We start from the raw sequence: 71,919 nt of genomic DNA on the forward strand, positions 1-71,919 counted from the left end.
AAAGAGTGTGGCTAGAGGCTACACAAAGAAAGAAGGGTTTTGAAGAAATGCCCATGTTTTCTAGTGTTTTGGCCAACTAGAGCTTTATATCTTTGTAAGGCTAGCATCCTAATATGAGCCGGTACAATAGATGTGTAGTTGTAGATACTACGTAGTCACCATGGTAGGCCCTACAGAGCCTTCATTTCATGGCCTCCATCTCTACCACACCTACAAGCATGGACACAGATTGAGTATCACCCTGCCTCTCCAGGGCTTGACAAGAGCAAGGGCTTTGAGTGGCCACCGTGATGTATGGGTTTCATCCACACTTGTCCATTCATTTTGCCATACCGTTTTAGGGTATAAGCCCAAAAATGAGGTAGATCCAAGGGTCAAGTGGACCACATAGTGAGGATTAAAGGCCTACCATTGAGAACTTCTTGGGAGGCCACAAGTTTTGGATCAAGCTGATATTTGTGTTTTCCCTTCATCCGGGCCTACCTGACCTTATGAACAGGTTGGATAACAAATAAACATCATGATGGACCCTGGGAAGGTTTCAACAGTGGGCATCATTATCATCACTACTTCCTGTGGTGAGGTCCACTTAAGCCATGGATCTGCCTCATTTTTGGGCTTATACCTAAAATGATATGGGAAAATTGATTGAAGGTGTGGATAAGAACCCATTACATCATGGTGGCCGCTCAGAGCCCCTGCCTGTGCCGAGCTTGGACAGGTGGGGGTAGTACCCAATCCGGTCCTAACAATCAAAGAGGAAGAGTGAGAGCCGGCTGCTCCCATCAATGAATTGAAAAGACAAAAAAATACCTCTTTGTTGAAGGACCAGCCACACCCAAAATCTACTTGCAATGCCCCTCCCCATGACGAACTGCAAGGATGAAATCAGCCAAATGCTATGTATGCTATAAATGCAACAAATATGACACTTGAGTATTTGCGCAACTCACTGAATAACAGGCAAGCTTTTCAGTTAACAAAGTAAAACCCATCTGGATGAACATACAAAGGTGAAGATCTCATAAGCCAACCATCTCAGTACAAATCACTGAACTACACCCAACCCATAGAATATCCCACTCTTTATAAAGGCACTGGAAACAGAAATTGGCCCTACATGGATCAGTTCAATGCCTGAAAGCAGTTTGCTTCACCCCCGCGCTGGACATGCAATGAGGTGGCAGATACCCAGCAGGGTTCCGGAGAAGATGTGGCATGTCAGATGGGTCCCAGCTGGAATCCTTTCTCCTGCGCTGACACCAAAGAATAATGTTATAAGCTGCCGCAGAATCCATTTAATGTCATGAGGAATCATTTAAGGCAAGAGGGGTATTATACAATGCTCAGGCTGAGATTTTTTTCAGGGCATGTTCAGATCTCCAGTTTCTACATGTTGGCCTATGGTTGAATCATCGAAGTCATTGAAATGATGAGCCTCAAATTTTATGACCAGCATACCAAAAGTACAGAATATTGGAAGATTCTGGCCACATAATATCTAGCCATTTCTCGGCTGAATGTGGAAATTTTCTGCATTTTATCTAAACATCTGTTTCCTGGCCACAAATTAAAGGGTTATGGCTTTCCCATCCGATAAGCATTTGGTGCAAGGGTCATCCAGTGGGGCCCATAATATAAACAATTTGGTCACTGAACCATTAGCCCTGCTTGTACAAAACTGAACCCGAGCAAACTGTAAAGACTCAACCCAAGCAAGCATTGTACAATGCCTCATTTATAACTGCTCATTAGTGCATGTCCTTTGCACATCAAAAGAAAGAAATAAAGAAGGGCAACCACTCGGCCTGAAGTGAGGAGCTATTACAAGGTTCGAGTGATTTAACCATAGCTTCAAGATCAAAGAGAAAGAACAAATGCATGGACATCCAACTACTCCACCGGGCTAGACAGGCCAAGAATGCATCTGGGTTGATAACGAATTTAATTCCACATTGTTTTATGCTGATCTTAAAGGTTTTTTTTTTAGCCTATAAGATATTGCCACCATTCGATTTTCAATGTAGCTATAACCACCTTAAATTTGAAGGTCGCAATTGAAGGAACCGCTTCCCATTTTATTTTATTTTTTAAAGGATTAACGGCCATCCAGTTGCTCATGTAAATGATGAAAATTCCCTCATCAAAATTTAAAATGATTAATTTTATCATGCTTTTGAGAGAACCACTTCCATAGCCACCCAATCCTTGGTGGCTATACTCGCCCACGGCTGTGTTCACATGCGACTGTTCTTACACACATGAGAATAGCCCGAGATTGAGGATCAGCTGCTATAGAGGTAGTTCCCTCAAAAGCATGATAAATTAGTCATTTTAATTTTAATGAGGGATCATTTTACATGAGGGGTTGGATCTTCTTTGAAAGAGTGGTTTCCTCAAAAGTGGCCTTAAAACGTGGGTGGTTATAGGCTTACAATCATGTTGACTTATTTATTGTGGAAAGATGGTTAGAAATCAAAATATCTTCTTTTTTTTTTGTCGATCTACATAATCAAATGCCGCTTTTCCAATGTGATTCTATATTCAAGAAAGGTAACAAGAACCTAAATTACTAAAGGATCCTTCTATGTTTTTAAGGAAATTTTCTTGAAAGACGGCCAAAAAAAAAAAAAAAAAAAAAAAAAAAAGGAGGAAAGATAAGAATCCTGTAAAGGAAAAGTAATACTATCATGACATGGTATTACTTGGTGCATATTGATGGCAAAAAGATGATAGCTAAGTTTTTAAAATTTTCTAATTTATTTATATCCTTCATATTTTAAGAAAATCGTAAAAAATCTTACAATCTATGATACAATTTGCAATTCAATACAATTCAACCCCTATTATGATTTGCGATACAATAACGATTTTTGACAACATTGCCTACAGCTGTAATAAAGCCTCAAACAATAATGCATTGTCATTCATTCTCTGTTTTCAATCCATTTTGCTAACAAGCAGACAAATTTGTCTGGCATTTTGTTGCCATTTTCAGGCAGTATTATGAGCCATGCCAGGTGGCACCTCTCAGAGATTCTGCACATGCTGGTACATTCATCACCCACGAGGTCCAGATGTAGTTACTGATACGGACATGGATATAGGGAATGGGTACAACTCTCCTTTTCTCAAAATCGAGGTCATGTACTGAGTTTGCATCCAATTAATTCATAACATGCCACTTATTTTAGTTCTATAATTTTCTTTTACTTGATTTAACCCATTTTTTTAGTTATTAGTTTCATTGAACTCGTGTTGCTTTCTACTCAAAATCGAGAACACATACTGACCTTTACATGAAACCATTAACGTTTATGGTGTCTCCACAGTTATACTTCTCACAAACATTCTAGGATCCAAAGAAACAAACCCAACAAAGTAGGGTTTGGTCAAAGTATCCAATGAGTACCTAGTACTAGTATCTAGATATCACAGTCAGTACCACAGGCCAGTTTGGGTGGAAGCCCAGTCATCCCCTCTTGTTACAAAAAAGAAAGGATTGATGCCATGTGTTTGCAAGATAAAAGATAAGTTAGAGAAAGAAAAGAGAGAAGAATGGAGAGAAAATGAGAGTATTGCCACATAGGACGGCCCAACGCGCATGCCACACGCCATGTCTAATAATTTCCTACACTCCCCCTCTAGTTGGAGAATAGATAATGCAACTAGAATCAAATAAATTGAAACAAATTGCCAAGTGAAATCAGCTTACCATGCTAGGCTCAAACATCCACACGCACAGTTATATTAAAGAAAAAAGACTTGAGAGCAGGGCTCAACCATCCTCTAACCTCTATCCTAGAGATCACAAACCCCTACCCTCTTCTACCGTAAGAAAACTCTCAACACTTCTTATTGAAAGAAAATCTCATAAAAAGTTCTCTATACATATGGCAATAAGAGGCTATTTATAAGTGAGTGAAGATTGCTATTTCTAATCTACTACAACTGGACTTTCTAAAAGTGAAAATTAAACAACTAAGAAGCTTAAACAAAAAGAGGAAATTGCAACAACTAAGAGATTCCTGCTACATGTGCTTAAGTGAGCCCCCATCTCTTCTTGTGCACACGTGAAGCATGCACATGAAGAATGAGATGTGATTGCATCAATAGATGTTTCACATGCCCAACTTGCCAAATATAATCCGAAGACAATTTGCAAACCTAGTGAAGACATCCACTAATTGATGCTCGGAAGGAACAAAGGGCACAACAAATTCTTTAGCAACAAGTTGTAGTAATATATTCTACAATTATCTAGAAATTATGATGTGGAATGACAAAACAATGTGATGTAGGACAATTAACCACTTGCTCTAAAAGCTCGAACTGATAGAGCATGGTGAATCAATCATAGCCCAGGCCCCACATCCCATGGGTTAGGACCTCGGCCCCCTCGTGGGCCCCACTTCACATGGGTTCCGCTTCACACGAGCCACCCACCTCACACGGGCTGCCCACCCCAAGTGTGCCCCTGCATCCCACATGCCACCCCACTCAAGCCCGGTGTGAAAATGCCCCTGCATTACAATGAATATTTGAACATATCCTATTTTTTAGATTTATGAATATTATTTCAGATTTATTCCATATTTCATGTACGAGATTGTAAAAATCCTACAATTTTACAATTTGTGTGATTTCAATCAAACTCAACTTTCAAAAAATTGGTCTTGCAAAGAGATGGCTAAGAAGAGATACAACAATGGTCTACATCCAACTGAAAAAGGTCATCATATTTGTTGCCGGAGTCTTCCTATCGGTGAGAGTTTTGGGCCATGCTCCATAGCAGTCTAGATTACCTAACCATGTGCCCCACTTGTCGAAATTGAAAATCAGTGTATGCCATGGAAAGATTCAGGCCACTTATCATATAATCCCTCTGGGTGCAATCCCATTGCAATCTGATGATCCTAGCTTGTCAAAAACGATAACTATAACAATACAATCTGAAGATCCTAGCTTCATTTGTGATTCCATAGAGAAGAGGGCATCTTACAGTGGATTGTCTCTTGTTCCACTGAACCTCACCTCAATTGTTCAAGTCCAGCTCACCCTAGTTGTCCTTATCAAGTGTATATTAAGGATATCCACCAACTTTTTGGTCTCTCAAGTCTTAACATTATTGAAACCTTGCCATATGAGATTCTCTGAAGCTTTTGTTTAATGGTGGAAACCTTAGTTACACAATCCTTCTAGCTAGGTGCCGCTCCCACTTCGAATCACACTTCAGACACACACTCCTGCTCCTACTTCCTACCAGTTTATACTTGAAACCATTTTGAAACAGTCGCTTCCCTGCTCCCGCACCCAAATATGTTGACACTTCACATCACACTTCCTGAAACTATAGTTGAAATGAAGGCACCCCTACATCATTTGGATATAATTATATTCAAAGAAATTAAATAGAGGAGAAACCAGGTCTGGGGCAAACAATAAGGATATGTTCTATTCCAGTTCTTTTCTACTTTGCAATCAAGGGTGACACACAACTGAATCCTTTTCACTGGGTACTTAGGAGAGATACCTAGAAACTCCCCTTTAGTTTCAGATATCAATGACTCATTCTCCCATATTAACAGAGGAATATAAAATAATCGTAGAGGTTTTGCAGATATTGGGGGTAGCTTGAACATTTTGAAGATCAGGACTACATTCCATACTCCCCTACATTCATGACACTTGAAGAGCATTTGCTTGCTTCTATCAAGAACCTCATTTATTCTGGTATTGTCATGATAACGTGGCTCAATTGGATGCCTAGGAAACAAACTTTTGCTTTTCTATGTTATTATAGAGAACTTTGCTATGCCCACACCTGTGTACAAGGCAGATCGTGTACATGCCACCATGAGTACCAGCATTGCACATTGCTACTAGATCCAATCCATACATCATGGAGGTCCCATTATGTAGATATTCTCCCATGAATCAAGTAGGTCCACTAATCAGGTTGGCATAGTTCACGAAATAAATGTATGGCTGAGAAAGTCTTTCTTACTTGTCTACCTGTTTCTAACATTGGGGTCCACCTGGTGAGTTGACCAGACTTATTTTGGGTGATAACACTTTTAAGGTTGGAACCACCTTGCAGATGGATTGATACTGCAGTTATCTGCCATGCTGGAACATGTGTTGGCGTGTAGATGGAATCCCTTGCACACAAACCTCTAATATAGATATAGGAGTTGCACTTCTGGTTCCATTGATTCATGTAATTGACCAAGATTTGTCCCTTCATAATGAGAATTCAGGATAATATAGGTTCATCTTCTAACAAATATATGTATAGTGACATTACTGACTTCCATGCTCACCAAATATTAACAAAGAAAATTACACAAAAAACATAATTAAGATTTATAAAGTTACAAAACGGAACGGCATTTATATCAAAATCTACGTGACAAGTTAATTGTCTAAAATTACATGTGAAAGCAGTTCTTGAAAGATCGTATCAGAGTAAATATCATTCTGATGAGTGAATTGCACCTTCAAAGGCTACTAGTGTTGCGGAAGTAGGGTATCGTTGCAGTACTTTTTAAAGTTCAAACACTCGTCCACTAGGAATTCACTGCAGAAACATGCATGTTAATAAAATAATATTAAACAAACACAACGCCAAAATGCAAGTCCAGCAGGAACTTACAAAATCCGCTCAACCATTAGAGAGGTTTCCCATCTTGGGCTCCAAGGATAATCTGTCAAAGGAGGTGACATGACTGGTGTGCCTTGAGAATTGAAATGCTACAAAAATCACAAGGCAACAAAGAGTAATTCAGATGTGGTATCTTCATGGCGTATCAGGTGTGGTCTTGCCCTCTACCATAACAAGGTTTAATGAACATAAAGACAGTAAGAGGTTATAACATAAATTATGCATCGGAGATATCAAGCCCATCTTTGTGCACATATACACGTGAAGTAGGCAGTCTCCAAATATCAGTATCAGAGGATGGATCGGTCGGGCTGGAAAATAATACGATACAGGGTGCATCAGTGTATGAATTGTGTGAGTCATCCTAAGCTGTTGAAAACTGAATTTTTGAGTCAGTTCCCTTTAAAAAACAAAAACAAAAGCAGTTGAAAAAAAAAAAAAAGAAAGAAAGAAGCAAGAACAAGTAAAATTCAACCAATAAACAAATGCTTTAATATATAAATAGATTACTTGCATGTTATCATGCAAAGACATGATATGTTTTTATTTTTTGAAAGGTAACACTACCAGGGATTGAACCCTAGATCACTCACACAGACTACATTGTCCCCACTCCCCACCAGTTCACCTATCACTACACACTACTCACATACATATAATATTTTTATAATGAAAAACAATAAAAAGATGTAAAAGAAAATTCAATAAATACATGCTTTGATACATAAACAGGTTATACATATGCTGTCATACAAAAAACATACATATATTTGGATTGAACTATTGAATCAATTCATAAAGAAAAAATGGCTAAACCGTGAAAAGGAAAGGTAAAATAAATAAATACAAAGAATAGTGAAATATGTAGGATCAATCATATACATGAGTATGTAAGAAATGCTATTTTCTTTTTTGGATCACAATAAACTGCACTCAGATGGGCCTAATTGAAGAATGTCCAAATCAACTATTTTTTGGTCCACTCCATGTCTAGAGCACAAACAACATAATCATATTATTTCCCACCCACCCACACACGCACGCACGCACACACAAGAGCACATTAATTTCTTTTCTTTTCTTTTTTTCCTTTTTTGAAGAGTAGCACATAATCCTTCATTAATGGAAAATTTGCACTTTGCAGTCACAATACAGGTATTGACAGCATTTTGGATGGTTTTGCAGATCTCCGTATTTTTGTTCATCTCTCCATATGTGGACTTGATTGCAAATAAGCTTCTTTTGGAAGAAGTAAAACATGGATTTTATTTGACCAAATCTTGAGAAAGTAACAAAAGAAACCGTCCATTTAATGTCTTGTAGAGTTCCAAATTCCTTCACATTCAGTATTCAAACCCAAACACATGCACGGATGTGCAGATTCAAAATTAATATGCTTGTGTTTAGGCATATGGTGCATGCATGTATGTCGGCGTTGTATTTAAATGCATACTCATGCACTTCCTTTTTTTTTTAGAGAGCGTATATTTATGTAAAAATGTGTGACTCATCTTTAAGTCCACTGACATACATCCACGTGCATGTGATGTAAGACAGATTAAAAAGTTAAACATTGTCATTACCTGAGAACTTTGGAGCATCAAAGTCGGTTGTTGCTTAGGGAACTGAGTTGGAAGGAGAAAGTGCACCTACAATAAAACACAAAATGTTGCTCGAAGGAATATTAAAAGCCAGGATAACAGGTCAACATGACTCTCCTTACGGATCAAAAGCTGCAGATATGAGAATTTCAGATTAAAACTACAGGAAAACACCACTAGCAAAGATGAGAAGAAAGCACCTCAGAATCAGGGAGAATAACAAAAGCTAAAAGATTTTTGCCTGTAAGTACAAGAATAAGCAACTCATACAATCATATGATTCTTAGCAACTTAAGACTAACTAAACTGCAAATAATAGGCAAAAAAGTTAATATTACTTAAGGAGATGAATTAGGCAACTAAAATAGAAGAATCGTGTCTTTTGTAGGGTGAAGACAAGTAAAACAGCATTGGAAAATCAATAGTCAACACAACCAAAGCAATTTTCAGTCAAAAAGTAAAAACCAAATCTTTATTTACTTTTCCTAGGTAAGTTTGTCTCCCATCCTAAGACCTCAATGTTGAAGCACAAAGCACATTCCATCAAGATACAGGCATGAACCCCCAAAACCATACCTTGTGAGTGAAACAATTTCATTCATGGATTAAAATATTCTAGTAAACTCCACCAGGTCCAATGCATCAGCAAGTCCCTAGTTCAGTTAAGGGAGGGTTGATGGCAGAAATGCACTCAGTCATTGAACTTTTGTCAAGCAATCATGGGAATTCCATGATTGAACTTTTGTAAGTGAAACAATTTCATGCATGTAATTCTAGTAAACCCCACCAGGTCCAATGCACCAGCAACTCTCTGACTCAGGTAAAGGATGGTTGGTGGCAGATATCCAGTGATTCATTTTGTCAAGAAATCAAGAGAATTGGAATGGCACTTTATGGAAGTGACAAGCCACTAGTAAACCCAGCTGTTGTGGAAAGTGTGAAAGGGCTTGCTAGAGCAATCCCTAGAAGCAACATGGAACAATTTGTAAAACCATTAATGTCGAAGTAGTGAAGTGTGGGATAGGGCATTCCTTGAAAGTGACACGCTACAGGGATGACCAGTTGTAGTGGTAAATGGGCAAGGATTCCCACAACAGACTAGACGAGTGCAGGTAAAGAAGCAAGTCCAATGAAGAAAATTCATCTCACAGCTTGGAATGTCAGAATTTTGTAAGGTGAGAGTATAGAACTGGTACGAACATTGAAAAGGAGGGTTAATATAATGCGGCCCTACAAGATATGAAGTGGAAAGGAGCAAAAGCCAAAGAGACTACTGATGGATACCAGCATATGTATTTGGGAACGATGACTCAGAGAATAGGGAAGGGATAATTGTAGATAAAGACTCGAAGGATAAAATTTTGGAGGTTAAGAGAATGGAGTATCAGCTTACAGAAATTAATCTGATGTTAGGTGTGGGGAACTGATCTTAGGCATGGTGATGATTGACAGCATTGGTGCATATTCACCTCAAGTAGGACATGAGTACATTATTAAAAGGCAGCTCTAGGCACTGGTCAATGGGCTAATGCAGGGATTGCTAGACGCAAAACGAGCATTTATAGGTGGCAACTTAAACATCCACTTAGGAAAGGTTAATGGAGGTATGGGGCATAAAAGAAATAAGTCGGGGGTGGCTACTCTAGAGTTCAGTGGCATATGACTTGGCAATAATAAATATTTATCTTTAAAAAAAGGGATAAGCATTTGCAGACTTTCAAGAGCTGAAAATGCATAGCCGAAAGTGAGCTTTTCTTGCTTGTAGGACAGAGCAGTCAAGATGTAAGGACTGCAAAGTCATGCAAAGTAGACCTGGGGAGGATGCAGATGGAGATGGCTGGCAATGTAAAAAAGTAGTAGTAGTTCTTGGGGAATCTAAAGGCAAAACTCGCAAACATAAAGAAACGTGGTGGTAGGGAATAAGGCACAAAGGACTAGGGGCCAAAAAAAAAATCTGGTGGTAAGATTGGCGAATAACTAGAAATGAGTAAAATCTCAAAAGTATAAAGCTCTGAAAGGGATGTGAATAAGGTTGTAAGGCCAAATACAAGGTGTATGATGAACTGGGGAAGAGAATAAAGTGGGGAAGAAGAGGAGTAGAGAGAAAAATCTTAGAAGTGTATAAAGTGACCAACGGGTCTTAACGGAAGGCAATGAGATTCGAGAGAGATGGAGAAATTACCAAAGTTGTTAAATGAACATTCAAGCATATAAGAGAATTAGGAGCTTCAAACCATGCGAAGTTAGAGGGAAGTGTATTATCGTAGAATTGGGGAGGTAAATGAAGCTGTATCAAGGATGCAAAAGGAAAGATGTGGGGACAGATGATCTACCAATAGAAGCATGAAATAGTCTCCTTGAAACCATGTTAATTTGGTTAACTAGCCTTTTCAAACAAAATTGTACCTAGAACCCGATAAGTGGAAGAGAAGCTTTGTGATGACCATTTACAAGAAGAAAGGACGTGCACAGACTTGCACCAACTACGAGGGGATCAAACTTATGAACCACTTTATGGATCTCTGGATGATGGTAGTGGAACAAAGCCCAAGACCAAAAAACAAGAATACTAGAAATCAATTTAGCTTCATGCTAAGGAGACTAGTGGAGAAGTATTGAGAGAAGAGGAAGAAAATATACTTGGTTTCTATATATCATGAGAATGCATACAATAGAACAACTTGGGAGGTTATGTGGTAGGTGATGAGGAAGAAAGGGATCTCGGTAGGCTGTATGAACATCAGTAAGACATGCATGAGGGTATTGCTACAAGAGTGAAAACATCTGATGGGGAGATTGATGAGTTTCCATTGGCAATGGGTCTCCATCAGGGGTCAACATGAAGCCTTCACCTTTCTGCACTTGTTATAGATGAATTAATTGCTAGTGAGTCGTGTCCAAGATGAGGTCCCTTAGGGGGCATTTGGATCGTAAGTTACTTTGGATAAACTATTTATGCCATAATTAGATTATCTTGGTTTCTACTTATTCAGTCGATAAGTATGTTTGGTAACCAACATACTTATCAACTAAAAAGTAAAAAAACATGTTTGGTTTCCAACATCATAAGCAATTATCTCTTAAATCTAGTCCCCCTCACATCCAACCTTTAATGTGGGCCATTCATTGTGTGGGCCCCACCTTTGATGTGGATTGTCCATCATACAAGGCCCATTTTGGATGTGGGCCATTCATCACTATGGCCCGACCTTTAATTTGCACCATTCATTATGTAGTCGCCCATCATGCAAGGCCTACCTTGGATATGGGCCACTCATAATTAGGGCTGACCTTTGATGTGGATCACCCATCATGTGGAACCACCTCAATATGGGCCATCCACCATGTGGGGCCCAGCTTCAATGTCCACTGGCCATCATGTAGAGCCCACCTTTGATGTAGACCGTCCATCATGTAGGCCCCACCTTTGAAGTGGGTCATCCATCATACCAGCCTGCTTTGAATGTGGGCTTTCTATCATTATGGGCTGACCTTTGATGTGGGCTCACATTAATATGGGATCACAAATCATGTGGGGCCCACCTTTTATGTGTAGCCACACCTTCAATGTGGATAGTGCACCACGTGGGGCCACCTTTGATATGAAGGGTGAGAGAGAGCCTCCTTTAACAGGGGCCGTGAGAGAGAAGTGGAAAAGTCATAAGTTAAAAAGCTAAAAGAAATTACTTATTAAGATAAGTAGCTTTTGGTACATAAGTTACTTTTGCAATGATGCTCACCAAACAAACTTAAGTGAAAAAGTAACTTAATTTCTTAACAAAAGTTAAAAAGTAACTTATTTGTTGGTATCCAAACGGGCCCTTATTATGTGACAATGGATGATGGTGGGGCGTTTCTCAATTAGAATAGAGAGGAAGCAATTGCTATTGGAGATTTGTAGAAAGGGGCTAGAATAATGCTCAAAACTTACAAGAACCAAGACATCATGTTTGGAATGCAACTTTTGTAAGAATAGTTATAAAGGCAAGCCTTCAATTTTATTTTTTTTATTTTTTTTGAGACAATGATGATATTTCATTAAAAAGGCCGAAGCCAAACACTATACAAGAACACAAAAAATGCAAATGTATCAACCATAAACCCAAACAAACTCCCAACACAATCTAAAGATGAAATTAAGGATTTCTCACTCCAGCCCACTCATTTACAGTGAGTATCACCTTCCCGATAAAATCTTTAACACTTCCCTTTCTATTCCTAAAACGCCAGTCATTCCTTTCCCACCATAAAGCCCACAGAACCACTAACAAGCTTAGCCTCCACACCCTTTTTCCCGATGATGTAGGACGGAATGATCTAACCTAATATGATGCCGTGAAATTAAAAGACAGATTAACTAGAGCAATGGAATGACAAAATAAAGCTAATTTACCATAAATTCAAAATTTTCAGATTCATGACATGTCCAAATTCAAGCCTATGACAGTCCCGCAAGGCGAATCTCATAAATTACTGATTAACCAGGACCTATGAGAGATAGAACTCCCATCCTAGCATAGGGTTAAATCTGAATTCAATGGAAATCATGTGTCTTGTAAAAGTTTTGACGTGTTAGGACTGTTTAAAGGCTAAGGAATGTGGGAAATGGGTTTGGGGTATCTAAGCTCAAAGAAATTAGGGTTTGGAACATTAAGGTTGAGGTTTTGGGAGGTTTCGGGTTAGGATTTCAGATTTTGGATTTAAGGAATTTAGGGTTTTGAGAACTAGGTTTGGATGGATTAGGGGTTGTAGAAAGAAGAAGAATGAAGGTTTAAAAAAAGAAAAAAGAAGGTATGAAGAAGGAAGAAAAGAAGAAGATAAGAGAAGATGATACCTTGTTGAGAAGAGAGAAAAGTAGAAAGATAACTAGGGAATCGCTTCCTATGGTTACACACCACCAATCCAATCACATGATGAAAATTTTCTCAATATCAACGCAAAATGAGAGAAATCTTTTTCATTCATAACATGCATATTGGCTAGGGTGGAGACATCAAACCCTTCATAGTCTCAGAAAAAACCTTTCATAAAAAGGCGCTATCAGATGAGATGTTCAACATAAAGAGGCGTAATAAATTAAAAGTTATTCTTAACTCCCTAATCTCAACACAAATTTGAGTTATACTAAAAATAATGAAACATGTAAACAAACTAAACAACTAAACTATTTCTTTGCCCATGAGGGTCCACGATCAAGATGTCTAATGATGATGATCCAACGGTCCGATCATCGTGTCCACTCGATCCAACAATCTGATGTGTCCATCAAGCTCCTATATGTAGCCCACATGTATCTTCTTAGTGTGGGGTCTTCAAAGATGCACGAACATACACATGGGGTCTTCAACATGGCTAGGAAAGCGAATTGGGAAAAGTGGGCCCCATATAATGGTCGCCTAGCCATAAGGAGATTGGTTCAGCCCTCCTTTGGTATGGTGCTCGAATGTCCTCATCACCCGACTTCCCTACTCTCCCACCATGCCAAGATAAAAGAAAATCCTCTATCAAATTCAGAAACACCTAATCAACCCCGAATAGCTGAAGAAGATAACTCCACACCTCCCTTGCGAAGATACAATGGATAAAGAGATGATCGATTGATTCCGCATCTTTGTAGCACAAAAGACAAACATTAGGGAGAATTATATCCCCCTTCCGCAAATTATCAATTGTTAACACTCTATTCCTCCCAACAAGCCATCCGATAATCACCACCTTCAAAGGTGCATTGTATCGCCATAGCCAAGATGTTGGAGCTAACCCAACAAAACCATCCCTTTTAGTCATAGATCGATAAAGGGATCTCACTGAAAACGAACCTGATTTTTCTTTTAGCCATTTTATGGAATCCAACTATGATAACCTTGGAGAAACCTTCTCAAACATTTGAAGAAGTTGCAAAAGTTCTTCGAACTCTTCGTCGACTACATTTCTTCAACAGCACAAAGACCAAGTGACTACTTCATCCCTGACCGAAAACAACTACTAACCTTCATCCCCTCCTCTGTAGCTAACCCCGCTAATAACGGAAACCTCTCACACAACTTCACCTCTTGCACCCACCTATCCCTCCAAAAGCCTCCAAAAGGCAAGGCTTCAGTTAGTTTCTGATAAGAACAAAAGGATCGATCTTATTTTATTTGATCAACAGCAAGAAATTTTATTAAGAAGGTGCACGGGAAGACATGGCAAGAAGGAAGCAACTTCAGGTGAGCGAGAAATTCTTCCTGCAGGCAGCAAATCTGCTTGGAAGGCAAAGGAATTTCAAGGTGTGGGAGTTAGAGTAGAAGGGGAAGAGGAAGTTGGGTCTAGGGCAAGGGAGAAAATAGAGATTGAGGAAGGAGATCAGTGTCTAGGGGTAAAAGGGGAGAGCGAGGAGGATGTAGGAGGGACTGTACCTCTAGGCTCTGGGAGAGGAAGAAGGATCTGAGAAAAAGGGAGGCCAAGGGTAGATATTGGACAATAATTACAAAGCAATTTCTTCAACAATAATTACAAACAGACACAATAAGGGACATGAGGGATAACCTACCTAACAAAAATGCAAAGAATAAAATTAATGTACTAGGGTATGAAGAATTCAAAGTCCTGGCTCTTTTCTAGTTCTAATGGATAAAAAGCAGCACAATAGACCACTACATTTAAAATTCGAAAATGCTCATTAAGGTTTTTCCTGTAATGCCTACTAGAGGCATGCCCGACCAACATGGTGTTTACGTCATGTATGTTTGGCGCCACTGTATTTTGAAAATGAGACTGATGAGATGCAAAATGAATCTAGACAAGGTTTCAAGCTTACCAGAAATGTAAAAACCCCAGAAGCAGCAAGAACTGTGGCTTTCCTGCAAAAAATCTGGTTGGTGAAACAATCAGAAAAAAACAGTTTCATTAATTATGTACATCAGTGGATACAGAGAATGTCGAAAAGCATACTGGATCTGCTTCTACTGGCCTTCCAAAATGGGGGGCTAAAGCCTCAATAAAGCGTCTTCTAGCGCCAACAGATGCAACTGCCTCCAAGAGCTAATAAAAGAAAGAAACTGTTTACTTAGAAACAGTTATCACATACATATATTTATATAAGCAAACACGAACAGCCATACAAATACACACACATGTATACACATGGATATGTGAACATGCATGCATGTGTACATGCATAAGGAGAAAAAACATAAATAGATATATAAATATAAGAGAGCATGCACTGCGATCAATATTATCCAAAAGTTATCAAGCTCTCAACATGTGTACACTTGAAGACATGGACGAAACTGAACCTTTAACCCGTTGGGCCCTTCCACGGATAGGGTGCATCACAAAAATCACAACAGTCAGATGATCACAACATAAAACTCTTCTGCAATTACAAGTAGGTAGCTAGGCAAAAATCCAACCAACAGTCGACATTAAATGGGCTACAATCATCTGATTGGTATGATTTTTGGCACATGGCCCAACCATTGTAGGATATGGTAGATGAATAGTTCAGATCTCATACATGTGAGCACATGTAGGAAACTGAGTGCTTGATAACTGACTTAGATATTGGCATTTAGCATAGGACACTTTCTCCATAAATATATGAGATATTTTTCTTTTTCCCTACAAAAGTTAATGAGCCCAAAAGCTCACTCCTATCAAAAGGATTCTGGATCATGTCAAGGAAAAGAACAAAATACTGAGAAGCCCAAGCACCTATAAGAACACAGGCTGCCAGTGACTTGCATATTAACAGCTCCCTCGCAAGTATCTGGCAACTCTGGCCACCTTCAGTGATATTTTAGGTTCTCAATTCATTTCAAAATAGCGTTAGTAAAGGACCAGTCAGAATTTGCTCACGAAAAATACTGAACAAGAGAATTGCTCCTCGACCAATAAATACAATTCAGATTAAGCCCATGGAAGAAGAAAATGCTGATGGTGAAATATCACCCTGGACAGGCAAGCATTGTCATTGGCTGCTATGGACAGTATATCCTCTCAGACACAATTTAAAAATCAAGCACATGAATATTATTTTTTCATTTTTACCAGCCCCTCGGTAGATTAAAGCCCAATTCTAACAAAGAACCTCAAAGAAGAAAATTTGAATGCTGGAAGATCACCTTGGACAGAAAGCAATTGTTGGCTTTTATGTCATATGTGCCCTTTTTTGGGAGTCTATAGGTCATATATGCCACATATAGTTTACTGGAAAATACTCAAATGAAGTAGAAGCTAGGCCCAAAGATCTTTTCTTTGTCCTTCTCTGGTCTTATTATCACAGATTGGCTTGCTCACCATGATTACATGGGCTTCAAGGCATTGTCCTTCTGATGTAGTTGTAAGTGAAAAATAAGGTAAGAGAAGAAGAATGGATTTCTGCACAACCCACACAATTCAAATATGTTGATTTTTAAGGTTTTCTCCCTCTACAAGAGAATACTTCTCCCTAAACTCAAAATTTTTTGTTCCAATCTCATTACCATACATCAATCTACAAAGACATAAAAACCCAATTATTCTAAGTTCAGAAAAGAATCCTAAAAAACCGACACATATATGCACCTAAACCTCCCCCTCCCTTGTATTATCTTATGCTTATATCCTTCTTATCCTTTGAAGATGTCCTAAGATATTAATATATCTTACTAAATATCCCGGTATGATATTAACATATCATATTAAAGATATGCAAGACACAAACCTCCAAAATTTATGGCTATCACTTCATGACACATGAGACTCCTTGTACTTGGAAACTATTGCTAAGACTACCAATAGATCTAATTTTGGACTCCTAATAAAAACCCTCAAAATCTTTACTAAATAAAGACTCTAAAGAATCAATCGAGAATCACACAAGGGATCCCTATCTCTTAAAAATCTATAAGCAGAACATGTGGGCCCACTGGCAGGCCGTAGGATGCATAAATTGGGCTTTTGGGGGCACGCATCTTCATCGCACACTTCATGTGATCATTCCACTTGCATTATTCCCCACCATTTGGAAGGAGCTCAACCCCATTGAATTGTTGTATCTTCTTAAGAAAGGGACAAGTATCAACCAGCTTCAACTGCTCAGTCTCCTAGGCTTGCTTCAGAATAGCACTGATATTTGATCCATTGATGCAATACATATCTTTCCATCCTCAAACATTAGGAATTTTCTTTTCCACGTATCATACTATCTTGAACATAATGTGTTGGCCTTCTAAGTAATACATTGCACACATAAACACCACATCACAGTGAAACTCCCCATGGTAATCACCATCACTTGGAAAAAGAAATCAACCAATGGCATGTCACCTTGATGTTATTCCCATTCCAAATCCACACCAAAATGGTGAAGTTGACAAACCTCTGAAATCTATCTTCAATTTCTCTGCCATCATCAGTGATACATAATTCCCACAACTGCCGTTGTGGTGCAACCTGGTTATTGAGTCAATGCGATCTCGACCCACGAATTGCAAAGAAATGGACATGAGTCACCCACAAGAATGGAGTAGAGAAGGAGAAATAACTTTATTGATATCAAACTTCTCTTACAATATTTACGAAAAAACTACCTAAAAAAATATTGGAATGACTACTTCCAACACCACCCCCCTTCTATAGACTCTTTAGGGAGTGTTTGGATTGCCCTTTCCAATGGTAAAGAGTAGTAAAGTGGTCATCAATATGTGGTGCACGTGTTTGTTTCTATCGAGCAAAAGCTAGAAATCAGAGCCGCCTATCTACCGAGCCCTCTCGTCAGTGTAAACCAAGACAGGGAGACAAATCCCAGCTCGATCTTCGCAGGAATGCGTTCTGACTCACACCTTCCCATGGCGGCTATATGATACCTGCAGGATCATAGCTATGCGATGCACGCTCTGCCTCCACTCTATAAACATCGTCTATTGGGGGGGGGGGGGGGGAGGGGAAGCGCACCATACAAGTGGCATCCTTAGTGTCAAGGTGTATTCAAATGGCATCATTGTGCGGCTGTTTACAGCAGAAAATAGCCGACACCATGTGTCACTGTAATCATTACGCCTTCACTTTGTTTTACAGTGGTAACTGGCAATCCAAACATGCCCTAAGCGGATCTCTAATGAGAATGCCCCCCAACTAAGAGATTGATTTCAAAGCAATCATAGTTGACTTCGAATCAATCTAATCTACCTATGATGGTAAAAGCCTAACAATAGTAAAAGCAAATATAGAAAATAATCCTAATTGCATCTCTAAATCAATCCCATATCTTCAATCGCACCCCCCTCAAATCTCCAATCACATCTTTAAATTAGCTCACATATCTTTCAAACATAGTAAATTACAATCCTTGATTTAGGCCCCAAATCTATAAATAATTGGTCCAAAATTCAGCACATGTTGGATACTACAGTGGACTATGGCTCTACGATATTGTTGGGACCTAGAGTAGGCCCAGTTGGGCCAAGGGCCTGCATCACATTGTCGATCACCAATTTGAAAGCTCTACCTTGCATTGTGCAAGTTGTCATGAAGACACTAGGACTCTAATCTTCTTTCTTTGAAAATTTTGGAGACCAAAAAATTTTTTGTCATATAAGGATATTTGACATCCCATCTCTGTGTACAGATTCCTCCATAGTTGTATCTACATTGCTACCTCCATCTAGCTTTCCTTCATTACATCATCTTCCTTATACTCTGCTAAGGGCCTGTTTGATTTTTGAGGGAAGAGGGAAATACCCTTGAAAAAGGTCATTATTACCTTTTCCCCTGTTTGAAATTTCAAATGCATTTTCGTCTCGAAAATTGGTCCGAAAAAGCTGACTTACATTTGTAGACCCCACTGTGATGTGCATGACATATCCACACCGTCCATCTGTTTTATCGGAAGATTTTAGGGCCTAAGTCCAAAATTGAGACAAATGCAATGTTCAAGTGGCCCATACCACAGGAAACAATGGCCTTAAACGTCCACCATTAAAAGTTATTTTGTTTATTGGGCCCACATTAATGTTTATTTGTCATCTAACCTGTTCATTAAGTCGTAAAAACATTGACAAGGGGTAAACACAAATATCAGCTTCATCCAAAACTTCTAAGCTGACGTATAGGATGAACGGTGTTGATACATCACATACATCACAGTGGGCCCTATATTCATTTCGCAGCCATCCTTGATTTTAACGCCAAAAAGCTAAGCTGTCAACGTCGGCCTAAGAAACGATGTGGTAATTACCTGGTAAGTAATTATTACTCATTTACCAGGTAATTACCTATTACCTCAAAAATCAAACAGGCCCTAAATGAATTGTCATTGAGTTTCATTTCCAGACAAAGGAACGGTGCCCAAATTTGAAACACGTGTAGCACCTCCTTTGTTCTCTATGACAATCAAAAGATGGCTTTTTAACAGGCGACTTTTGATCAACTTCTTGATGCATTCCTCCACTACCTAGTTTAAGCTACAGTAGATTCGAATTCAGAGAGACTCATCTCGATTTCCTTTCACAAACTTGTGAGAGGATTTCGAGCTAATTATATCTTTCTATCATATGTGTTCTTCGGCTTTCAATGCAAGTTGGTAAGCCTCATCCATGGTTGCCATTGAAATCTTCTACCATATCTTGCAATCCAACACACTAATATCACCGTGTTATCAATTGATCTTCAGTGAAGTTGTTCCAAAATAATGACCAGTAAAACTCCGTATAAGCTTTAACGGTCAAATCTTTTTGTCAAATGCAATGGGACTTCTTATCATTGTTCAAAGTATCAGTATCTTTACATGTATCGATGACTGGGGATAAGGAAACATACACCAATATAGCTAATATTTGGAAAAATATTGATAACTAAGAGACACGTTAGGAAAACATAGTGAAAAAGTTAGGAATTTTTCACCAAAACTTCAAGAGATGTTAAAAGGCACATGTTTACACAGTTAGGAATCAAAATATTCTAATAAAACAACTATACATAATAAGTTTCCATTTCATGGGGGCCTAAACCATGTGTTGTCAGAAAATAGTGCAACTATAACAAAATTGCCATCATATCATTTAAATACTATACAATGAATGTACTAATATTTTTTTAATAATTAAAAATATTTTTTCAAAAAAAAAAAAAAAGAGAGAGGAAAAGTTATGACAAATTGATAAATTGGCTCTCACTGATGAACACATCAAATTTGCAAACATCCTTTCTTAATTTAAGGGGTAAAATAGAGAAAATTAGGATTCCACAACTTCCCCCATTTTCCACTCAAATGTTGAATTTTTCACCACAAATCCATGTCAATGCATGAGAATCATGCATAGGCATGGATTTCCATTGCAATCCACATTAACATTTGAGAAAAAAAAAAAAATTCTATGTTGTCACCTTTGGGTTTTAGCCCGTCTATTCTCCGCTTCGAGTCAAGATTTCTCACCCAAATCCAAGCTTTGATTCAACAAAAAGAAAATGGAGATCTTTTTATCTTAAATTTCGTCAATTTACGGAAGTATCATTCGTATCAGCAATTTTATCGTTGGTATCGCCAAACCAGGAAACTTTTATGAAGGAGATTGCCCAAAATATCGTTGAATCAATACTATCGTGAAATATCACCAATAATATCAAAAATATCAGCGATATTTGGAATTTTTTGGAATATTTGCAATATCTATATTGCCAACCTGGCAATACCGATAATATCGCCAATATTTGGAATACTGCTTTTGATAGAGTTCTTGCTTGTAATTCAAGGGCAAAAACTTTTTTCACATTGCATCCTTCATCGCTTCTTCCCACTCCACTACTTTTTCTTCTCATTGCGCTTCTTGGTCCTCTAAAGTTCTGTCCACCGAAAAGCACATGACCCCATAACTGAGTAGCCACGAGGTTAACCTTCTTCATCTGGCATCTCCTTTTATTTGAAAATTTGCCCTACACAGGTCAACCAATCGCAGAAGTTCTACAGATATAGATATCCATAGAATTCAGGCATCTCAACTATAACACCATAGTTGTAATCACAATCTTCCAACGGGTAGCCTCTCCAACCATGGGGACAATCAAGAGAACCTTCAAAATCACTACCTTCAGATTCCACAATGTTGCCACTTTCCCACATATGAGAAGACTCTCCTTAAGGTTGTGGAGGTATTGTCAACCTATCAATATACGGAAGACCTCTTGAACAATTTCCAATTGATCTTGTCTCCTACCCATCTCTTCCAAAACATTCCTCTCGTTGCACACCATTGATCTCAAACAAGCCCACGGATGAGCTAGCTGTTATACAAATTTAACATTGGTTTGAATGAAAACAAAGAAAAGAACACAATTCAAATTTGTTGACTCTAGAGTTTTCTCCCTCTGAAAGAGAAGCTCTCCCTAAAAACTCAGACCTTTTTGTTCAACCTCATTGCATTATATGGGCATCTAGAAAGACATACACATAGAAACTCAATTATTTTAAATTAAGAAAAGAACCCCTAGATACCACACGCATGGGCCTAAATCTCCGCCTCCCTTTTATTCTCTTATGCTTATCTCCTCGTCCAATTAACACATCCCAAGATATTAATATATCTTTTTAAAGATGTCGAAGACAGAAATCTCCAAAAATAGAAAATTAGTAATGACTTATGATACATAAGACTCCTTATACTTTGAAACTATTATTAAAGACAATGAAACGACCTCCTAATTTAGGATGCCTAACCAAAAAAAAAAAAACTCAAAATCTTTACTAAAAAAAAGACTCCAAAGAATCAAGCTAGAACCACAAAAGATAATTATCTCTTAAAAAAACTCTAACCACAACTGCACATGAAGGGCCCACAGGGCGGGCCATACGACCCACAAATTAGGATTTAGGGCCCACATCCTCATCAAACAGTTCTTGTGATCTTCCCACTTGCATTACCTTCAATATTTTCTTTTATCATAAATGAGTTCTAGATATGCAAACAACTTATTTCGGTTATTTACATCTCTTAGGAGATGCAGATAAGAGGTTTGCTAAGAAATGTATATCAAGGACCCTGGTACTGGCTACAGCTTGTGGTCAGATTCAGGTTGTTGCAGATGTGCAACATGGAGTTTTGTCCTGTAATATTGTGTTACATTTGACAGCACTTCATGCGGATGATATCTACTTAGTTGCGTGATGATTAAGAAATTAGATAAAGACTTGTTACCCCTAGCACTTTTTTCAAGAAATCTTGGGTCTTGAGTCTCTTGACCAGTATCACGTCTGTAGGTTCAAAGTGGGCCAGCCTGAGCCAGCCCAGACTGCATTAGGCTGGATTTGAGATGAGACTAAAGGCACGTGGCCTAAGCTTGGACATCAGTTTAGAGGCCCAATAATAATCAGGCTAGGCCTGGATTGCATATGCATAAAGGCCCAACAAGGTGGCCCTTCCAACTTCTTTAACACTACTGAGACTGGTACTTGGCTAGCAAGCTAGCCCAAGCTGGGCCTGGGCCTAGATGCTATGATAATGTGATGGGATGGGTATGGACCCTAGATGTTTAGCTAATGGGGAAGGCTTGAAATAAGCCATGGCCCCAGCCAATCTGGCCCATTTACACCCCTACAAGCATGCATGATTTATTCCTCATTAATTAAACAAATACAGATGCATCACAAATTATGGGCCAGGCAGATGTACAGGACTTGTTATGGTTTTAAAAGGGGGGACTAGTGATTTCTGAGGGTATTGTTACGATCAAGGTATATATTTTGATAGGCTTGAGAAGATCTTTAGGATCTCCCTAGATAAGCATGAAAAGAACCTTAATTGCATACTCTGATGCCAATTGGGCTGGATCACCTGACAATTGACGATATACCTCTAGTTATTATGTAATTCTCAACTGCACTCGTCTCTTGGTGTGTGCCAAGAAACAACCCAGTATTTGTCATTCTCTTGTTGAAGTTGAGTATTGATGCAGGACAATTAACCACTTGCTCTAAAAGCTCAAACTGTTAGAGTATGGCGAATGAATCCCTTTATCTCATAGCTCAGGCCCCACATCTCATGAGTCAGGACCTCGGCCGAACCCCCCTCGTGGGCTCGTGGGCCGCCCAGCCCGAGTGTGTCCCCGCATCCCACGGGTTACCCCACTCGAGTCCGGTGTGAAATGCACATTAATCACCCTCGGTGAGGAGTCTCAAACACGAGAACTCTCCCGAGGGCCCCAAATCACATGGGTCACCCACCCCGAGTGTGTCCCCGCATCCTACGGGCTACCCCGCTTGAGCACGATGTGAAAATGTTTTTGCATTAATCACTCCCGGTGAGGAGTCTCGAACACGAGACCTCTCGCTCTGATACCAATTTAATGCAGGACAATTAACCACTTGCTCTAAAAGCTCGAACTGTTAGAGCATGGCGAATTAATCCTTTTATCTCATAGCTCAAACCCCACGTCGCATGGGTTAGGACCTCGGCCGAACCCCTCTTGTGGACACCCCAAATCACATGGGTCACCCACCTCGAGTGTGTCCCCACATCCCACAGGCTACCCCACTCAAGCCCGGTGTGAAAATGCAACTGCATTAATCGCTGCCGGTGAGGAGTCTCGAACACAAGACCTCCCACTCTGATACCAATTTGATGCAGGACAATTAACCACTTGCTCTAAAAGCTCGAACTGTTAGAGTATGGCGAATTAATCCCTTTATCTCATAGCCCAGGCCCCACATCTCATGGGTTAGGGCCTCGGTAGAACCCCCCTCGAGGGCCCCAAATCACATGGGCCGCCCACCCCGAGTATGTCCCCGCATCCCACGGGCTACCCCACTCGAGCCCGGTGTGAAATGCCCCTGCATTAATCACCCCTGGTGAGGAGTCTCGAACACGAGACCTCCCCCGTGGGCCCCAAATCACATGGGTCACCCACCTCGAGTGTGTCCCTGTATCCCACGGGCTACCCCACTTGAGTCTGATGTGAAAATGCCCCTGCATTAATCACCCTCGGTGAGGAGTCTCGAACATAAGACCTCTCGCTCTGATACCAATTTGATGCAGGACAATTAACCACTTGCTCTAAAAGTTTGAACTGTTAGAGTATGGCGAATTAATCCCTTTATCTCATAGCCCAGGCCCCACATCTCATGGGTCAGGACCTCGGCCGAACCCCCCTCATGGGTTCGTGGGCCCCAAATCACATAGGCCGCCCACCCCGAGTGTGTCCCCGCATCCCACGGGCTACCCCACTCGAGTTCAGTGTGAAATGTGCATTAGTCACCCCCGATGAGGAGTCTCGAACCATAGACTTCCCCCAAGGGCCCCAAATCACATGGGTCACCCACCCCGAGTGTGTCCCCGCATCCCACGTGCTACCTCACTCGAGCCCGATGTGAAAATGCCCCTGCATTAAGTATCGTTCAATGGCCATCTACAACTACTAAGCTAGCATGCCTATAGTTTCTTCTCAGGAAACTTCATATGTTATAACCAGGCCGTCAATGCTTCCTGTGGGATGTTAGTGCTACACATATGATGGCAAATCCAGTTTTCCATGCATGCAATAAACACATCAATCTTGAATACCCTTCTATTCACAACAAAGTTACTTCAGGGCAAATTCGCACCATGCTTGTTCCTTCTTCTCAACAGTTGCAGATATTTGTAGTATGTCGCTTCCTCAAGATTGTTATCACTGGATATGAAGCAAACTGCATGTAAGGGCTTCAAAAATGGTTACGATCATAACCGTGTTAGTGCCCACCCTTATGTGGTATAAGGGTGAATCGGACGGCTGAAAAAAACTAGGCCATGCCACTCAGTCGGTACAAGGGTCGATACACCCGATTTGGGCAGATACGGCCAATAAGGCCCTCTTTTATTTTTCTTTATTTTTCACTTTGCACTTTTGTCTTCGTTTCAACCCTAGAGGAAGCTTAGAAACTTATTTTAAACTAGATATATGCCAATTTAGGGAATTAAAAAACAAGATTTGAGTGCAATTCAATGAAACACAACAAAATGGACCATTCTAGGGAAATTTACGAAAATGTAAACCATCATTTTTTTTTATCTACTTTTCATTGTATTTTAATGAAATGGGTCATAATCCACCAAATCATGTTTGATTTGTGTTCAATTAGGGCCCAATTGGTTGACTTTCAGTAGCTCAAGCCAACAAACAGCTTCTTACCAAAAAATGTTTTGATACGCACCATTGAATACATGTTAAAAATACAAAGAAAAATGATAGATTCTAGTGTTCTACATTTTTTCCTATTCTCCCATTAATTTTTCAAGATTTTTTTACCCAAAAAGAAAATTGGCCGATACAAGCCCATATCATCCGATACAGGTCCCATACGGCCTAATACACCTTGTATTGCATCGTTTTTGGACCCCACCACTAAGCCTACCGATTCTGTTATTCAAAACCTTCGCCCACGCTCAATTTGAGGGGGAGTGTTAAAACATAATAGCATGTGTTAAGAAATGGTGGTGTGATTCCTATGAGGGCATTCTTCTAGTTTCTATGTATGATGAGGGTATTCATGTAATTTATTAAATCTTTTAGATATGCTTGAGACAATCTCCAAAATACCCCTATATTGATTCTATTGATTCAATATAGGAACAATTCCCATGCTTCAAGGTTCTTTTCCAATAATATCAAGAAAACTTTAGTACATGCATCCTAAATCAGGACACAACGGTTGACTTTCCACTCATAAATTCATCTCTTAAGCATCATGAATTACAATTGCAAGTCTTCAACTATCTTCCCCAAATTTCTGATGTCAGAGACCATTTGAAGTTGCCATTGAACCAATTCAAGTAGCAGAATGATCTGACATTGTTTTTCTTCAAGCAATGTAACAAGGAACAATTGTGGATAATATTTTAGGAATCATTTGGATGCACAACCAAATAGCACTTAGCAAGAATCCCGAGCCAACAAGGTAGGAACCATGTTTGGGACGACATGGAAAGGAAGATTCAATTTTCTCACTTTTTCAGCACCAAATATTAGATATGTGATGCAGGACAACTAACCACTTGCTTTAAAAGCTCGAACTGATAGAGCATGGCAAATTAATCACTTTATCTCCTAGCCCAGGCCCCACATCCATGGGTTAGGTCCTCAGCCGAAACCTCCTCGTGGACCCCAAATCACATGAGTTCCTGCCCCCTCGTGGGCCCCAAATCACATGAGTTCATACCCCCTCGTGGGCCCTAAATCACATGGGTTCCAACTTACACGGGCCATCCACCCCGAGTGTGACCTCGTATCCCACAAGCCACCCCACTCGAGCCCGATATGAAAATGCCCCCGCATTAATCACCCCCGATGAGGAGTCTCGAACACGAGACCTCCCGCCCTAATACCAATTTAACGCAGGACAACTAACTACTTGCTTTAAAAGCTCAAACTGATAAAGCATGGTGAATTAATCCCTTTATCTCATAGCCCAGGCCCCACATCCATGGGTTAGGTCTTCGGCCGAACCCTCGTGGGCCCCAAATCACATGGGTTCCACCTCACATGAACCACCTACCTCACATGGACCGCCCATCCCGAGTGTGCCCCCGCATCCCACGGGCCACCCCACTCGAGCCCGATGTGAAAATGCCCCTGCATTGATATGTACAGGTCCTGAATGGATTTCACTGGCAACCCGGTGCTGGCTTATTTTGTTAACGCAGCAAACTAGGAACTTCCAACTGTAGCCTTATCCATTCAAAAATGTAATCGAGTGCAGCTACCCATCAACAACCTCCAAATGCTCTAAGTCAACAACTCCATCTTAAGAACTAAAGGTTGGTAGGGTATTTATTGTTGCATGAGTCAAAACTACACCACAATCTAAAAGGCTTTCGTAATTTCTTTCAACTAACAGGTTGAGAAACTAACTATAGAAGTTCATCGTCCTCATCATATAAGACTTATCCCAATTAATTCGGGTCAGTTACATGATGAATCATGTTCTGCCATTCAACTCTATCAAGGGCGACAACTTCAGTTAGAACATAGGCCATCAAGTCTTTTCTTACGATCCTGCCCACATCCTTTTGGGCCTTCCCCTTGCCCTTTTAGAACCTTCAACTTGTACCAACTCACTCTTAACCGGCACAGTTCTTGGTCTCCATTGCACATGAATAAACCATCTAAGTCTAAAACTATATTGAAAAGACTCCACCCTTCTTTTTTCTTTTACAAATGACAGGTCTCAAGAAAAAGGCAAACTAAATATAGAAGTTACCTCTCCAAAGAAAATGAAAAAGGAGAAAAAAAAAAAAACAAACAAACAAACTATATAAAGAATCTTTGAGGAAGATATCAGGAGATGTTCCATTCAACCAGCAATGGTCCAATGCTTGTATACAGACTGTCAGGTCATGTGCATCAATTACCAACCAAAATTCCTAAGAGCTTGAGAAACAATTGAAAGAAATGGATTAAGGAAGCCATCTTCATCAGAAGAGTGCAACTGACCTGTGCCTTGAGATTTTCTTCTAAATTAGGAAGGTATTCCGCCATACACCTTTGGAAAATCAGAAAAAAATAAACAGAGAACATCAAAAACCAGCTGGCTGATGACGATTAAAAATGCTTTGGTTATAATGTCTAACACATAATAGAGCACAATCAGTCAGGAAAAAAAGAAGAAGAAGAAGAAGAACAACAACAACAATATTCTAACAGGGGAATGTGCTCATCCCTGAAGAAAGATGCACCTGGCATCATGATACATCTTCTAGAGATCAAAGAAGAATCTAACATGGAGCAGTGTGCTTATTACTGAAGAAAGATACACCCCGTGTGTACTGTTGAACAATACGCACAACTTACATTCCATCTATCCAAGGAGGAAGCTTGATATCTTCAATAGAAAATAAGGTCTTTAGTTCTGAGGAAGAGACTAATTTTACACGTGGGGCAGAAGGAGCTGAAGAATACTTTCTGATAACTGGAAACACAACCTGCACGGCTTTGGAGATTTCAGGTCATAATGAAAATCCCAATAAGCTTTTTTTATCATTTATCTATGGCCACAAAATAATCATATCACTTCACAATACAAAAAGATGAATTCTTTAAGGAAAGAAGGATTCAACATAAAATAGTTTCTTAACCTGAAACACAGAGAACAAAAGAAGAAAAAACCAGTTTTGCTCATTCCAGAAGCACGTGGATCCCATCCCCAGTATAGGCCACTACATGTTCCAACCTCACACCCACATATGAGATTCAACCATCCATCAGCTGGGTGCCCACTTGTATATGCCCTTGCAAAATAATCCGGGTAATCCACGTATCAAGTGGGACAGCGCAGGAAATAAATGAACAACGAAACAGATTTAGCCAACTTTCTTGTAGCCCTCAATTTGTTTCATTGGCCTGCTTGATTACTGGACCAGCATGTTTCTGGGCCAGGGCATCTTAAAATTAGGGCCAATCTGATGGACAGCTTTGACGTTTCACAGACATGCCAACTTGGCACGTGCATAAGCATGTAGTTTGGCAGGGATCACATGTAGAAGGAAACAGCAAATCTCCAAAAATAATATCAACTTTCAGAAAGGAATCATTGGACCGTTGAAGGTAAATTTTGACAGTAGTTCAAAAGTCAGTCAGGGTCCAGCAAAAGTCGAAGTAGCCTTTTTCTTTTTTGAAAGATATTAGTCAGAGACATGAACATAATTAAATTCGCCTATTAGGGCCCAAAGGGAATCCTGGATCGAAATGAAGCATGGCTATAAAGAGAAATATCCCTGGAGATTAGCAAATGTAATTGAGGATTCCCCAGATAAGTGTGGAAAATTAGAGATAATTCCTCGTCATGTACACAAAAGGGAAATTTGGAGGTAAATTATTTTGCCAACAAGAGAGTGAATAGGCTAATGCAGACAGTAGGAGATCATTTACACATCGGGTCACATTTATTTTCCAAATGTTCTCGTTCTCAATTCTCAGTTGTACATTTCCTTTCTTATTTGCATTAGAATTAAATAAACCCTGAACCAAGAATATTATCTATCTGAAATTACATAATTTAACTAATAAAAACTGAACTATCCCATAACACATCATTAGTTGCCGACGCATTCTGGTAAATTTCTATCCACTATCACCATCTTTAACCTTCCTTGCTTCATATCATTAATTGTCTCCACATCTTGTGACCAATTGCTACCCATAACACTAGACCTCTTTATCCTTGAGTTATTAATTGCATATTCCCAACCCAACCACCCTTTTGTTGTTGTATCATTATGCTAAAACATAGGTCACTGATATACTTAAAAGGAACTGCCTAACCCATTTGATAGAGATTTTAGTAACAAGCTATTTCTCAGATAGTGACCAAAGCTGCAAAGAAACCTGAAAGAAAATTAAAAACAAATGTCTTACAAATGAATAAGAGCTGAATTCTCAAATAAACATTACAAGGTTCGATCAGAACATAATAGAGCATGGCAGCTTAGTGATACATTATAACCTTTATGTTGCCAGTTCAGGTTCTCAATTAGGCACAGAAAGAGTAGACCAGAAATAATTGATTTCTTGAAGCACTCACAAGAAAAATAATAATAATAATAACTTTTTAAAAAATGCAATATCTGGGTGTCCATTCCTCCCGATTGATATGTTTACACATTACACGCTCTACTGAGAAATGATAAAACCATTTTCTATGTATCTTTCAACACCCTACATCAAATAAAGGAGCAAACAAACGGTTGTATGGCATCTTATTGATCTATGCACCAGTAGTTAGGAGAAGCAAAAGAGAAAACCTGTAAGTAGATCTTTTGCTGATGCCTCCAGGGGCATCCATGTACCAGTTTATTCAAGTCCATATCCAGTAGAGGTACAGCAAATTTAACCTCCTCTGGCTGCAGTTAATGAAAAGGATACATCATACTCTCGAAGAAAACATACTATGGAAACGAAAAAAACACACTCGATGCTACAAATAAAAATAATCAACAGTCATAAATTTGGGCAGAACAAAAGAAAAATGCCACACGCTTATGTTGCTGACCTTTTCTAATCCTGAAAACATGCACACTTCAATTCCCTGCTGATGGCCAAGGTAGTTAATATCCAAATCAAATTGATCTAGCCAAAACATTACTAGCATATACAAAGACTAGGGTTTTTAAAAACCAAAATTAGAAATATGATGAGAACTTGATGCAGATGAAAAAACACATCGAGAAGGAGATCTTCACAAGAGGAGAAGGAACGAGAGAAAGCAACTCTAAAAGGATTAAATACTAAAACATCTCTAATTTTGGTTCCCAACTTGTCATAAATCCTAGTTCCCAACTTCTAATTATTCTATATCAATAACCCTTAAAAATACCCGAAAAATAAAAACTCAAAATCCATCCCTAATGCAGTCCCAAAATACTCAAAATTAATCACTAATACCATCATAGACTTTAGGCCAGATTTTGAGGCTGAGATGAAGGAATCTTGCAAGATTTTCAGAAATAGCTGTAGTGGACCTTAAAAACACCTAGAGAAGCTATAGATCACAAAGGATAAGGGGGCACAAAACTATAGCTCCTGGAAGTCACCAGTTATCATTCCACATTGGTCGGATAATCCTTGGAGTCATGTTTCTATAGAACTCGCCCTTTCTACATTAGAACCCAAGTTCAAGTTACTCAACTGCCTACACAACCAGGGCTGTCGATTGATTCCTGGATCCCCGTATACCTAACATACCTGAATCGATTTCATTAGATCCAGGTCCACTTTTTAGGCCCAACTAATAATCGGATTAAAATCAGAGATTGGAGCAGATGATCCAGATCCAACTAAAATCAGGTCAAGTTAGGTGCCCAAATCAAGTACTCATCGGATACTTACTCGTATATAGTTTTACAATGGTACCCTTATGCAGATTAGTAGACACCAGGTCCACTTTTTAGGCCCAACTAATAATTGGGTTAGAATCAGAGGTTGGGGCAGATGATCCGGATCCAACTAAAATCAGGTCAAGTTAGGTGCCCAAATCAAGTACTCATTGGATACTTACACGTATATAGTTTTACAATGGTACCCTTATGCAGATTAGTAGACACTACATAATAACCTGGATCCAACTAAAATCAGGTCAGGTGACAGGAAAATTTCTAAACAAGGATGATATAGATCTTTTTAAACACGTCACCTTAACTCTAGTAACTCTTTCTTCCCTCGCCTCTCCAGTCTTTCAACCTGACCAGCCACTCGTAATCCCAGAACTCCCCACACAGTCATACACACACCGGTACCAGAATCCAATAGGATTTGGGTCCGGTACCTCATGTATGGCAACCCTACCCATAACCCATAGTATCCAATCCAATTCCCTTAGTTGTATTCAGATATAGTACACTAGAATATGGCCCGAACTTGACCTGTTGATAGCCCCATATGTAACTAGGTCAAACAAGTTTTTCGAGCTTTTGCTTTGACGAGTTTGCAAGATTATATTGAAAATATTGGTGCAACCCAAGTGAGTAACCAGGACTAGTAAAACACCAAAAGGATTAAGGAAAAAAATACTATTTATTAACTTATAGAATTGTTAATAGTATTAGAAAATAGACAAAACCTTGGAGGCATCGTCATAGCCTTGTTCCAGGACTTGAAATGGTCAAAATTTCTTTTAAGGAAGAAATTGTATCGGCCCCCATTACACGCCCATATAGTGATGTATAGTGATGTAATTGCTAATATTTATAAACTAGACAACAATCATGAACTTCAAAATTTAAGACTTGCACAATTGTATATATTTTATAAAGAAGTACAAATTAAAAAAAAATAAAAATAAAAAATAGAATAACAAATAGAATGATACCATAATTGATGGGGACATCTCGCGCACACGCACGTCCCCCCAACGCACGTACGCAAGGAGAAAGAGGGCTTCACCATCAATCTGGATTGATGACGACATCCATGGAGGGCCTCCTAGTCAGAAGACTGTGTTTTGGTTCCTTGGAGTGGACCCGATCATCATGTGGATCCCACCATTGGATCTCATGATCGTGGCCCACTACCCTAGATGATCTAGGACTTTAAGTTTTGCTTATTATCGTTATTAAGAACATCATGAACGATTTAGATTGCTTTGATTAGTTGTTATTTTTGTTACTTCATCTCTTAGTAATATTGTGCACACATGGAGTGGCTTTTGGGATATAGGGTTTTCTTATAAATAGGCAACCCCTTGTAGATTTTTTCTTATTGAAGATTATTAATAAAATTCTGTGTTTTCCTACTTATCTAATTCTTTGAGTTGTGGAAATCTAATTGGGTGTGAATCCCTCCCTTCTTCGAAGGGCTAACTACCGTGGTGCAAAGCCACATCCATCCCAATTCGCCCCCACTTCATACCCTCTATATTCATTATCTCCCACAGCCATCCCATGTCCAAATCTATCCCTTTTTGCAGTCAATCTTCCTTTTACAGCAAATTTGCAGAATCAAGCCCTGCAGGAGGGCTGAAACTTCGACGGAGAACCGTGCACAAACCAGACATCCGATCAGCGTGAAACTTGGCGTGAAGGTGGACCACCCCTGGCCGACCAGCACTTAGCTGGCTAATTTCAAATTTGTGGGCCCCACACACGTGCGGGCAGGATCTCACGCACGTGCGTCAGTCCCAGGCTGCTGTCCACACTTGTGGATCACCTTGGGTTCGTTTCTCTACTCTATTTCACCTCTCTCACCTTATTTCCCTAACCCTAACCCTAGATAATCCTAAATCCCAAGTTCTATTCCACTTTTACAAACTCTAGGCTTTCCCGATTTGAAACATGTGAATCCCTTGGATTGGGAATTAATCCTTTGCATGTGTGGATGAATCTACTCTCATTTGAGCATTGTTTGGTCTATAATTTTAATTGATCCAGCCCTAACAGGTGTAGGCTTGGACCCTCGTAGATTTCCCTTGTTGAATGTTTGATCTTGTGTGGGATGTGGAATTATTGTGATTGTTTCTAAATTAGTATGATCTAAAGCCTGAAATCTTGTATATCATATTTAATTTTCATGTCCTGCATCAATAATATGACAAAAGTACCAGAAAAGGCTACAATGAATCTAGAAACAAGGTAATTTAATGAACATATAAGACAAACACAGTAAACATATCACATATGAAAATGACCAGTGATTCAATAAAGACAACTACAAAATACATACAAACTATATTACAAATGAATAAACCAATCTCATTTTTGAAACCGAGTCTGAAACCACCTTGTAGTGGCTCTAACAGTATGTTTGATTTAAACACATCACATATGAAAATGATTGTTAGATAACTATATGACAATGGATAAAACAATCTCGTTTCTAACACCAAGTCTGATACTACCTAGTAGCAGCTCTAATAATATGTTTGATCTCGATCAACAAGGAGAGGCACTCACCCAGATATCATGTTCTGCCCTAAAATGATTGGCTGCTTTAATGTCTCTACTCTACAAATGTTACATCTCTATGTAGCAGGGAACGAATATGAATAGGTATGCAATAAACCTTACATTTACATACCAAAACCAATGAAAAGAATACTAAACAAATTTTAAACTTTATGAGGTTTTTCAGCGAGTAGTTCATGCCTTAATGGCTACCAATTAGAAGACCAAAGAGTCACCCTTCATGCATTGCCGAGGGGTAATCCACGTCCACCAAAAGTGCAAGCTTGACAACCATGGCCAATAAATTTTACATATCATCTTCAAGATAGGGTAAGCTTCTAAGCATGTGCTTCATTGGCAAGAACTGTGAAGCTTGTTTCTCCATTCCGGGTTGGCAAGAAAGGTTTTGAGTTTCTAGGGATTTTTTAGATATTTTGGATGCTTAAAGAAAATTTAGCCAAGGTGTTGAAAAGCTGGAGGATCAAGAAAGAGGTAAATTTTGTGAAAGATGCTCCCATTGCCACTTGTTGCTATGTTTGGAAAATATATAATTAGATCTTCAATAACAAGGTTCTCCTTTGGCAAAACTCATGGATGACAACATTAAGGGCCATCTCATTAAAAAGGAGTGTCAGACATTTAGAGAGATTGCAAATCAACCATTGACAATGATGCAAGAAAGAGAGGAAAAATGGTTGAAGCCACCTCAAGGGGGCTGGAAGCTAAATTTTTGGAGGCTAATTACTTGGAAACCCTGGTCCTTCTGTAATTGGAGACCTTAGAGATGATGAAGGAAACATCAGAAGGACATTTTCTGGTCTGGGTGGTTGGGGCACTCCATTGAAGCATAACTAAAAGACCTTGGAGTAGGACTGACATTTTTTTCCCTTTTTTTCCTGGCAATCTAACAGTAGAAGGGGGCTCAAAATTTTTATTTCTTGGGCATCTTTAAAGAATTCTGCACCAGGGAAATTGGTTCTCTTTTGGGGAGTTCTATGCTCTGATAGATAGGCTAACTCTTTATATATATATATATATATGAAAGATAATAGCAATATATATATATATATATATCAACTTTTGAAGACAACTACAAAGCAGACAACATTTGCACAAAATTTAAATCACAAGACTTCAGACTTAAAGCCCACCCCAAAACATCAACTTTAACCCTCCTAGACACTTCCCCACCACCACACTAATATTTTGGAAGCATCAACTATTTCTTTCCCTCTAAAGCCCCAAAGAATTGCCATTCCAACTAACCTCCAAACCATCCTACCATATTTCCCAACCCCACTAGGCTAAACATTTGGTTTGCTTACATTGAAAGAGTGGCAAACAAAATTGCCCATAACTAGCTACGGGTGTCATGAGTCCTAGACTTATACTGGGAATGTTTCCCTTTATCGTAGTTTCTCCTTTTCTCTTCAAATAAAATCTTCATTCTCCATCAAAAAAAAATATATGGTATCAAAATTTAAACCACTCACTTTTACTAATTCTCATCAATCTATCTAGCTCCTAGATCCTAGTAGCATTATGAAACAATTGAGATGAAACACAAAAAATTACCTCCCTAGAGAGAATGGTACTTAATTCAAACTTCAATCTCGCATCATCAACTCCCCCAACACGCTTCCTCTGGTAAGACATGTATAGATCCCTAAAAACAAGATGACTATCAGTATCCATAGGACACGACAAAGTACTGCCACAGCATACATAATGACATAGCACTTATTTATCAATCAATTTTGAGAGGACAAAGGTCATATTCAATTTATCAATCTTAATATGTTATGGGAACTTTGTGTAATCATGCCCTTAGTTTTAAGGACAATATATTGCTCAGATAGCTGCTTATTTACGTCACCCAATTCCCAGTTGTTACCTTAGCTCATGAACGAGAGATAACAGCCTTTTTGGGTCTTTGCTGTTCCAATCAGACAAAGTGCTCTTGGCTGTCTGAATTTCTCCTCCTTCAGCAATCATAAGAAGGGGGTGAAAGTCCTCATCTTCAGGGGCAAATATGATATCTGGTGCTCCAAGGGGATACAGGGCGTTGTACATTACATCCCCTACAAAAATTCAACTGTGAAAAACAACATTCATTGTGAAGAAGACTTTTGAACTATAACAATTGGCAACAAAAAGTGCAAGACATAATCATAGGTTATTAAAAAGGGAGAATTGATCAAAAGATCAATTAAAAATCAGAAACCGTGCTTACTAACATTTGATATAATCTAGGCAAAATGGGATAAGCAAAGTGAAACGATCGCAATAGCGAGAATTCTTGCCACCAGACCATACCCGATCAACCTGCATGGTGAAAAATATAGGATCAGTACCAATCACACATGAGTGAGCGCATGCGCTGACAGGAAGAGAGGGGGGGGGGGGGGTTTGGATCACATGTAGTTGACACGGGGGCTCCACCACGGTGTGTGTGTGTGTGACATCCAATCCATCCAAGAAAATCTCCCATCCCAAAAAATGCGCTGAAACCTCTTCATGCGATCACCCGTCTGGGTATGTGGGTGTGGGTGTGTGAGGGGGGAGGGCATGCAGCCATATTCAAGTTTTTAGGGATAATCAATGTTAGAGATCTAATAGTCTGGTGGTTGAGATACACACACCCACACAAAAATGCTTTCCTAGGAACCAGTTCTCATGGGAACTTCATGAGAACTTTTAACACGTGATGTGAACACAAAATCCAGATGGTCCGCTAGATGAGTCACCTCATGAAACCCCCTGGGCTAACTTTTTCACCTAATCCAAAAATCTAGTGGTCTATAGCAAAGTGGAAACCCCTAGGCCCTTGGCTATGGACCACCAAATTTTTGGATCAAGCCAAAAAGTTAGCCTTGGGAGTTTCATGAGATGACTCATCTAGTGGACCGCCTGGATTTTGTGCCCACGTCACGTGTCAGAAGCTCTCTCTCTCTCTCTCTCTCTCATATTAGGAAAAGGTACTACGAGGTCGACATCATGGAAAGCTTCCCATGAGGTCGAGCTATGTGGGTCCCACTGTGATGTGTGATGGACATCCATCCCATTAATCATATGCACCCTTCCATGGTGAGCCATGGGCCTAAAAATCAGGAAAATCCATGAATTAGGTGGGCCACACCATAGACAACAATTGAGAGTGGATGCCGACCAATTCAAATATTCATAATTGTTTATTAGGCCCACCGAGATGTGGTTCAGACTTCAGACATCCAACCCATCCATTGTGAGTGTTCCACTTGGATGAGGGGTCACACCAATTTTCAGGCCATTCCAAAACTCAGGTGGGCCCCACCAAGTGCTTTTGGATGTTTTAGGCACAATTTCCCATGATTTCAAATGGTGTAGCCCACCTGAGTACCAGATGTAGCTGATTTTTAGCACATCCCATAACCTAGAGGGAACCTACCAAATGCACGGCATGGATGTCCATCGCACATCACGGTGGGGCCCACATAGCTCGACCTCATAGTACCATTTCCATATATATATATATATATATATATATATATAGTGCAGTACTTTTTTGGTTTTTTAGGGATTAATCAATGATTGGGTTGGTGAGAAAAGACTTGATAGAGTGGAATAGTAGAACGGGATCTATGTAGCTGACCCCAATTAATTGGGATCAAGCTTATGATGAATCAATGTTAGGGATCGATGGTCTGCTAGTTGAGATTTAATCAACCATCTTCTCTATAATTGGATGTTAGCAATTCCAACAGTGTTCCATTTTATCGTCCTCGTGGTAGAAGAGATGATCGATCGGAGGTACATGATTGCATTTATGGGGTAAAAGTTAGATGTCTGAGTTCTACAAAGAATCTAAGAATTCCAAAGAACAAATCCAGGATCCATTAGAATTATATTACGATTGCATCACAAATAACAATAAACAAGATGGCTAAGACAATAGACCAATGGATGGATCACTGTGTGGATTAACATATGGATCAATGCGTCAAAATTCAATAAGGTGTACATTGAAGCGGATATGGACATTTCAAGCACGCCACAAATATTGACACAAACTTATCAGGATTTAATCATGAGATGGAGGGGAAAAACCGAATTGGTCCATGACAGGCAGAGAAAGCGACAACACACAACGATATGGAGTCCAGCAAATATCATGGCAATCCAATTGGTGTCCCTGCATCACCAACTTCAAACAAAACTGAAAGTGAAGACTGAAGAGTTACAAAGATAGGCAATGGACGTGTTGAGTTCTTCCCAACTGAGATGGATTGATGCGTCCTAAATCAGACCATGATTAGATCAGGTGATTGTTGGTTCATCTGGTGTTCCCCATTTGCAATAAGTGTGTGCTTAAGTCCATAAAAGGAAGATGGTTTTGAACTTTTGGCAGCGTTTGGTGTAGGGTATAAAATGGGATTAGGTAGGATAGAATTGCATTCCGTCCCGTGCAATTCCATCTAGCATTCAGAGAGGATGGGAAAGGTTGGGATTACATGGGATGGAATTGCATTTAGTCCCATGGAATTGCATTTGGTCCCATGTAGGATTTATGTGGATTTTGAAATCCACTACACATGTGGGCCTCACATTGATGCACGCGTTTATCCATGTCGTTCATCCATATACACCGTTTATACGTGATATTCTGTTATATATGTTATATATGTGTACAAGTGAACGACATCCATCGTAAATTTGGTCCATTGATTACAATTCCATGGTCCACCAAACATGATTTTTCTAAATCTCGTGTTTTCCGTAGCAAAATTTTTATCCCAAACATGGGATTGGATGGCTACAACACCATGGTATTTCCATACATGCAATTATTGTGCAATAATGATGTTAATCCCATCTAATACAATTCAATACCATTCAATTCCATGGACCAAACACGCCCTTAGGGTTTTAGAAAGTTCTCTATATAAAATTAGGACTTCTATAATGCAATGTGTTATAATGCACACTCCAACTCTAATACCACTCTACAATTACGCACTTTCAGCAATACTGCAATACCAACTAGAGTTCCATTGTAGTATGTGCTATTTTTTGGTTTTTTATGATAAACAGTTTTTAGCAGAAAGTGAGAGATTTGGTGTGTGTGTGTGTGGGGGTGCGTAGTGGGTAGCTTAAGGGCAAAATAGACCATGTTAGTACAATACTACAATGGACTAACACAATCCCTTTAATATAAAACAAATATACAATACATTGTCACCAAAAAAAAAAAACACAATACATGCACTAATACATATATTCTTCTACAGTCCCCCTCAAACTGGAGCATGACTATCTATTATGCCCAACTTGGAACACATGCGAGTCAAATGATGATGATTGATCCCTTTGATTAAAAAGTCAACAAGTTGATCATCTGACTTCAAATAAAAAATGCAAACATCCTTGGAGGCCACATTTTCACAGATAAAGTGGCAATCAACCTCAAAATGATTGGAGCGCTCATGATAAAGAGTTAAAAGAGATATGGATGGTAACAAGATTATCACAATGAAGACTCATGGGAGAATAAACTTGAAAACACAGCAAGGTCTTCAACTAAAAAGTCCATAGCCTGATACTCCACCTTAACACTAGGGCAGGCTACAACAGACTACATCCTTTTCCATGTTACAAGATTTTCGCCAACCAAAGTGTAATAACCAGAAGTAGGCCTACAACTAAAAGGAGATCCAGCCCAATCCACATCCATATAGGCCTCAATATGAAGATAATCATGCTTAAGAACAGAGAATCCCTCTTGCAAAGCCTTTTGGAAATTTCAAGATACAATGGACAGCATCCAAAATGATGGATACGAGGGGCATGCATGAACAAACACTAATAGCAAAGGCAATGTCACGATGGGTAATGGTCAGATAAGTGAGTTTGTTGTCAAGGCATTGGTACATGCCCCCATCAAGAAGAAGCTCACTATTATGAAGTTGAAGGCGATGATGTTGTTCGATGGGGGCATCCACAAGATGAGCACCACAAAGCCTACTATCCCGGAGAATATCAATAGTGTATTCCATTGGGAGATCACAATACCGCTCCGGGATCGAGCAACTTCAATTCCCAAAAAATAGTGAAGATGATCAAGATATTTAATATCAAGTTCCATGCTAAGAAGAGACTTCAATGACTATATAGCTTTAACATCATCTTTCGAGACAATGATATCATCCAATAGACAATGACAATAGAAATTCCTACGGAACACTTGAAGAAGAGCGTATGATCGCATTACTTTAACAATATCCAAACTTCAACACTGAACAAAAACACATGATCAAAGCACTCAAACCTTGGGCCATAAATGGGTCAAATACAGCATATTGCAATATTCGTATCCGATATCCAACTTGGACACCGGATACGGATTCAGATATTACCTAAAGAAGTCAAATATGAATATTATCCAAAGAAATTGAATATAAGTCGAATCGTTGGGTAATCAAATATCCGACCAATATCTAATTAAATGGAAAAATGTGTCGATGCCGCCACAAAGCATCTAACAATGACCTTAATATTCTACACTTGTCTCCTGAAGGCCTTGCAGAAGACCATTGTATCATCCACAAGCTAAATGTGAGATATTGACAAGGTACCCACCCTGAAACCTTCAAACGAACTGTAGCTTTCCTCTTTAGCAAACAGCCTGCTTAATCCTTCGGCCACCAAGAGAGAGAAATGGGGATGGGGGGTCTCCCTGCATTAATCCCCTCGAACTTTTGAAGAAGCCACAAGGAGATCGATCTATAAGAATACAAAAAAAAAAAAATATATGCGCCATCGAGATAGATTCCATGATCCACCTCCTCCAATTATCACCAAATCTCATTCTCACCATCATGTACTTTAAACATTCTCAATCAACTCTATCATATGCCTTTTCTATATCAACTTCTCTCTCACACAATCTTTGGATTCTTCGTTGCCCTCCTAGAGTGAATACATTCATTGGCTATAAGGATACCATTTAGAATTTGAAGATCTTCAACGAAAGCCCCTTCAGAGTGGGAACATTCATAACTTTTTTTAGTCCGTTAGCAGCAAGCATCTTAGCTATACACTTATATAAGCAGCCCACCAAACTTATGGATCAAACTACCTTTAGCTCATGGGCCCCAAGCTTCTTCGAAATGAAGTAGACCAAAGTCGCATTCAAGCTCTGGTATTACACCCTCTATCCTAGAACACCAACTCCCAGAACATATCCATCAGATCCCGCCTTACTATCTCCCAACAACTACGGAAGAACTCGACAGTAAAGCCATTTGCGCCTAGCGCTTTATCCATGTCCATCACTAGGATTGCTCCCCTTACCTCTTCTGCCTCAAAGGGAAGTTCCATGCTACAAGCAATCTCCTCTGGCAGGCACTGGAGCATAATACCCTCCAGGATCTGTATACAAATAACCTCTTTAAAGATTTTTGAAGAATTCCACCACTAAGCTCTAAATGGCTTCATTCTCATCAATCCTTCTACCATTGATCATAAGATTCTTAATAGCATTCTCTCCTTCTAGCATTGCCCATGCTATGAAAAAAGCCATGTTGGAGACCCCTCTTTCAACCAAAGGGCTCCTGAACGCTACCTCCAGGCCATTTCTTCTTGATTTGCTAAAACCTTCCGATCTTATCCTCATCATTGCCTAAGTAATACATGGCATTTCAGTTTTCAACATGATAACTTGTATGGGTGCTTTTGGATGCAACGCCGAAGTCAAAATGTGAGCATTAGTCTAATAAGGTAGATATAATGTTTCCCACAGCATTGCCTTCGAATTTGGCTGGAAAGAAAAGCAAATTTAATTTGGAGCAACCTCCTTGCGTGTAAAATGCACTGTTTATTTTTGTAATTTCCTCTTGATTAAACCGAATGCCGGAATTCCAGATTACTATTGGATCCAAACACAGCCTGTGTGTTGCAGAAAATAATAACTGTGATAGTATTATTATTACCTTTACAATAGTAATAACAACAACAACAAAAACAGAGATGGAAGTACAATACAAGCAGACAGTTATAAATAAATTCCGCCCAGCAGCAACTAGTCACCCCTGTCAGAAGCCCAAGTATAGGAGGATCAAATGTCAGTTGGGCAGGTGGTCGTCAAACTTCCACCCAAAAATCATGAGAAATCCCATTTCAATATCCGTAAAATTGGCAGAATTCAATTCATAAAGCAGACCAAACAAATAGGAACGAGGCCATGAAGATCATCACCGCCATCGTGAGAGAACCGCTCTCCTAGTTTGGGACTTCTTCACAAGCATTTTATCAAGCATCTAACAGCACGTAAGTCCTGCATGCAAGTGGAATCACACAGCTGCCTTTGCTATTTCAATGAAGTAGAAATAACAAAGTTGCAATTGGAAAGGGAACGAAACTGCAATTCAAGGTCCGGTTCCTGGTGATGAATGCTAAGGAAGGTATTTTCCATCTGCTCCATTGCATCTCTATCGGACTACTTATCGCAATTCAAACGAATTGGGCATCCAAACGAGGCCTATGTGAGAGGGGTAGTAGTACCTTAGCCGAGACAGTAAGGTATTTACAATCTGCTCATTGCATCTCTATTGCAATTGAATTGAATCGTGCATCCAAACGCGTGCTATGTGAGAAAGGTAGTTAGTTACCTTAACAGAGAGAGGAGAGTGAGTGAGTAGATAGTTCAGCTGCGCGTGTATCAGAGGAGGCAAGGCATCGATAGTCATAGACATCTCTCTCTCTGCTTCCTTGAATGAAAAGTGCAGACTGGTTTGAGAAAGGGGAGTTATTTGATACTCCGGCTACGTGTGACGCTTGATACACTGGTACTTGGAAATGGGACACGTGGCGTATGTTAAACAGCTGTCTTTAGGTTACAAGGCTGGTTGAACAATCCTATTCTCTGGGCCGTAGACACTTGTTTTGGAAATCGGATTGCTACTCAGTATGCTCTCATCGTACTGAGTAAACTCAGTTGGGCCCACCTTGAATGTACATGTACTATCTACGCCGTCCATCCGTTTTTCCATCTAATTTAAGGGGTTGATCCCAAAATTAAAGCATATCCAGAGATCAAGTGGATCATACCACAGGAAACAGTGGGTATAATGATTTCCACCGTTGAAACCTTGCTAGGCCCCAAGGTGATGTTTATTTGTCATCCAACCTGTTCATGAGATCATTAAGACATGGATGAACGGTAAACAGAAATATAAGCTTGATCCAAAACTTCTATAGCCCCTAAGAAATTTTTAACGGTAGACGTTCAAATCAACTGTTTCCTATGGTGTGGTCCATTTGAACATTTTATATGATTTACTTTTGGGCTCAAGCGCTAACATTATCGGGGGAAATGGATGGACGGAGCGGATAAAATAAATAAATCAAGGTGGACCTCGCAGAATTTTACTCACTACGCAATCCGCTTCCCTTGTTCTGTGAAATAAGACCATTGGATATTTTTTATTTCCAACTGTTTAATATGTATCCAGAAATCTCACATTTGGACGATTTAGTTTTACTTATTTACATTTACGAAAGCAATTTTTGAGTAATTTCCAAGTATCGCCCATCACATACCGTCAGTGTCTCGGAACGAAAAACTTGGATGAGATCCTCTCCGTCCATCAGGTGAGGCTCCTTGTACCTGGACAGGGGCTCAAATATCAGCCGGATTCAACACTGGTACACCATGGGAGACCATTAAAATCGTCGTAATTGTGTGTGGGGTACACCATTGTATGCATATGCCATCTAATCCACTCATCTGAGTCTCCACGCCAGGATGAGTGTAGTAAAAGTAAATCAGGACACCACAAGACTCATGTGGGCCACACCACCTGAATTTATCGATTTAGGCATGATTTTACAACATTCCCTATGGTGTGGCCCACCTGATTTAACTGAATTTTAGGATCGATGGCGAAAATGAGAAGGAAAGCGTGATGGATGGTGTTGATCTGATGCGTGTTTGTCCCATGTAGCGATCAAATAGCGCATGTCAGGCCCTCCGCATGCCTATGCTAGCCTTAGTCGGTGAGTAACATGCGGTCTGCGTGTGGACGAAGAGTCGAAGGGTTGGCACACGTATCTCTCGCCAAAACAGCCGTGAGTATTTCTCACCAAAGCAGGAGGGAATTTCCAAATGTGTTTTTCTGTTCTTTTAACGTATATATACTTAACGTATCTCTCACCAAAGCACGTAAATAACTTGCCTTTTTGAATCTTTATTTTTATACGCGATTATTGATACAATTTTTAAATTTCTCCTTACCAAAATATTCTGCATCAATACTTCTGTCGAGTACATCTGAACCTTCTTTTACCACTATACTTAAGTGAATTTTCATGTTTCGTAATTATTTTTTGTCAATATCCCGTGCTCTTTCGATTATTATCTCAAGCAAAAACTCTCAACTCAAAAAAATCAATTTTAAGTTTGTTTGAAAAGAAAAAACATATTGCAAAATTTTCACCTTTAGAAGATAGGTTCATTTTCTTCAAAAATTTATTTACAAGTTGGACTTTATGCCCAGTTTGAAAGGTTAAATAGTACTCAATTAAGATGATTCAAGTCCCATTTGAAAATTCGACAAAATATCTTTTCAATGAACTTAAGATTGTCCCAACCCTACCTGTAACTAAATGTGGGCATCGAGTCGAGTCGGACCGAATTGGGTCCAACTCGACTCGATCTGATTTTTCCAAGAACCTGACTCAAACTCAATTCGATTCGGGACCGAGTCCAACAGGGCTGACTTGATCTGATCCGAATCCTTGCTGGCCCGACTCGAACCGAGTCCAACTTGGTCAGGAAAATCAAGTCAGATCGATTTAAGTCTGTCCAGTTGATTCGGACTGGGATAAGTCAAGCCAAGCCGGAGACTCTCGTGCTAAGAAGGAAACAGGAGGAAATCGAGAGAGAAAGGAGGAAAGAGAATGAGAGGAGAGAAATCGGGAGAGAAAGAGTGAGAGAAAGGAGGAGAGCCAGGGTCAGACGCTGCAGTCGAGCCAACGAGGTCCCGACCTCGGCTGGACCATCAGTGAGCCAGGGCAAAATACACAGAGAAATAAATAAATAATAATAATAATAGTAAATGGAACCTAACTAATGAATGAAGGAAGATTAATGGTGAAGATGGGTTGTTAGGCTGTTGAATGGCTTAGATTCGGATCGAGATAGGTGCGGCACCTCGTAAAAGTTAAAAAAATTAAAAATTAAAAAGATATTGTATACTACCCGACCAAATCGGATTCCGGATCCGATTGGATCGGATTGGCTACTGACCCGAACTCGACTCGTTTTGTGGTCGGATCTGAGTGGGTCTACTCGATCCGACCTAACCCCAGCTTTCAGTTCAGGTTGGATCGGATCCAACCAGTTCGATCGAGTCGGGTCGGATCATGCCCACCTTTACCTATAATAAGGGAGTTATAACCATTTTTGTGAGAACGGGCCGTGTTTAAAACAAACACGAGTACCATCATAGACTTTAGGCCCAATTTTGAAAGGTTAAATGTTGTTCAATTTAGATGATTCCAGACCTATTTGAAAGTTATGAAATTATATTTTCCAATTATCCTAAGATCACTCTGATCCTACCTGTGTCTAATTTATATGATTTCAGTCTCATTTAAGAGCTCTTCAAATTATCTTTCCAAAAAGCGCAAAGTCGCCCCGATCCGGCCTATAGCAAGGGAGTTTTCATGAGATTGCGCGATGTTTGAAACGAGATTGAATGATTTTCAAATATCATCATAGAATTGGGCTCATTTTTGAAATGTCAATTGGTGCCCAAATGAGATAATTCCAGTCCCATTTGAAAAGTTATCGAATCATCTTCCTAATGAGCTCAAGATCGGATCTATCCAATATGCAACAAGGGAGTTATGACTTTTTTTGTGAGTTCACAATGCTAAAAACAAACTCACATTCGCGTTCAATTTTAGCATCGCGCAATCTCACGAAAACTATCATCACACCCTTGTTAAAAGTTAGTTTGGGATGATCTTAAGCTCATTAGAAAGATAATTTGACGAACTTTCAATTAAGATTAGAATCATCTCATTTGGACAACATTTGACATTTCGAAAGTATACCTAAATTCCATAATTGTGTCTATGAACCGTTTCGCCTCGTTTCCAATATCTCACGATCCCACAAAATTTATCATAATTATGTCATTAAAGCTTGGATCTGTTAGTGCACTGATTTATGCATTTTGTTTGTTGATTACGTGAGTCCTTATGTCATGTAGTCAGTTGAGACTTTGGAAGTCGAAGACACAAGACGTAAGACTATAAGAGCGTCAATAAGAACAGGTAAATGAGATGCCTTGGTGACCCTAACTCTGAACTCAAAATAACCTTTGAACATTTAAATGATCTTGGATTAATAAGTAAACCTTATCGATTATCCTTTAGCCTTAGAAACTTAATTGGAATATGATAAGTAAAGACCTGAAGAGGTGCGAAGCTGTTTTGAAAACATACGCCTAAAACATCAGATTTTAAGTGGTGATCAATCCCAACAAGCAAACCTTGAGGGGTCTTCAATCTCATCGATGACATCGAATGAAAGTCGGATATGGCCAGCAAGAATTTCATATTTTATCTGATTTTCTTGATGGCATCAAGGTCTCATTTCATGGTATTGAAACTTCGATGGCATTAAAGACTACTCGATGACATCAAATAGGAAGTTAGATATGTCCAACAGGAATTGATCATTTAATCCAATTTTCTTAATGGCATCGATGCTTTATTCGATGACATCAAAGCTTCACTTCGATGGCATTGAAGACCACTCGATGGCATCGAAAGGTAACTCAGATATGTTCGGTAAGAAATATATCGTATTATCTGATTTTTTTGATGGCATCAAAGGCCGCCTCGATGGTAGCCTAATGGACTTTCTTTCATGTATGGATTTACTCCTTTCCCAGTACGACTTATGCTTTTATAGACAAAGATTCTTTGGATAGCCTTGAAGGATCGTAACCGTAATTTCAATCATGAATGAGTGTTGTACGCGACCACATGCAAACTCAAGTGTCTAAATGTGACATGTGCATGCCATTCATTAGGTGATCCATGCAGTTCATACCTTCTGTCATAAAAATAAAGCCATTTAACAACTCGGGTGGCCCCCACAGCAAATTGAAGCGCATTAATGGTTAGAAAAATACTTCACTGCCACTTTACTATGGGTTGTGGCCCAACTCGAGAGTCACATTACCTGATTTTTTAGGCACATGATCTAAGAATGGTTTTCCACTTTACGGAAAGCTCAGATCACACATTCATGTTTCATATCTAGACATGTTACGTGTCGATATGTACAATTTTACATGTGCCGTAAACTTCAGGGAGATTCTGTTTCAAAAGCATAAGCTGATTACGGACCGGGTAACTCAGTAGGCTAGTGCGTACTGAGTAAACTCTGTGGGACCCTCGATGATGCATGTCTTATCCACTCCGTCCATCCGTTTTACCATATAATCATAGAGCAGTAGACAAAAATTGAATTATATCCAAATCTTATGTGGGCCACACCATAGGAAACTGTGAAAATTGAGAGTTTACCGTTGATTGGATCAAGCTGATGTTTGTATTTTCCCTTCATACATGTCCATGTGATCTTATGAACAAGTTGGATGGCAAATAAACATTAGTGTGGGCTGTTAGAAGGTTTCAATGGTGGGTGTCATTATCCCCACCTTTTCCAGTGGTCTGGCCTACTTGAGCTTTGGATATGCTTCATTTTTTGACTCGTGCCCTGAAACAAAGGGGCTAGGAAGATAGCTGGTGTCTACTCCGGTTCATCTGTTTCTATGGATCATGTTATGGCATGGCACGAGGCCAATCCTAGGTTCAAGTGGGCGCTTCTATGCCAACTATTTCATTTCATATAGCCTACTTTTGGATTTGCCTCATTCTATAGGTCACGTCTTAATATGAGCTGGCGGAACTGATGGACATTAGATTTCTCATGGACATCATTCAAGAACACAAGAAAATTTCATCATGTGGATGAGATCTAACCCATCCATCAAAGGCGTTGCCTTATGTTTGGATGTTGTGTGGGGTAGAGTTGGGCATGCGATGACTTGACTTGTCACACTTGACTCGTTCGACTCATTTAAACTTGACTTGACCAGAACTGAGTGGGTGAATTGAAATGAGCTAAGTAAACTTCATCCAATCCGAATTCAAACCAAGTCGAGTACGGGTAACCCAGTAACTCGATTCGACTTGACCCAAAATCTGACTCAACACTAACTCGACTCAATCCGAAACCTAATTTGTACATGTAAAAAAACTAAGATTTGACATTCAGATCTAAGATGTTGTGTAGCTAATAGAGAGGCTGAAATTCTAGCTCGGGCAACTAGGTTCTGAGCTGTGATTTCAGCCAACGGATACCCGCCACACCTGACCCGACCCGACCTGACCCGGTGTTAACTCGACCCGACTCAATAATTGTGACCGGGTCGGACTCGGTATGGGTTAGTCGAGGCCAGACCCGGACTCAGATCATGTCAAGCACGTTGGACTATGTACCAAGCCGAGTCGAGTTCGGGTAAGTTCTATTTCAAAATCGGGTCGAGTCGGGTCAGCCCTAACTCCATCCGACTCGACTCGATGCCCGACTCTAGTGGGGAGTATCATGGTTAATATGGTAGGGAGTATCAGGTCATGGAATGATGCATGTTGGATGTCAAATGCATCATACTATGGTGGGCCCACAATTCGTGATTCTGTGCTTTTTTTTTAATAATAATTAAAAAAACAACTGTATTTATGTAATTTCATTCCAAGAAAACCACACCTTGAAATTTTAGCTTCTTGAGGCACTATCATAAAAATTCTAATAAAAAGAAGAAGAAAAAATATGAAGAGAAACGCATCCTAAAAGAGGAAGGACTTACCTGTTAAGTAGAAGCCCACTAGACTTTTATTCATGTATGGATTTCGTCCATTCATTGTAGGACTTCTGCTTTTATACACGAAGATTCTTTGGATCGCCTGGATGGTTCGTAATTGTAATTTCGATCACGAGCGAGAGTTGTACCCGACTACATAACAGACTCAAGTGTCTAAATGTGACATGTTCATGAGATATGTGCCATTTATTAGGTGATCCATGCAATTCAGATCTTCTATCATAAAAATGAAGCCATTTTACAGCTTGGGTAGCCCCCACACCATATTGAGCCGAATGAATGGTTAGAAATATATTTCCCTGTCAATTACCATGGGTTGTAGCCCAACTCAAAGTCTCATTAGCTGATTTGTTAGCCAGAAGATCTAAGAATGGTTCTCCACTTTACGGAAAGCTTAGATCACACACGTGTTTCAGATTTACGTATACGCTACATGTCGATGTGTTTACACGTGATGTAAACTTCGGGAAGATCGTCTCAAAAGCGGACGCGGATTGTGTACCGCCTAACTCAGTAGACTAGTCCTATTGAGTAAACTCTGTGGGGCCCTCTCTGTTGTATGTCTTATCCACTCCGTCCATCCTTTTTTACCATATCATTATAGCTCAAGAGACAAAAATTGAATTATATCCAAACATTAGGAGGGCCACACCATAGGAACGGTGTGAATTGAGAGCTTACGGTTGAAAACTTCTTGAGGGCCACAAGCTGATGTTTGTATTTTTCCCTTCATACATGTCCGTGTGATCTTATCAACAAGTTGGATGGAAAATAAATACCCGACATGAACCGAATGTGTGAGTTGATCCGAACCAAGTAGACTTCATCTATCCGAACTCAAACCAAGTCGAGTTCGTGTAAAATAGTAACTTGACCCGACCCAAAATCCGACTTAATAATAACTTGACTTGATCCGAAACACGGCTTATACTTGCAAAAAAAAACATGGATTTGATGTTTCAAATCTAAGATGTCGTGTAACTAATGGAGAGGCTGCAATTCTGACTGGTGCAAGTAGGTTCTGAGCTGTGATTTCTACTTGTGGATACCTGCCACACCTGACCGTCTCAATGTTGACTTGACCCGACTCAGTAACTATGACAGAGTTGGACTCGGTCTGGGTTAGTCCAGGCCAAACCCAGACTCAGATCGGGTCAAGCATGCTGGACTCAATACCAAGTTGGGTTGTCTTCTGGTTAGGTCAATTTCAAAACCGGGTCGAGTCGGGTCAGCCCTAACTTGGTCTGACTCGACTCAATGCCCAACTCTAATGGGGAGTATCACGGTTAATATGGTGGAGAGTATCGGGTAATGGAAGGATGCATCTGTTAGACATGTTGGATGTTAAATATATAATACTATGGTGGGGCCCACAATTCTCGATTATGTACTTTTTTTTTAATGAAAGAAATATTAAATGACAGTATTTATATAATTTCATTCCAAGAAAAACACACCTTCGAATTTTAGCTTCTCAAGGCACTATTATAAAAATTCTAATAAAAAAGAAGAAAAATATGAAGAGAAAAATGCTTTCTAAAAAGCTGCAAGGATGATAGACTTATCGTTAAGCGGGCACATAAGCCTGCTGGACTCTCTTTTAGGTATGGATTTTGTCCATTTGTAGTACGACTTCTGCTTTTATAAATAAAGATTCTTGGGACCATCTGGAAGGTTCGTAACCATAATTTCAATCATGAGCGGGTGTTGTACACAACCACATGCAGACTCAAGTGTCTGAATGTGACATGTGCATGAGATTTGCGCTGTTCATTAAGCGATCCATGCAGTTCAGATCTTTTGTCATAAAAATGAAACAATTTTACAACTCAAGTGGCCCTCAAAGCATATTAAGGCCAATGAATGGTTAGAAAAATATTTCGTTATCAACTTACTGTTGGTTGTGGCCCAACTCAAGAGTCATGTTATCTGATTTTTTGGCACAAGATCTAAGAATGGTTTTCTTGTCACGCACCAAACTTGGAAACTGGGCTCACAAAATTCCCGATCGCTAAATCCGGTACTGACAGCCTCCGTAGTACCCCATTCTCGGCTCCCAGCATATATACGCTAGATTCCGATCCTGGGATCCTACAAGGAGGATTTTTTTTTATATTTTTTTTTTCAATGTACATTTATCTCGTAATGAGCATAACCACAAATTACCCAAATCACAAAGGCAACATCATCATCACATATCCACTAATATAATCGTTGAGTACAATACTGAAAGGGAAATACATATATAAAATAAATCAAAGCTCCAGAAGACCGCTGCACGCTCCAGGCTCAATGCTGCCGCAACCTAACATCACCTGCACGCATCTATCGTGCATAAGCTTATAGAAAGCTTAGTGGGTGGTGAAAGTGTGTGCATAAGGTAAGCGCCAAGTAAGCAACATCAGAGTAATCAGAGTAAGCGGAAATACTGATAAATGCATAATCATACAATGTCAGAAACACTAGCAAGATCATAAATCATATGAAATCAGAGTAATACGAAAACATACTGATAGGCCCATAAATATCATCAGTCTTATCCAAGCTATGCGACGCAGAAATATAATAAAAACAATATCATATACTGATGAAGTAATGTAGATCAACTATGCAATGCGGAGACAACAAGCCAAATATCAGATGCTGCTGATGCAATGCAATATACAAATCCTGATGAGTCCACGAATACCATCAGTCGTATCTAGGCCGTATAATGCAGAAACATAGTAACCTAAAATGCTAAGTACTGCGGATGCAATGTGGTATGCGGTGCGAATGAAATGACCATGCTGGAGTGTGAAGTCGGGATGATAGTACGTAGTATCGCAGGCTATGGGGTCCACCACCAGGGACTTCTATCCAAACCAGTCCCATACCTAAATTTGGATAGTCAGACTCAATGTGGTAAACTCCTGATCTCAGGTTAGTCATGCCCCTAGCCAAAATCCTGGCTATTGCGAAGGTACACATCAAATTAGTTGCGCACCACCAGCCCGAGTGGATAGTGAATGAATGAATATGCAATTCTTGCTCAATAAGTCCACATATCAGTATGGTTACTCTCTGGGAAATCACCGGGGTCTATTACACTCCAAACCAGGTTGCCGCCCCATCGCGCGCAACAAGGTGAGTGAAAGAGACCTCACTATCCGCCTGCCAATATCGGGCCCAGCTCGTCGATAGCGGACCCATTCCTCGAGCTGGTCAGACTCAGCCTAGCATTGCCCCCTCCTCTCGGGCAGGTAAGGCCGCACCCCCTTCCAACCGACCACGACACAGTGGGAGACGCGGCCCAACGGTATATGGCCCTTATGCGCTCGTGCATCCACTCGGTCTAGACGTTGGAGCAACCTCTGGAACCAAGAGGGTTTAGGGACTTTCACCCAGGGATATCTATAGCACCCCATGTAGAACAGATTTTCGGTATCCCATCTGGCCATCCACGATAAGCCTGTGGAGGCTACAGCCCTGATGTTACTAGGGCGTATAGTAATCATAATGCAAGATGCATGAGTCATACAATCCAGTCATGCATCAATCCTGCGCATACCGTGTGCTCATGTGAGATTACCTCCGCCTATCAGGGAGTCTCATAACAACATGCTCAATGACAAATGTAATGATCAACCTCATCTCATAACAAACATGCAGATGATGCGTATGAGCATGTATCATGATGCTATGCTGTCACATACTCGTAATCGGCATCAACAATCAATCTCGACAATGTGGACATTTAACCAGCATTGCCCTCGAGGAATGACCCACATAAAGCCTAATATATAGTAGACTCATGGCCTCATACAATGACCTAATATACAACACCATGAGCCTTACCCAAGGGCCACATATACACAACAGGTGGGCCCTACTCATGGGCTTCAAATACATGACATGTGGGCCCTACACATAGGTTTTGAATATATCAAACGCGTCATACATCATAGGCCTAATACATATCACAATGGCCTTGCCCATAGACCCCGAATACACAACAATGGGCCTTGCCCATAGGCCATGAATACATCACAATAGGCCTCAACTATGGTTCGCATATACATCTTATAGGTCACGACAACCGAAATCGATCGATAATCAGAATCAGTAAATCGATCACGTCAATCGGAGTCGGCAAATCGGTCACGACAATCGAATCGATCGATAATCAGAATTGACAAATCGGTCACGACAATCGAAGTCGGTAATCGGTCACATCAATCAGAATCGATCAATAATCAGAATCAGCAAATCGGTCATGTCAATCGGAATCGGCAATCGGCCACGATAATCGGGATCAATCGATAATCAAAATCGGCAAATCGGTTACGACAATATAATCGATCGATAATCAGAATCGGCAAATCGGTCACGACAATCGGATCGATAATCAGAATCGGCAAATCGGTCACGACAATCGAATCGATCGATAATTAGAATCGGCAAATCGGTCACGACAATCGAATCGATAGATAATCAGAATTGGCAAATCGGTCACGACAATCGGATCGATAATCTATGTCGGCCTCGATAATCGGCACCGATAGTCAGGGTCGATAATCAGCACCGATAATCAGGGTCGATAATCGGTGTCGACTTCGATAATCGGCACCGATAATCAGCAGATATAAATAAGGCGGGGTTTATAGATGATGAGTTGATCAACCATAGTATAAAGATCGGCAGCGGCCGTGGTTATATCAAATCCGATGACATGGAGTCATCCGTCTACGGCAAATGGGGCCCACTTATTTGGGTTAACCCACTAAGGGAATGATGAGAATGGGCCTAACAAGGCCTAAGGGAAGGTCGCAATGTGGACATCCAACCATCATTGCCCATCAATGTGGACATCTAACCAACATTGCTCCCAAGGAGTGGCCTACATATGGCCAAACATATAGTGGGCCCATGGCCTCGCACAAGGGCCTAATACACGTCGCAATGGGCAACAACCCATGGGACTCAATAGATCACAGGTGGGCCTCAAATATACATCACAGGGGAGCTCATTCGTGGGCCTCATATACATCACCATACACATCGCAATGGGCCGCATACCTGGGCCTTCTACACATCACAATGCGCCACATCACAATGGGCCACGCCAAGAAAAAAAACATAAATATACAACAGGTGGGCCCTGTACATGGGTCTAATGTACATAACAGATAGGCCCTGCGCATGGGCCATTAATACACCTCAATGGGCCATGACCCATGGGCCTCAGTACATTGCAAGTGGGCCTCAAATACCACAAGTGGGCCACATTAATGGGCCTCGATTACATCACATAGGGTCTTATGAAGCAATGGGGCCCATGGCCCTCATTCTATCTGAAATGGATGGGCGTTGTGTGTACATAATACATCATGGTGGGCCTCATACATCATCAAATGGGCCCTACCAAGAATGGCCAGCGCGAATATAAAACATACATCCACTTAGGCCTCATGGACCACACGCATAAACCACATACATTTCGACGGGTCCTGGTGCTCCATGGACAGTCAAAAACATCATTAGTGGTCCCATGTCCAGTCCATTTGGTCGGTGAGGATGCAACATTTACATCCATGAGGTCTAGCACTGTCCCACATATCTGGATGGTGTGGATAAAGCACAAGCATCACATGGGCCCAACATCTTTTGGACGGCGTAGATAAGACAGATACATTACTGTGGGGTCCGCATCACAGACGGATGGCGCTGATAATACATACAGGGTGGGTACTCAAAGATCCTGCCCGTCCCAGTTAAATGGATGGATGGTGTGCAGATACCGCACATTATTGCAGGCCCGCCCGTCCAGAACGGACGAACGGCTTAGATATAACACATACATCTCTGCTCTGCTGCGTCCTACAACTACTGGACGTTAGTCCAACAGCACCCTTGATGAACGGCGTGGTTAGAATTCATACCTCAGGGCCCCACAGCACCGTGCAAATGGTCCAGCACCGTCCATAACATCTGGACGGTGTGGATGAAGCAAATACATCAAGGTGCATCACCATACGGTAAAATAGACGGTCGGTGTTGATGCAACAAACACACCAGGGGGCCCACGTCCTTTGCAGATGGATGGCATGGAGAAACAGGTACATCACGGTGGAGTCCACACGTGCATGTGGGGCCACGTTGTTGGGTACCTTGGATATATCACGTACGGCCCCACAGAGTTTGCTGACGTCAATACCATAGCTTCATAGCTGTGGTCCTTGCCGTCCATCCATTCATGCCAGGTGGGCCACGATCACGTCCAGACCGTCCAACGGTCTGGATGTAGCGTACACAAACAAGGTAGGCCCCACCCCTCACACGTGCAGATGTGTGGGGTGGGCCCACAGCTGCCAAGCAGATGGACAGCGTGGCTAAAACACAAGCATCAAGGTGTCACCCACCGTCCAGCAATCTGGACGGTGCGGCTAAAATAAATAAATCATGGTGGATCCCATCTCTGATCAAGGGGATACAACAGATACATTAGGACTGGGTCCCACTACACGTGGCCCATCAGCTAGACAGCTGGTATTACATCGCTGCTACCGTCCAGGTGATGGACGGTAGGATGAAACATACATCCAGGTGGGGTCCACATGTCCCACGTGGACCGACGATGTGGAGGTAACACATACCACACGGGTCCCACAGCTGCTGGACATCAGTCCAGCAGCCTTCACAGATGGACGGTATGAATGAGATGCATTCATCACAGTGGGTCCCGGCCCTCCTAGTGGATCAAACTGATATTTGTGAATCCCTTCATCCAAGGCTTGCCAAAAATCCGACAGTAAGGTGGGTCTCATGATCGAACGGTTTGGATCAGGTAGGCCACATATCATCACAAGAGGGAGAAGAGAGAGAGAGAGATCGGATGATGGAGGGACCCCGCCACTGTGTCCCTCTTAAATACCAAAACATACATCAAGATGGGTCCCACCATATGTGAGCCGTTTAATCATCAAATCAAAACAAAAATAACTCACCTTAGATCTCTTCTTCCTTCTTCCGCCAATGCATGCTAGAGCTTCAAATGAATAATTGCAACGGTTGGGATCAAACTTGGATGGTGGAGATGGGAGATAGAAGTGGGCCACACAAAGCTTCTCCCATGGAGAGCCATGGACGTTGGGAGGAAAAATGAGAGAAAGAGAGAGATGAGAGAGAGAGAGAGAGGGGGATGGGTGTGATGGGTGAAAAGGTGAGTGATGGGTGTACTTTGTGTAAGAAAGTGTTGACTTTAGGGGTTGCTTGGGGATGGGGTGATGTGTACTTGACATAAGGTGTGATTGATGGGATTGATGGGACATGATTTGAAATCTTTCTTGGGTTTGTAAATACACGGTGTTTTCTCGAACTGAACGCGGGCCCACATCTCCTGGCCTGGGTATCGCCTAGACGCGCGAGACGCGGCATTGGAACTGCGGCGACGGCGCGGTCGCTAGGGTACAAGTCTCAGGTTAGGCTGACTCTGGTTTGCAGGACTCGGCTTAGGATCGCGCGCAAACATCGGATAAGGGTCGAAGGTTGTTGAAATTCGATCGGGAGGATCGCAGGAACCTACGGAATGGTACGGAGTAGGATACGGGGTTTACATTTCTACTTTACGAAAAGCTCAAATCACACACATGTTTCATGTTTACATGTATGGGTTTTTGGTATAATAGAAGCTTATGTGATTTCATAATCATATCCATCATCCCAAGTCTCTGAACCAAAGAGTTTAAGTCACATTCCTTGAGATTAACACTGTCATAAGGATTCCAACCTCCACCTTGAAAATGTGTTTGAACTCCATTTTCTGAAAATTAGACTTAACCTATATTGTCATACTATTGTCTAAACTCTCTAGAATATTCATTAATTGTAAAAGATTCAACCAACCTCCCATAACCTTGATCACTTCAAAGGAGCACTACATGCAGGGCATTTGATCTTAAAGATAGAGCCTTGATAAAGCATCGACACCATAATCGGAAGAGCAAAAGGGAACTAATTGAAGCACGGGAGAACATTGATCAAATTACACAAGAAGACGCTACAAAATGGGCTCAATCCAATAAGCAAGTTGTAAAGCTTGCATCTTAATATGAGCCGGCGGAACTGATGGACACTAGATTTCTCACGGACATCACGCAAGAACATAAGAAAATCTCATCATGTGGATGAGATCTAACCCGTCCATTGAAGTCATTGCCTTCTGTTTGGAAGTTGTGGGCAGTAGAGTTGGGCACGCAATGACTTGACTCATCCGATCATTTAAATTTGACTCGACCTGAACCGAATGTGTGAGTTGATCCAAACCGAGTAGACTTCATCTGATCCGAACTCAAACCAAGTCGAGTTCGTGTAACCTAGTAACTTGACCCGACCCAAAATCCGACTCAATAATAACTCGACTTGATCCGAAACACGGCTTATACTTGCAAAAAAAAACATGGATTGGATGTTTCAAATCTAAGATGTCGTGTAACTAATGGAGAGGCTGCAATTCTGACTGGTGCAAGTAGGTTCTGAGTTGTGATTTCTACTTGCGGATACCTGCCACACCTGACCATCTCGATGTTGACTTGACCCGACTCAGTAACTATGACGGAGTTGGACTCGGTCTGGGTTAGTCCAGGCCAAACCCGGACTCAGATCGGGTCAGGCATGCTAGACTCAATACCAAGTTGGGTTGTCTTCTGGTTAGGTCAATTTCAAAACCGGGTCGAGTCGGGTCAGCCCTAACTTGGTCTGACTCGACTCAATGCCCAACTCTAATGGGGAGTATCACGGTTAATATGGTGGGGAGTATCGGGTAATGGAAGGATGCATTTGTTAGACATGTTGGATGTTAAATATATAATACTATGGTGGGGCCCACAATTCTCGATTATGTACTGTTTTTTTTTAATGAAAGAAAAATTAAATGACAGTATTTATATAAATTCATTCCAAGAAAAACACACCTTCGAATTTTAGCTTCTTAAGACACTATTATAAAAATTCTAATAAAAAAGAAGAAGAAAAATATGAAGAGAAAAATGCTTTCTAAAAAGCTGCAAGGATGAAGGACTTACCGTTAAGCGGAGACATAAGCCCGCTAGACTCGCTTTTAGGTATGGATTTTGTCCATTTGTAGTATGACTTCTGCTTTTATAAATAAAGATTCTTAGGACCATCTGGAAGGTTTGTAACCATAATTTCAATTATGAGCGGGTGTTGTACGCAACCACATGCAGACTCAAGTGTTTGAATGTGACATGTGCATGAGATTTGCGCTGTTCATTAAGTGATCCATGCAGTTCAGATCTTCTGTCATAAAAATGAAACAATTTTACAACTCAGGTGGCCCTCACAGCATATTAAGGCCAATGAATGGTTAGAAAAATATTTCGTTATCAACTTACTGTTGGTTGTGGCCCAACTCAAGATTCACGTTATCTGATTTTTTAGCACAAGATCTAAGAATGGTTTTCTACTTTACGAAAAGCTCAGATCACACACATTTTTCATATTTACACGTATGGGGTTTTTGGTGCAATAAAAGCTTATGTGATTTCATAATCATATCCATCATCCCAAGCCTCTGAACCAAAGAGTTTAAGTCACATTCCTTGAGATTAACACTCTCATAAGGATTCCAACCTCCACCTTGAAAATGTGTTTGAGCTCAATTTCCTGAAAATTAGACTTAACCTATATTATCATACTATTGTCTAAACTCTTTAGAATATTCATCTAGATGAATCCTATAGGAAATATAACTTCCCGTTAATTGTAACAAATTCAACCAATTTCACATAACCTTGATCACTTCAAAGGAGCACTACATGCAAGGCATTTGATCTTAAAGATAGAGTCTTGATAAAGCATCGACACCATGATCGGAAGAGCAAAAAGGAACTAATTGAAGCACGGGAGAACATTGATCAAACTACACAAGAAGACGCTACAAAATGGGCACAATCCAATAAGCAAGTTGTAAAGTGTAAGAGTCATTATACTCTCTTTCCTTGTGTAGGATTGATGGTAAGAGTTTGTTACACAATCTCAACTAGGTTCTTGAGTAGGACCTTGACTCTTGTGTATGGCCTAAATCCAGGTTCTTGTGTAAGACATCGGCTCTTGTGTAGGGCTTAAATACTAGGTTCTTATGTAGGGCCTAAATCAAGTCCTTGTGTAAACTACTGGATTCCGGTGTATACATGTTAGTCTCTGTGTGAGTCTCCGTGGGAGTAAATGTTAGTCTTTGTGTAGGATCGAGGTTTATGGCGAGCCTATAGAAAACCACATAAAGTTTCTTACGGGATCCTCCGACGGGAGTGTACGTAAGTATGTTCTTGTATAGGGCCGATGTTTGCGGTGAACCTATAGAAAACCACATAAAGTCTCTTGTAGAATCCCTTCCTTGTGTAGGATTGTAAAGGTTAGAGGTTAACCTGATTTAAAACCTCATATAGTAAAATCTGGTATACTCATGGGTTGAGTGCATCTGCCGAGAGTAGAGTAGGGAAACTAAACCACTATACATACTTGTGTTTGAGATTATCATTTGCACACTTGTTTTATTATGTTTATGTGATTGAATGCTTAATTATTTATATGAATAATTAGATGAATGCTAGGACTTGATAATTAGCACATCCTACACGCATGTACACTATCATATTATAGACTAGTTGCTCAATTGGCATATCATTTGTACTTTATGTGATTGAACTCTTTATTGGCTTAGAAGTCTTAGAGTTAATTGTTTTGCTTGGCTTAATTTGCACATTAACTTAAATAGGCAATTATGGTTTACAAAATGAAAGTTTTATTTGGTCTTAATCACCCCAAAGGACATAGCATTCATTCTTTAGCTTTGCCAAGCTTCCACACGCGCAGCCGTAGTAATCCCATTTACACATAGGCAAATTTTCAAGATCAGAGCAATCTTAACCTTATTAGAAAGATACTTCAAACCAGTTTTCAAACATGATTAGAACCATCTCATTTAGACATTGTTCAACCTTTCAAAATTGGGCCCAAAATCCATTATGGAACCTGAACTTTTCGTGAGCTAAATTTTGAGCCTAGTTTTGAACGGCCAAACAATGTACAAATGAGATTATTTCAATCACATTGGAAAGCATATCAAATTATATTTTCAACAAGTCTAAGATCAATATGATCCGACTTATAATGAGGGAGTTATGACTATTTTCGTGTGATCGGACAACCACAAAAATGAGATAAAATGGTTCGCGAACGTTATCGTGGACTTTGGGCCTACTTTTAAAAGGTCAAATATATTGTCATCAAATTATCTTTCCAACAAGCCCAAGATACCCTAATCCGACGAGTAACAAGGGACTTATGATTTTTTTGTGAGATCACGCAATGCTTGTATTCGCGGTTAGTTCCAATATCACGCATTCCCACAAAAATGGTCACAATTCTCTCGTTACAAGTTGGATCGGGGCAATCTTAAGTTTGTTAGAAAGATAATTCGATGAACTTTTAAATAAGACTAAAATAATCTCATTTAGACACCGTTTGACCTTTAAAAGTGGACACAAAGTTAATGATTGTCACACCTCAAAATTTAGCACCCACGTATAAAGACTCTGATCCCGAACTCGAGAGTATAAGATATATAAAATATAATTTCTTAACTATTTCACCTCACATTTACTTTCTCCTCCACATTCACCCACCATTTAAAACTATGAACCTAATCTATATTAAATCATCATCACAATCATAATATTCATGTTTAAATCATTAATCATCACTCACTATTCCACTAATCAAATCTTCAATAACTAAGTTCATTGGTCATCCATAGAAATGAATATGAAACAAGAAAATAAACTATGAATTAATTCTCTAGTATTCTCCCTCTTGGAAATTCTCATTTAGCTCGTCACCTAAAACCAAATATTTTCAAATGAGTTACAAAGTCCAATGAAATAGCCATGCACATTTTAACAGGTATAATCAAAGTTTTAAAATGAATAAATAGATTTTCATAGAAACATGAGAAATCAAGATTTATTTGAAAAGAGATACATAAACAATGCATTTATAAATATGCTATATATTCACGATGATTTCATAGAACATGTTGCATATATATATATATGTGTGTGTGTGTGTGTGTGTGTGTGTGTGTGTGTGTGTGGGAAAAGGTACTATGCGCTCGACCTCACGAGTCCGTCCCATGAGGTCGAGCTGTGTGCACCCCACTATGATGCGTTTCGAACATCTACCCCATCAGTTAGATGCAGCATTCCATCGTGGGCCTAGGTCTCAAAAATCAAGTCAATCCGTGACTTGTGTGGGCCACACCACATACAGAAGTGGGGAGGGGTCGTGCACCATTAAAACATTCATAATCATTTTTTGGGCCCACCAAGATGTGGTTTGCAAATCCAGCCCATCCATTATGTGTGTCCCACTTGCATGAGGGTTCAGACCAAGTTTTAGTAGCATTGAAAACTCAGGTGGGCCCCACCAAGTGCTTTTATATGTTTTAACGGTGTCTTCACATGATTTTTGATGGTATGGCCCACCTGAGTTCCGCATATGGCTGATTTTTGTGATATCCCATAATTTAAAGGGGACCCATGAAATGCACGGTGTTGATGGTCAACACGCATCACGGTGGGGCCCACACAGTTCAACCTCACGGGAGCTTATTGTGAGTTCGAGCGCATAGTACCTTTTCCATATATATATATATATATATATATATATATATATCACAGTTCAATTAATTATTAAAAGCTTCTTATTAGAATTCATATACTCCATTTAATCTGGTTGGCAAACCTTCCTCAGGATAATACCTCACCTGGCAACATGAATATTTTATATGATACTCATCCATCTAAACGTTACTTGCCTGTTAACGGAAACTTCATCCGGAGGGCACTCTTGGGCTTGAAAATGGGGCAACAAGAATCTTTTGCAAACATAAGTGGTGAGGTGTATTTATGTAAAAACCCCTTTATTAATTTATTATAATATTTTTAATGTTTTATTATAACGAGATTTTCTCGACAATATCACATATAAAACATCAAAGTCTCAAAAAAAAATAAAAAAATAAAATAAAATAAAATCGCATGCAGAGAACCAGATTCGTCGTTGTACATGTAAGTACCTTAAATCAAACAGGCGAAATCGTAGGCACGAAAGTGAATGCCAAGTGGACGTAAATTTTCAGTTATTTTAATTTTTTGATACGGGGATGCGTGGGAATTGAATGGGACTCAGATTCAATAGTGACCCCTTGCAGTACTGAAATCTTGGTACTGATATTATAACAAGATTTTCTCGACAATATCACATATAAAGCATCAAAATCTCAAAAAAATAAAAAAAAATAAAAAAAATAAAATCGCATGCAGAGAACCAGATTCGTCGTTGTACATGTAAGTACCTTAAATCAAACAGTCGAAATCGTAGGCACGAAAGTAAATGCCAAGTGGACCTAAATTTTCAGTTATTTTAATTTTTTGATACGGGGATGCGTGGGAATTGAATGGGACTCAGATTCAATAGTGACCCCTTGCAGTACTGAAATCTTGGTACTGATTGGTGCTGTGGACCCTATCATGATATATGTGTTTTATCCATGCCGTTCATTCATTTTTTGAGCTCATTTTAGTAATCAAAGCCAAAAACAAGCCAGATCCAAATCTCAAGTGGACCACACCACAGTAAACAGTGGTGATTGAACGTCCATCATTATGCAGTCCACCAGAAATTTAGGTCAACCTCATTTTTGGGCTTGTATAGTAAAATGAGCTGACAAAACGGATGAATGGAATGGATTAAACACATAGATACATCAGGGTGGGTCCCACAGCACCGACCAATACCAGGAGTCACTACCGAAATCAAGTCCAATTGAATGGACAGTCAATATCTACAGTTGTAGAGATCATTTTAGGGCATCAGCCAGAATGGCTCGAGTGAACCCCACCACAAAAAACAGTGGTCTGCCATGATGTTTATTTGAGATCCAACCTGTTCATTAGTTAACACAGAGAAGAAAGAAGGGAAAACACAAATATCAGATTCATCGAAAACTTCTGTGGCCCATAGAATTTTTTAATGGTAGGCATTCAATCTTCACTTTTTTCTGTGATGGAGTTCACTCAAAGTTTGGATCAGCCTTGTTCTTTGGTTCATGTCCTAAAATGATGTCTCCAAATGGATGGACGGTGTGGATACAAAACATGCATTATGGTGGGGCCCACAGAACTCGGTGACGTCACTTCAGTGGCTGTCTCACTACTCAACCTGCAGCTAATCCGCGTCCATTAGTAACGTCCACAGAGCTTTTAAATCACACATCACACAATCCATCATTGATATGGACCATTTATTCCTTAATGCAGTTTGGGGGCAAGCCATGGTGAAAAATCAAGCCAACATGATAAGCCTAGCTATCGGATCAATAACAAGAAAATGAAAATTCAAAATTGAGTAGAAAGACAAAGTAGTTTCAATCATCATCTTGATGTTAACTTTCAAGAATTGGATCAACGGTCATAATTCCATAAGAAACATATGCATGCAACGATATCAACCAGATTTAAAAAAAAAAAACTAACTAAAATAGAGGTGACTACATATATATTAAGTCATGTCGAGCGGGAAGCTTGACGCTCCTTTGAGGTCGGACTTGATGATTAATAGCTCCAACTGTCAATACACGTCAGTGTACGATAGACGTCCATAGCTCACCTTCTCTCCAATTTTTATTTTTATTTTTACCGGAAAAAACCAAATCTCAGGGAGGCCACCTGACATCCACTCCGTCCATCAGATGAGCCCTTAGATGCAATGCCCCAGGGCAAAAAATTAGCCTCGTACATAACTCATGTGGGCCATAACAAAGCAAATAATGGGAAGGGGACATGAACAAAAGGTTTGTGTATTGGGCCCACCATGGTATGTTCAATCCAATCCGTTCATCAGCGCACATTATCAGGCCCACACCTGCTCAACTCAGATGTCAGTTTGCGGGTGTGATTTTACATTGTTACTAGAGGTGTACACAAGTCGAGCCAAGCTTTGCCCAGCTCGGCTCGCTAGAGTCCTCATCTTGAGCTCAGCTCGGCTCGGCTCAGCCTTCGAGCTTGGATCAGTAGCTCGGCTCGTCTTGGTCCAATTCGAGCCGGGTTTTCGAGTTCGAGTATTTGAGCCGGTTTCGAGTTTGAATTTTTGAGCCGAGTTTCGAGTTCTAGCTCGAGCTTCGAGTCGAATTTGAGTTCCAATTATATATTAAGTTTGATTTGAATTTGAATTCGATTATCAAATTGGAGTTTGAAGTTGAACAAAATAATAAAATATATAAAATGCATAACTTACGATTAAAAAGCTTCGATAACTACATTGTTCACAATTACAACTAATAACCTCCATAAGAGGAGTGCCTTCCTGTGACATAATTATAACTTCTTGTATTGTCATCTGATTCATCGGAACTATTATCTAATTTTTCATATACATAATGGTTCACTTCCTCTAAGTTAGAAGACAAAAATATGTTTCCTTCGTACTCTTTTATACTTTGGACTAGATTTTTCAAACTTTTTTATGTGAAGATTTGTACGTATTACCCAACATCTTATAAAATTCACCGAAACGGGTGAAGAACTTGAATTTGTTACCCTTCTTCTTTTTCTTGCTCGTCATACTCGATCATGCTTCAATATGATGTTGTCTTTGAAGACATCACTGAAGTCTAGAAACCTCTTCCATACTGCGTTTTAAGACGAGTTGGAATTGTTCTTCCTCCAAAGCTTTTAATCTGGCTTCTCCTCTACATCTTCCGTGGAAGTTATTCGTGTATTAGATCCAAAAGGTTTAGATGGAATGGAAGGTTTTCTATTCAAATTCAAAAGGGTCTGAAAAAGAATTTGGACATCCTTAGGGGCATTAGGGCATGGTTTTGCATCACCAGCTTGACATGACAAGTGTAACTGAAACCGGTTAGTCTTGTTCACAAATTTTGCACCATATAAAACACACACAATCTTTGTTCTTCTAAACCTTGGTGGTGATTCGACTAGAGAAGCGTAGTCTCAGATGTTAGTCGATGGGTCAGATGACGACATATATATACTCAATTTTTAATATAAAAAAATCAGAATGTTGATAAATAATTTGAACTTAATATAAGAACAAAATAAAAGCAATATGAATATATAAAAAATAAAAGCAAATGAACAATACTGAGTAAATAATATCAAAGTCTTACAGACTCACATTCCACCACTTTCAAGTTTCAACAAAAAATTAAAATAATTGATAAACGACTTCATATATTTGTTGTTGCAGGTAGAGACTCGTCATGAATCTCAATCTCTTCATCTTCCTTATCATTAATAGCATCTCCTCCCCATATCGGACGCAACCAATCTTTTGTACAAATTAATGCTTACAACTGTATTTGATGAAAGTGGGTTTCGATACTTGCTCACAACCTTGCTCCCCATGCTAAATGTTTATTCTGATGCCACCATTGAAATTGGTCTTGATAATATGTCCCATGCCATCATAGATAATTTAGGATAATTTGATTTATTGACTCTCATCTTCCATCATTCCAAAACATCAAAGTCGAAACGCATTATAATTGTCTCATTGAGGTACAGTTCTATCTCTGATTCCTTAGTCTGAACTCTTATTCGTTCTTGTGCCAAGTAAGACATGTATTCATTTAGAATATCCTCATTATCAGGTATAGAAACATTTGTATTTCTACTTTCTTGAACACCTGTTGTAGGTAAAGTAGTAGCATGCGAATTGTACAAATTTCGAGTGCTTAACTGTTGAGGGTCAAATATTGCATATTAGACCCCATCTATTACTTGGTTTTATAAACATGATAATGCTTAATGTTCTATTTTAATCATGTTTGTGTTGCAAGGTGAATTCAAGAGCTTGAATTGAAAAGGATGTTAAAAGCATGAATTTAACGCTCAAGAATCACCAAAGCCAAGAGTGGATCTGATGAAACCAAGAATGAAGAATGCACGCTCCAAAGATTCAAGAAAACCAAGTCAAGAATGAAGAAAATCGGAGTTTTGAAGTGAAATTCGGTGATCATCGACTAGTCCTGGCCTCTGCTCGATCAGTTCTAGCTACGCACGACCAGTCCTGGACTCTGCTCGACCAGTCAAAGGTCGACAGGTCGAAGGTGTCTCGACTCGAACTCCATTGAGTAAAACCTCAAAATTCCCATCCTTCTCAACCAGTCGAAGGAGACCCTCGACCGGTCAAGGACATCCCACGACCAGTCGAGGGTTACACAAAACTTGCGCGGACTGCGTAAGTTTGAGACGATTTCCAAAAATTTTCACTCGGTGCAAAAGTCTAAGGCATAAAACTGTAAATAGGGGTCCCTAGGGCACTCCTAGACATCTTCTAGGGTTTGAGGAGTGGAGCAAAAGGGTGGAGCCGCCGTCCAGGAGTTCTTCTTCCTCTTTAGTTGGTCCTTTTGTTTTGTTTAAGAGTCTTTAGTTCAATCATGTCTATGGTTGGCTAAACCTCTTAGCTATGACTAAAAGGTAAAGTTTGTAACGTGATTGGGATGTTTGCTTTGTTTTGATTCATGTTTTGTTGAGCTCTCTTGGATTATAGTTTGATTATGAATGAATGTTTTTAGTTTTTAATGATTTGTTGTGACAAATTACAATAGATCTGCGATAACTTGAGATATCTTCTTTTCCTGAATTGAGATTGTGAAATTAATAAGTCCCGCTGTTCACCATCGTCCCTTGGGCATGCTAGGGTCATGGAATCCTTCCTAACTTTCACAATTCTCTTATAATTGGTTGTGGGATTGGTAAATCCTGTTATTTGTCTCGTCTCCTAGGCATGGTTATATGACAAAATCACTTCCAAATCTTCACCACTCTCATCCATTGATGATTAGATCCTTGAGAAATTTAGAGATCTGACAAATCTCTTCTTACCAACTGGATAAGATAGGACTCTGCTTCCAATTGTGTCCTTGAATCATGCAAGGTAGATTCCCAATTGCTACAAGTGGATCCTTGGCACCCTAGTTCCTACCTTTAAATTCACTAGTTTTAATTACTTTAATCACAATTATTCTCTACAACTTTAGAATTAGGTTTACATCTTCTTCTAGTTCTACTTCTAGTTGCTCTCAGAAGACACACAAGTTCAGTCCTTGTGGATTCGACCTCGGTCTCACCAAGATTATTACTACATTGCGACCCTACACTTGGGGTTATGAACATTGACGAACCTTTAACGTCTTCGTTGCCGCTCTTTCAGGAGAATAAATCTTCATAAAAATAAACTTGACTAAGCCCATATTATAACGAGGATCAAGAGCAATTTCTAAGGATATCAACAAATGACATTCATCCCAGTATTTTTCAAAATTCATTTGCATACCAACTGTCATCTGTCGTATAAAATCTGGACCTGCACTGACATTTTTTTGTAGAACATCCTTAATCTTCTAAAGAGACGGAAGAAACAGATTTACAGTTGGATACTTATTCCTGAAAAAAAAAAATCTTCGTGCAGTCGTAAAAAACTTTGAGAAATTTGTTAACTTGTTTTGCTCTGGTCCAATCATCTGTGCTTGGCAACCAAGAATACGTTCTATCACGTGGCGCATATTAAGAAAATGCAAGTTATAATTCCATTGTCGTATCAACATTTCATAAGTCGAGTTCCAACTTGTACACACATCTAACTTCAACGTGTTTTTAGATGGCACATTCAAACGTTAGATGATGCCATTCCATACACTTAGTTTTGATGACGACCCTCTTATATATTTCACACGTTCTCTTATGTTTTCTACAGTGTGGTCAATTGCTTTCAGCCCTTCTTGTACAATGAAATTTAGAATATGGGCATAACATTTGACCTGCAATATTTTTCCATCAAAAAATAAATTTTCTGTTGTCCTGAACTGGTTACGTAAACATGAAATGACACTGTCATTTGTTGAAGCATTGTCTAAAGTTATTGTTGAAATTTTTTTCTCAATGCCCCAGTCTTGTAGACAACTGTAGATGCAATCTGAAATAAGTAAACCAGTATGTAGATGAGGAAGATTGTGGAAGTTCAAAATTCTCTTGCAAAGTTTTCAATCTTTATCTACGTAATGTGCAGTTAATGACATGTATCATTTTATTTGATTAAACACCATCCATAAATCATACGTCAAACTTATTCTGGATACTGAAGTCAAAACTTCTTTCAGTTTCATCTTTTCTTTTACGTACATCTTCATGCGCTCTCTCTGCACAGTGACGCAGGAGATATTCTCAGTTCGAAGGTTACGGAATTGAAAGAAAGACCTAAACCCTTTATTTTCTATAAATCTGAAAGGTTTTTCTTCGAGAATCACTAATCTAGCATACCACTCTTTCATCTTTTCTTTATCAAACTTATGAATGGATACCATGCCTTGTGAGTCGTCCCCTTCTAACTTGGTAAATGACAACAATTGTTGGCATGGAGGTGGGAGTCTTGATCTCTTAGAACACGCCTTTAAATGTCTGTATAAATGTGTTGTTGATCCTCCTGAAATCTTACAGTATAGTGACTTGCAATGAATACACTTGATCTTCAACATACCATTAACCATGACTTCTTCAAAGTCATCACACACTGTTGATCTCTTCTTTCCTTTGCCTATAGTTGAAGACGTGTCTCCCTCTACGATAAGAGGAGATGTGGTCAATGCACCCACACCGGGGGTATTTGAGGTTTCCTCTTCACTAATCATTTATAAAACAAAGTTCTTGATATATTATAATCTTCACTACACCGCTCTATATAATTGCAGGATATAATGCTTACCTTAGTTACCCATACCTAGACGGGTATACTTGCCTAACAGTCTAAATCAGTCACCCATTCAAGGTTAGATAGATTGTAATGCCTTCATTTTTAATTTAAATGTTACGCCAAAATTCTGGCAGCATCTCCCCTTATCTCTTCAAAATGTATTTATCATGTATTTGATTCCTATGTTAAACATCAATACAAAGTGTGGACAGTTGACGACGGAAATAAATGCAGTAAATATATTTAGAGAGAAAAATGAGAGACGAAACCAAAACAGACATATGCATTTAAATTGGAATAAACGAAGACATTACAATCTATCTAACCCTGAACTGTCCAAAAATGAGACAATTTGAGAATTTCTATCTCCAAGAACACATTGTATCTATGTCTGGCAACATAGAAATTCTCAAATGGGTAACTGATTATCTATCCTTATTCCTTACAATCTAATAATAATATATAAAAAACAACTTAACTAATTAACTAATTAACATTTACATCTATCTAACAAAAACAATATTATAATTTATCCAACAAACACAATCTCATAATTTAACAAATTAAAACTTACATCCATCTAACAAAAACAATTTAACTAAAACATAACTTAATTAATTAAAAAAAAATAATATCACAATTGTCACATTTTAACAATTTATAAACAATTTAACTTTAAAAAAAAAAACAACCTAGCAATTAAATTGTAAATTAACACTTACATCTAACTATCATCCAAACCAAATCATTCATACACTTCCATCCATCCATAAATCCAAACACTTACATCCATCCATAAATCCAACCATCCCATACATGATACATCCATCATCCACGACCATGATCCGTTCCACCCATCCTTTTGCCAGCTCATTTTAAGGCAAGAACCTAAAAATCAAGTAAATTCGAAGCTTAAGTGGACCACATCACAGGCAAATGAGGATTGTCTGCGCACCGTTAAATTTTTTATTTTGTTTTATCAAATTAATATTTGTGTTTTCCCTCGACCTATAGGACAGCGTGAACTTACCAATGGTCCACTTGAGCTTCAGATCTGATTTACTTTTGGGTTCAGAAAATGGATGGACAGCTTGGATATAGACAACCAAGTGGGTCGTACCATGGTTGTATAACCAGTTCCATTTGCAGCCCACCCGATGATTGGTTCGGCCTAATTTCCAGTTCATATGATCTTCATTGCATGATGCACCTTTTGGATGTCATACACAACCAAGTGAGCCCCACAATGATCCATTCATCAAATAAGCAATTTAATTATATATATATATATATATATATATATATATATATATATATATATATATATATATATATATATATATATATATATATATAGCTCATGCAATACATCCAATATGTTACTAGAGCCACCCGGCTAGTGGTCGCTGGTCGAGTGAGGTCCGCTAATCGAACGAACACTACTCGTTGGACAAACGCTGGAAAAATGGAGAGAGAGGAGAGGAGAAGACTCACTTTCAGTTGCCGGTCATCTGGACAAACGCTGGATGGAGAGTAATCACCGAGCGCTAGAGAACGGCGATGGATTTGGGCGAACGGTGAGGATTTGGGCGAATGGCCGAGAGGATTTGGGCAAATGGACGGCCGGGAGGCTAGAGGATTTGAGCGAACGAGTTAGGGTTGGGCAACAGGGGAAGAGTCGAGATGATTTGGGTGCTGGGTTAGGGTTGGGCGAACGGGTAATGGAGTAAGGTTTTTTTTTTTTTAAAAAAGCTAAATATATACTCAACTCAAAACTCGATCCAAGTCAATCTAAGCCGAAACAAGTCGAGCTCAATACCAAGTTGAGTCGAGTCGAGCTAGGTCCAGCTAGGACTCTACTCGAAATATTCCGAGCTCATTAAAATTGGCTCGACTCAGCTCGAACACAGTTTCAATCTGAGTCGAGTCGAGCTTTTCCGAGTGGATCCGAGCAAGCTAACAAGCTACCTCGACTCGTGTACAGCTCTGATTGTTACGTCCGGTGTTGCCCACATGTTTTCGAGGATTACGATCCAAGATTCCGAACGGCCGTGGAGAGAAAAAGGCTCTGCGGGGGCCACATTGGTCTTCCTGTGAAATCCACTCCATCCATCAATTTCGCCAGCTTATTTTAGGTGAGATCCCAAAAATAAATCAGATCCAAGACACATTTGGGCCATACCACGACAATAAGTGGGAGCTGAATGCGCACCATTGAAACCTTGTTGGGGCCCAAGAAAGTATTGGATCAACCTGATACTAGTGTTTTCCCTTCGTCCTGGGAGGAATCACCTTATGACCGGATTGGATGGGCATATAAACATCAAGGTGAGCCCCAACAAGTTTTCAATGGTGGCCATTCCCAACCCCGGTGTTTCCAGTGGTGTGGCCCACTTAAGTCTTGGATCCGCCTCATTTTTGGGCTCTCATCCTAACAATAGATGGATTGGATTTCACACCAACACCGAGGTGCGCCCTACTTACGTAAATGCCTTTACATTTTTTCCAAATTTCTTTTTTTCTTTTTCACCTATATATAGTAATACCGTCACTTCCTCTTGTAATTCTGTTCATTTCACACGGTCCGATTTGTACACCACTGAGTGCAACGGCGTAGATGAGGTGGCCCAGAAGTGGGCTAGATAACGGTGTAGACAAATTCATTGGTAGACAATCGCAGTGAGTTCAAATACGGCCAACCTCTTCTATCTCTATTAACTCAGCTTGAGTCATGCTGAGTCTAAATCAAGTCGAGTTCATCAGTGCGTTTCATAACCAAAAGAATCTTCAGTGTAAATGAATCATCATCATCATCCAAGCCTTCTCCCAAGAAATTAGGGTTGGCTATATGAATCATGTTCCACCATTCCACCCTATCAACGGCCAGACCTTCAGTTAGACAATAGGTCATCAAGTCTTTTCTTACTACCTCAATTCACATCATTTTAGGCAGTCTCCTTGCCCTTTTAGAGCCTTTGACTTGTACCAACTCACTCCTAACTAGCGTGGTTCTTGGTCTCCGTTGCACATGACCAAACCATCAAAGTCTACTTTCCCTCATCTTATTACCTATTGTTACTACTCCTTCCCTTGAATGCATTCATTTCTAATTCTATGATTCCTCGTCTTGCAACTCATCCATCTCAACATCTTCACGTCAGCTACCCTCATCCTATAAACATGTTCGAAGTATCAATATCGCAACAAGTTTCGCGCTGGCCAAGGATACGGAAACAATATCGATATTGGCGATAACATCGTTGATAACCAGAAATGCGGAGAAACATGGAAAAAATGGTGGAATTTTCAGTGAAGCTTCAAGAGGTGTTAAAATGTACATATTTGCATATTTAGAAATAAAAATTTACAAAAAGAATGCATACATAACAAGTTTCCATTTAATGAGGCCTTAAAAACATGTGTTGTTGTAAGAAATCAGTCCAACTATCCCATCCAGCCTATTTATCCATCCAATCTTCCATCCAAGCATCCATTAATATTGCAAAATATCAACAACA

The 71,919-nt window shown here is 39.8% G+C and overlaps 1 protein-coding gene across 10 annotated transcripts; it reads right to left on the reverse strand.

Moving 5' to 3' along the window:
* Nucleotides 1-888: 888 nt before the first annotated feature.
* Nucleotides 889-42,410, reverse strand: LOC131243491 (uncharacterized). Of its 10 annotated transcripts, none has more exons than XM_058242872.1 (15): nucleotides 42,275-42,410; nucleotides 35,867-35,954; nucleotides 35,524-35,710; nucleotides 35,205-35,295; nucleotides 30,245-30,280; nucleotides 29,997-30,095; nucleotides 28,048-28,178; nucleotides 27,691-27,739; nucleotides 15,199-15,288; nucleotides 15,065-15,107; nucleotides 8,466-8,506; nucleotides 8,248-8,313; nucleotides 6,656-6,753; nucleotides 6,499-6,580; nucleotides 889-1,251 (listed from the first exon to the last, which is right to left on the reverse strand). In XM_058242872.1, exons 1-14 carry the CDS (start codon nucleotides 42,356-42,358, stop codon nucleotides 6,511-6,513), a joined length of 1,173 nt encoding a protein of 390 aa, XP_058098855.1. In that variant the 5' UTR covers nucleotides 42,359-42,410; the 3' UTR covers nucleotides 889-1,251; nucleotides 6,499-6,510. The 10 variants fall into 10 exon arrangements, with proteins under 10 accessions (XP_058098855.1, XP_058098856.1, XP_058098858.1 ...); XM_058242873.1 differs by having other exon boundaries at nucleotides 889-1,256; XM_058242875.1 differs by lacking the exon at nucleotides 30,245-30,280.
* Between the last annotated feature and the right edge of the window lie 29,509 nt (nucleotides 42,411-71,919).

This window comes from Magnolia sinica, chromosome 4, assembly GCF_029962835.1.
Source record: "Magnolia sinica isolate HGM2019 chromosome 4, MsV1, whole genome shotgun sequence".
NCBI lineage: Eukaryota > Viridiplantae > Streptophyta > Magnoliopsida > Magnoliales > Magnoliaceae > Magnolia > Magnolia sinica.

Excerpts from the sequence above, each read along its gene's own strand:
- LOC131243491 (XM_058242872.1), bottom strand. The coding sequence starts at position 42,358 with ATGTCTATGACTATCGATGCCTTGCCTCCTCTGATACACGCGCAGCTG. Across the intron at positions 27,740-28,047 it reads CCTCCTTGGATAGATGGAAT|GTGTATGGCGGAATACCTTC; the intron begins GTAAGTTGTGCG and ends GATTTTCCAAAG. Across the intron at positions 8,507-15,064 it reads CTGGGGTTTTTACATTTCTG|GCAAAAATCTTTTAGCTTTT; the intron begins GTAAGCTTGAAA and ends TTGTACTTACAG.